The sequence below is a fragment of the Hemitrygon akajei genome, chromosome 28 (assembly GCF_048418815.1).
Source record: "Hemitrygon akajei chromosome 28, sHemAka1.3, whole genome shotgun sequence".
Lineage (NCBI taxonomy): Eukaryota > Metazoa > Chordata > Chondrichthyes > Myliobatiformes > Dasyatidae > Hemitrygon > Hemitrygon akajei.
In genome coordinates, this window is record NC_133151.1 from 15,707,808 (window position 1) to 15,766,933 (window position 59,126).

Consider the following 59,126-nt stretch of genomic DNA (forward strand, 5'->3'; position numbering starts at 1 on the left):
GTTAAGATGTTAGTGGGGAGTGATGCTTGTTTAAGCTTCCGCAGAAAGTGCAATCTCTGCTGGGCTCGTTTCACAGTCCCAGTGGTGTTCCTGGACCAGGTGAGATTGTCCGAGATCTGCACCCCGAGGAACTTGATGTTTTCCACTCTCTCCACTGTGGAGCCGCTGATGCTGAGGGGTGTGTGCTCAGGCTGAGACCGTCTGAAATCGACGATCACCTCCTTGGTTTTGGTGACATTAAGCATCAAGTTGTTGTCACTGCACCAGCTCTGTAGGTGTTTGACCTCCTCCCTGTACATTGTTTCATTTGGATTATTGGTTTATAGTTGTGTACCGAAGTGCCCAAATGGAGAGCGAATTCAAAAATCTGAGCTGCAAAGGGATTGGGAGTCCTCGTGCAGGATTCCCCAAAGGTTAACTTGCAGGTCAAATCAGTGGTGAGGAAGGCAAATGCGATGTTAGCATTCATTTCAAGAGGACTAAAATATAAAAGCAAGGATGTAATGTTGAGACTTTATAAAGCACTGGTGAGGCCTCACTTGGAGTATTGAGAGCAGTTTTGGGCCCCTTATCTTAGAAAGGATGTGCAGACACTGGAGAGGGTTCAAAGGAGGTTCACAGAAGTGATTCCAGGATTAAAAGGATTATCATATGAAGTGTGATTGTTCTGGGCCTCTGGAATTCAGGTGTATGAGGCGGGACATCATTGAAACCTATTGAACGTGGAAAGACCTTGATAGAGTGGATGTGGAGAGGATGTTTCCTGTAGTGGGGGAGTCTAGGACCAGAGGACACAGATAGAGTGGATGTGGAGAGGATGTTTCCTATAGTGGGGGAGTCTAGGACCAGAGGACACAGATAGAGTGGATGTGGAGAGGATGTTTCCTATAGTGGGGGAGTCTAGGACCAGAGGACACAGATAGAGTGGATGTGGAGAGGATGTTTCCTATAGTGGGGGAGTCTAGGACCAGAGGACACAGATAGAGTGGATGTGGAGAGGATGTTTCCTATTGTGGGGGAGTCTAGGACCAGAGGACACAGATAGAGTGGATGTGGAGAGGATGTTTCCTGTAGTGGGGGAGTCTAGGACCAGAGGACACAGACAGAGTGGATATGGGGAGGATGTTTGCTATAGTGGGGGAGTCTAGGACCAGAGGACACAGATAGAGTGGATGTGGAGAGGATGTTTCCTGTAGTGGGGGAGTCTAGGACCAGAGGACACAGACAGAGTGGATGTCGAGAGGATGTTTCCTATAGTGGGGGAGTCTAGGACCAGAGGACACAGATAGAGTGGATGTGGAGAGGATGTGTCCTATCGTGGGGGAGTCCGAGGCCTGAGGACACAGATAGAGTGGATGTGGAGAGGATGTTTCCTATAGTGGGGGAGTCTAGGACCAGAGGACACAGACAGAGTGGATGTGGAGAGGATGTTTCCTATAGTGGGGGAGTCTAGGACCAGAGGACACAGATAGAGTGGATGTGGAGAGGATGTGTCCTATCGTGGGGGAGTCCGAGGCCTGAGGACACAAATAGAGTGGATGTGGAGAGGATGTTTCCTATAGTGGGGGAGTCTAGGACCAGAGGACACAGATAGAGTGGATGTGCAGAGGATGTTTCCTATAGTGGGGGAGTCTAGGACCAGAGGACACAGATCGAGTGGATGTGCAGAGGATGTTTCCTATAGTGGGGGAGTCTAGGACCAGAGGACACAGACAGAGTGGATGTGGAGAGGATGTTTCCTATAGTGGGGGAGTCTAGGATCAGAGGACACAGATAGAGTGGATATGGGGAGGATGTTTCCTATAGGGGGGAGTCTAGGACCAGAGGACACAGATAGAGTGGATGTGGAGAGGATGTGTCCTATCGTGGGGGAGTCCGAGGCCTGAGGACACAGATAGAGTGGATGTGGAGAGGATGTTTCCTATAGTGGGGGAGTCTAGGACCAGAGGACACAGATAGAGTGGATGTGCAGAGGATGTTTCCTATAGTGGGGGAGTCTAGGACCAGAGGACACAGATCGAGTGGATGTGCAGAGGATGTTTCCTATAGTGGGGGAGTCTAGGACCAGAGGACACAGACAGAGTGGATGTGGAGAGGATGTTTCCTATAGTGGGGGAGTCTAGGATCAGAGGACACAGATAGAGTGGATATGGGGAGGATGTTTCCTATAGGGGGGAGTCTAGGACCAGAGGACACAGATAGAGTGGATGTGGAGAGGATGTGTCCTATAGTGGGGGAGTCTAGGACCAGAGGACACAGATAGAGTGGATGTGGAGAGGATGTTTCCTGTAGTGGGGGAGTCTAGGACCAGAGGACACAGATAGAGTGGATGTGGAGAGGATGTTTCCTATAGTGGGGGAGTCTCGGACCAGAGGACACAGATAGAGTGGATGTGGAGAGGATGTTTCCTGTACTGGGGGAGTCTAGGACCAGAGGACACAGATAGAGTGGATGTGGAGAGGATGTTTCCTGTGGTGGGGGAGTCTAGGACCAGAGGACACAGATAGAGTGGATGTGGAGAGGATGTTTCCTATAGTGGGGGAGTCTAGGACCAGAGGACACAGATAGAGTGGATATGGGGAGGATGTTTCCTATAGTGGGAGAGTCTAGGACCAGAGGACACAGATAGAGTGGATGTAGAGAGGATGTTTCCTATAGTGGGGGAGTCTAGGACCAGAGGACACAGACAGAGTGGATGTGGAGAGGATGTTTCCTATAGTGGGGGAGTCTAGGACCAGAGGACACAGACAGAGTGGATGTGGAGAGGATGTTTCCTATAGTGGGGGAGTCTAGGACCAGAGGACACAGACAGAGTGGATGTGGAGAGGATGTTTCCTATAGTGGGGGAGTCTAGGACCAGAGGACACAGACAGAGTGGATGTGGAGAGGATGTTTCCTATAGTGGGGGAGTCTAGGACCAGAGGACACAGACAGAGTGGATGTGGAGAGGATGTTTCCTATAGTGGGGGAGTCTAGGACCAGAGGACACAGATAGAGTGAATGTGGAGAGGGTGTTTCCTATAGTGGGGGAGTCTAGGACCAGAGGGCACAGCCTCAGAATAGAGGGATGGAGATGATGATGAATTTCTTTAGCTAGAGGGTGGTGAATGTGTGGAATTCTTTGCCACAGGCAGCTGTGGAGGCCAAGTCTTTATGTATAATTAAGGCAGAGGTTGATCGATTCTTGACTGGTCAGTGCATGAAGGGATACGGGGAGAAGGCAGGAGATTGGGGCTGAGAGGAAAATTGGGTCAGCCGTGATGAAATGGCAGAGCAGATTCAATGGGCCAAATGGCCTAATTCTGCTCCTATACAGTGAAAAGCTTGTCTCCAATGAAGGACCCTCAGCATCCAGATCATGCCCTGTCCTGCCGATCTCCTTCAGCGTTTTGTGTGTGTTGCATGCCTTGTCCTCATTGCTACTATCAGGCAGGAGGTACAGGAGCCTGAAGACACACACTCAGCGATTCAGGAACAGCTTCTTCCCCTCTGCCATCAGGGAGGAGGTACAGGAGCCTGAAGACACACACTCAGCGATTCAGGAACAGCTTCTTCCCCTCTGCCATCAGGGAGGAGGTACAGGAGCCTGGAGACACACACTCAACGATTCAGGAACAGCTTCTTCCCCTCTGCCATCAGGGAGGAGGTACAGGAGCCTGAAGACACACACTCAGCGATTCAGGAACAGCTTCTTCCCCTCTGCCATCAGGGAGGAGGTACAGGAGCCTGAAGACACACACTCAATGATTCAGGAACAGCTTCTTCCCCTCTGCCATCAGGGAGGAGGTACAGGAGCCTGAAGACACACACTCAGCGATTCAGGAACAGCTTCTTCCCCTCTGCCATCAGGGAGGAGGTACAGGAGCCTGAATACACACACTCAGCGATTCAGGAACAGCTTCTTCCCCTCTACCATCAGGGAGGAGGTACAGGAGCCTGAAGACACACACTCAGTGATTCAGGAACAGCTTCTTCCCCTCTGCCATCAGGGAGGAGGTACAGGAGCCTGAAGACACACACTCAACGATTCAGGAACAGCTTCTTCCCCTCTGCCATCAGGGAGGAGGTACAGGAGCCTGAAGACACACACTCAACGATTCAGGAACAGCTTCTTCCCCTCTGCCATCAGGGAGGAGGTACAGGAGCCTGAAGACACACACTCAACGATTCAGGAACAGCTTCTTCCCCTCTGCCATCAGGGAGGAGGTACAGGAGCCTGAAGACACACACTCAACGATTCAGAACAGCTTCTTCCCCTCTGCCATCAGGGAGGAGGTACAGGAGCCTGGAGACACACACTCAACGATTCAGGAACAGCTTCTTCCCCTCTGCCATCAGGGAGGAGGTACAGGAGCCTGAAGACACACACTCAGCGATTCAGGAACAGCTTCTTCCCCTCTGCCATCAGGGAGGAGGTACAGGAGCCTGAAGACACACACTCAGCGATTCAGGAACAGCTTCTTCCCCTCTGCCATCAGGGAGGAGGTACAGGAGCCTGAAGACACACACTCAACGATTCAGGAACAGCTTCCTCCCCTCTGCCATCCGATTTCTGAATGGACAATGAACCCATGAACTCTACCTCACTACTTTTTTTTATTTCTATTTCTGCACTACTTATTTGACTATATATATATATATATATTCTGCAGTTCACTTTTTTTCATTGTATTGGTGCTATAAAGACAAGAAATTTCACAACATGTACAGGTGATATTAAATCTGACTCTGATACTGTACCGTTCATACAGATCAAATCTTTGCACAGTGTGTTGATGGGGAACGGTAACAGAATGCAGAATAAAGTGGAACAACCACAGAGAAAGTGCAGTGCTGGCAGGCGATAAAGTGGAAGATCATAACGAGGGAGATTGTTCAATTTCAAGTTTATCTGACTGTACAACCAAACGAAACAGCATCCCTCCGGACCACGGTGCGCCCACAAGACATATCACATACAGAACACAAAATAGATTAATGTTTTAATAAAAGATCATTCAAAATGCATGTAGTGCACAGCTCGCTGTCCTAGTGACGGGACCTCGGTGGTAGGGTATTCATTAATCTCACCACCTGCTCCCTTTTAATCATTTAGTCACACACTGGCCACACTGATAAGTTGTTGATTAAGTAAATCACCTTTCACCCTTAACCCATGACTTCTGGTTGGAGTCCCACCCAACCTCGGTGGAACAAGCCTGCTTGCATTTACCCTCTCTATACCCCTCATAATTTTGCATACCTCTGTCAAATCTCCCACACGCTGGGCAATAATGTCCTAACCTATTCAGCCTTTCCCTGTGATTTACTGAGAACGTTTTTGAGCAAAACAGACATATTTAGAACTTTTTTTTACGTTTTGTTCTGTATCACTGCCTTAAAAGCAACAAAATTCATTACAATGATAATAAACCTTTTTTAAAAAAAACAACTAATGTTATTTACAGTGAAGCTACGGCACTATTTTCATATCGGGATGGGGGACGGGCTCAGCTCTGCAAAACCATCCAATAGCGAGGCCGGTTTGCCTGTGACCGGGAAATTGACAGGCTATCAATCCAATAGACGCCAAGGTAAAGGGATGGGTGGGACTATCCTCCACTCGGGAGTCGCCGTGGCTGAAGGGGTAACTGACGTGTACGTGGACCAATCGTAAATAGGAACGCTGACGGAAGAGCCCAATTACCGGAATATGTCTATTTGACAGAAGGATTGACCAATAGGAAGCGAAGGCGGGACGGCGAGCAGCCAGTCAGAAGCGGCGGCGGGCGATTTGAATGCCGTTTCCAGACACGAGCGCGGTATTCGCGGGTAAAGACGGGCCTGAAATGGCGGCGCTGGGCAAGAAGGGTCATGCCGGAGGTGAGTGAGGCCGCTCCCCTGGGCCAGGAGCAGGGGATGGGCCGGGTGGCGGGGCGAGGCGGACAAACACAAAGTGCCGGGGGGAGCTCGGCAGGCCAGGCGGTATCCATGGAGGGGATAAAGAGTGGACGTTTCAGGCCCAGACCCTTCATCAGGACCGGGTTTCACTGGACCATCGGGCTCCTGAATGGCTTCAGGTTTAATAATCACCAGCCCATGTCACCAGGAATTAGTTAACTTCGCAGCAGCAGTGCAAGGCCACATGTAAATCATAGAAAAAACGTGATATTTATTAAATAGTTAAACTAAACAAGTAGCGCAAAATAGAAATAAAAAAAGTAGTGGGGTAGTGTTCACGGGTTCAATGTCCGTTCAGAAACCGGATGATGGAGGGGAAGAAGCTGTTCCTGAATCGCTGAGTGTGTGTCTTCAGGCTCCTGTACCTCCTCCCTGATGGCAGAGGGGAAGAAGCTGTTCCTGAATCATTCAGTGTGTGTCTTCAGGCTCCTGTACCTCCTCCCTGATGGCAGAGGGGAAGAAGCTGTTCCTGAATCGTTGAGTGTGTGTCTTCAGGCTCCTGTACCTCCTCCCTGATGGCAGAGGGGAAGAAGCTGTTCCTGAATCGCTGAGTGTGTGTCTTCAGGCTCCTGTACCTCCTCCCTGATGGCAGAGGGGAAGAAGCTGTTCCTGAATCGTTGAGTGTGTGTCTTCAGGCTCCTGTACCTCCTCCCTGATGGCAGAGGGGAAGAAGCTGTTCCTGAATCATTCAGTGTGTGTCTTCAGGCTCCTGTACCTCCTCCCTGATGGCAGAGGGGAAGAAGCTGTTCCTGAATCGTTGAGTGTGTGTCTTCAGGCTCCTGTACCTCCTCCCTGATGGCAGAGGGGAAGAAGCTGTTCCTGAATCGTTGAGTGTGTGTCTTCAGGCTCCTGTACCTCCTCCCTGATGGCAGAGGGGAAGAAGCTGTTCCTGAATCATTGAGTGTGTGTCTTCAGGCTCCTGTACCTCCTCCCTGATGGCAGAGGGGAAGAAGCTGTTCCAGAATCGTTGAGTGTGTGTCTTCAGGCTCCTGTACCTCCTCACTGATGGCAGAGGGGAAGAAGCTGTTCCTGAATCGTTGAGTGTGTGTCTTCAGGCTCCTGTACCTCCTCCCTGATGGCAGAGGGGAAGAAGCTGTTCCTGAATCATTGAGTGTGTGTCTTCAGGCTCCTGTACCTCCTCCCTGATGGCAGAGGGGAAGAAGCTGTTCCTGAATCGCTGAGTGTGTGTCTTCAGGCTCCTGTACCTCCTCCCTGATGACAGAGGGGAAGAAGCTGTTCCTGAATCGTTGAGTGTGTGTCTACAGGCCCCTGTACCCCCTCCCTGATGGCAGAGGGGAAGAAGCTGTTCCTGAATCGTTGAGTGTGTGTCTACAGGCCCCTGTACCCCCTCCCTGATGGTAGCAATGAGAAGAGGGCATGTCCTGGGTGAGGGGAGTCCTTAATGATGGACGCTGCCTTTTTGAGGCATTGCTCCTTGAAGATGTCCTGGACACTACGGAGTCTGGTGCCCATGATGGAGCTGACTGAGTTTACAACTCTCTGCGGTTTATTTCAACCCTGTACAGTAGCTCTCAACCCCACGCCCCCCCCCCCCCCCAGCCTCAGGCCAGCCAGTGATGTAGTCAATGAAAATTTGCAAGTGTCTTTGGTGACATGTATATCCTCAATCTCCTAATGAAATATACTGCTGTCTTTGTAGCTGCTTTAAAATGTTGGGACCAGGTTAGTTCCTCAGAGATGTTGACACCCAGGAACTTGAAATTGCTCTCTCTCTCCACTTCTGAACCCTCTATGTGGATTGGTATGTGTTCCTTAGTCTTACCCGTCCTGAACCCCACAATCAGCTCTTTCGTCTTACTGATGTTGAGTGCCAGGTTGTTGCTGCGGCACCATTCCACCAGTTGGCATATCTCACTCCAGTACACCCTCTCGTCACCTCCTGAGATTCTACCAACAATGGTTGTATCATCAGCAAATTTATACATGGTATCTGAGCTATGCCTAGCCACATAGTCATGTGTATATAGAGAGTAGAACAGTGGACTAAGCACACACCCTTGAGGTGTGCCAGTGTTGATCATCAGCAAAGAGGATATGTCATCACCAATCTGCACAGACTGTGTCCTTCCAGGTAGGAAGTCAAGGATCCAATTTCAGAGGGAGGTGCAGAGGCCCAGGTTCTGCAATTTCTCAATCTGGATTGTGGGAATAATGGTATTAAATGCTGAGCTATAGTCGATGAACTGCATCCTGACATAGGTGTTTGTGTTGTCCAGGTGGTCTAAAGCCGTGTGAAGAGCCATTGAGATTGTGTCTGCCATTGACCTATTGTGGTGATAGGCAAATTGCAGTGGGTCCAGGTCCTTGCTGAGGCAGGAGTTCAGGCATGATTATTTTTATTTAATTATTTATGGGTTTATATTGCTATATTTCTACACTACTGTTGGCTGGCGCGGCTGTAACGAAACCCAATTTCCCTCGGGATCAATAAAGTCTGTTTGTCTGTCTAGTCAAGACCAAACTCTCAAAGCACTCCATCACTGTTGATGTGAGTGCTACTGGGCAATAGCCTCGGGGAGAGAAGCTGTAATTAGAAAATGGGTTGGGGGGGTGATGTTGAGGAGGAGGGTCAGTCATTATGAGGATGTGTGTATCCTGTGTCGCTATGGAAACGTTTGGCCGTGACAGAGCTCTGAGTAAGGTGTCTTTTCATGACTTTGGCATTGTACCTTTAAACTATGTGGCCTGCCCTCTGGAGCGGGGGTCCCCAACCTTTTTGTTTCCTCCCATGGACTCCCTACCAGTAACTGAGGGACCCCAGGGTGAAACCCCTGGTCTGATGAAATGTGCACGAGAGTCTGGTCATAACTGGGCATCCGTGGAACACTGAAAGATAATTTAAAAGCTGTGCAGGGGAGTTTGCATAAAGTCAGATTCTCATGAGTGAGGCCCCCAACTTGGCCAGCTCCACCACGGGCACCAGCCTTCCCAACATCTTCAAAAGCTGGCATCCCTCACTAAGGACCCCCACCACCCAGGTCATGCCCTCTTCTCTTTGCTGCCATCGGGGAGGAGGTACAGAAGCCTGAAGACACACACTCGCCATTTTCCCTTCCGCAATCGGATTTCCGAAGGGTCCGTGAACAAACGCTACCTCGCTCTCCTTTGCATTGTTTTTATGTTTCCTGTTATCATTTATAGTAAATTGTTTTTGGGTGTTGCACTGTGAAGCAATAAACTTCCCAATATGCGTCAGTGATGATAAACATTGTTCTGATTCAGAGTCGGGTTTACTATCACCGGCGTATGTCATGAAATCTTGGTCCTGAAGAAGGGTCTCGGCACAAAATGTCAGCTCCTTGCTCTTCTCCGTAGACGCTGCCTGCCTTGTTGGGAAAGTTTGTATTGGGAAAGCTGTTTACTCTGTGCCAGCAGTGTGTAATAGGAGGGAAAAACATGAATTATAGTCAGCATATTGTAATTCTTCGGGACGGGCCTCCATTTCTTGAGCATAGGCAGAGACTGAAGACTGCAGCACCAGCAGTGAGGACCAAGAAGGTTTGGACAAGGGAAGCACAGGAGCGCCTACAGGACTGTTTTGAATCGGTGGACTGGACTGTATTCAGGGATTCATCTTCGAACCTGGATGGGTGTGCTGCAGTTGTTACTGATTTCATTAAAACCTGTGTGGATGAGTGTGTGCCTACAAAGACTTACTGTACATTCCCAAACCAAAAGCTGTGGATGAACCAGGAGGTACGTCATCTGCTGAGGGCTGGATCTGTGGCATTTTCAGTCTGGTGACCCAGTTCGGTGTCGGGTATGACTGGCAGGGGCCATTTCAAGAGAGGAGACAATCCAATCGAGGTTGGAGGCGACATCAGATGCATGACAACCCAGGCCTGTACCAGAAAACCAGATATGATTTGCGCAGGTCTGTTTCAAGAGTGAAGAGACAATTTTGAATGAGGTTGGAGGCGACATCGGATGTATGACAACTCTGGCAGGGTTTGCAAGTCACCACTTCCTACAAAGTGAAACCCAATAGCGTGAATGGCAGAGATGTTTCACTACCAGATGAACTCAACGCCTTCTACGCACGCTTTGAAAGGGAGAACACAACTACAGCTGTGAAGACCCCTGCTGCACCTGATGATCCTGTGATCTGTTTTTCGGGGCTGATTTTAGGCTGTCTTTCTGGAGGGTGAACACTCACAAGGCAATAGGTCCTGATGAAGTACCTGGTAAGGCTCTGAAAACCTGTGCCAACCAACTAGCGGGAGTATTCAAGGACGTTTTCAACCTCTCACTGCTACGGGTGGAAGTTCCCACTTGCTTCAAAAAGGCAACAATTGTACCAGTGCCTAAGAAGAATAATGTGCGCTGCCTTAATGACTATCACCCGGTAGCACTCACACTGACAGTGATGAAATGCTTAGAGGGGTTGTTTATGACTAGACTGAACTCCTGCCTCAGCAAGGACCTGGACCCATTGCAATTTGCCTATTGCCACAATAGGTTACTGGCAGACGCAATCTCAATGCTTCTCCACGTGGTCTTGGATCACCTGGGCAACACAAACACCTACATCAGGATGCTGTTCATCGACCATGGCTTAGCATTTAACACCATCGTTCCCACAATCCTGATTGAGAAGTTACAGAACCTGGGCCTCTATTTCCCTCTGAAATTGGATCCTCACTGACGATTAACACTGGCACACCTCAGGGGTGTGTGCTTAGCACACTGCTCTTCTCTCTCTCTATACACATGACTGTGTGGCGAGGCTTAGCTCAAATACCATCTATAAATTTGCCAATGACACAACTATTGCTGGCAGAATTTCAGATGGTGACGAGAGGGCGTACAGGAGCGAGATATACCAGCTGGTTGAGTGGTGTTGCAGCATCTACCTCGCACTCAACGTCGGTAAGACCAAAGAGCTGATTGTGGAGTTCAGGATGGGCAAGACAAGGAAACATTGACCAATCCTCATAAAGGGATTAGAAGTGGAGAGAGTGAGCAGTTTCAAGTTCCTGGGTGTCAAGATCTCTGAGGATCTAACCTGGACCCAACGTATCGATGTAATTATAAAGAAGGCAAGACGGCGGCTATATTTCGTTAGGAGTTTGAGGTGATTTGGTTTGTCGACTAGAACACTGGGAAATTTTTACAGATGTAGCGCGGCCTGAAGATTGGCATGTTGACATGAAGTGTGAGGTGTGTGTTTATTTAGCGAGACAGTGTAGCCCAATGAGCCGCAACGCCAACAACTCCCGATTTAACCCTGGCCTAATCATGGGACATTTCACAATGACCAATTAACCTGCTAACCGGTACGTCTTTGGACTGTGGGAGGAGACCCGCGGGGTCACACAGTACAAGCTTCTGCATCGGATTTGATCTCCGAACTCCGATGCCCGGGCTGTAATAGTGTCACTTTAACCTGCTACACTACCAAGAAGCCCCTGTAAAATAAGACAGTATAAGGTTACTGGCAAGGTTATCATAAAATAAAATAATTAGTGAGGCAGGGCGGAGATGCGTCTCTACCAGAGGAGGTGTGAGGTGCTCCTTCCCTCCGCTAGCCTGCAGGTCACCCTTGGGCAAGGTGTGGCACCTACTTAGCCCCCGATCAGGGTCACGTGAAGCCCTGGGATCAGGTGGTGGGTGGTCATATAAAGCAGTCGGTGCAGGTCACAAGCCTGGGGTACGTGACCACTGACGCCAGGCAGACAGTCTCCGACATGTTGATAATGGCTGGGGTCATCCACCTCATAAAGGCACTGCCCCGAAGAAGGCAATGGCAGTGCACTTCTGTAGAAACATTTGCCCAGGATCATGGAAAGGCCACTATTGCCCACATCATGCGACAGGACACACAAAAGACGAAAAGTGGCCAGTGCAGGGTGAGAGAGTGGGGAGGGGTGACGGGATCGCATTTGCCCATGGGGATAAATTGGGATTGTTCTACGCGACGGCAGTGGCTGCACAGGCTCACGGTGATGGTTTAACCCTGCCTGTTTTTCAGGTGTGTCCTCACCAGCAAGGAGAAGATCAGCAACAGGGAGTGAAGAAGTATCGGTGAGTGTAATGCTTGGTATGTTGAGTGATCTCAAACGTAATCGGTCGCCTGATCCTAGTGTTCTCTTCTGCAGCCCGTCCACTTCAAGGGTCGACGTGTTGTGTATTCAGAGATGCTCTTCTGCACACCACTGTTGTAACAGTTGGTTATTCGAGTTACTGTCACCTTCCTGTCAGCTTGAACCAGTCTGGCCATTCTCCTCCGACCTCTCTCATTAACCAGGCGTTTTTGCTCACAGAACTGCCGCTCACTGGATGTTTTTTGTTTTTCACACCACTCTCTGTAATCTCGAGAGACGGTTGTGCGTGAAAATCCCAGGGGATCAGCAGTTTCTGAGATACTCAAACCACCCCATCTGGCACCAACAATCATTCCACAGTCAAAGTCACTTAGATCACGTTTCTTCCCCCATTCTAATTGGTCTGAACAACAACTGAACCTCTTGACCATGTCGGCATGCTTTTATGCATTGAGTTGCTGCCACGTGATTGGCTGGTCAGGTATTTGCAGTAAAAAGTGGGTGTACCTAATAAAGTGGCCACTGAGCATATGTCAGTGCCTGAATGTGTGACGGACCTTGTGGGCTGCCCCCAGTACATCCCGAGGTTGTGTTGGCTGTTAATGCAAGCGACACATTTCACTGTACGTTCCAATATACGTATGAAAAATAAATGAATCGGACCGTAAGTGATTCTATTTTTTGAGGAATTTAAATTGGTATCTGTCATTAGGGTAATTAAGAACATTGGGGTGGCCTGGTGGAGTAGTGGTCAGTGTAATGTTTTACAGCACCGTGTCCCGGGTTTGATTCCGTCGCCTGTCTGAAAGGAGTTTGTACGTTCTCCCCGTGACCGTGTGCGTTTCCTCCCACACGCCAAAGATGTGTGGGTTAGTAGGTTAAATGGACACGTATGTAATTGTACGGCTGGGCCGGGAGGACCTGTTAGTATTACATCTCTAAATATGCAGCTAGATAAATTAAAATGCATGCAGTCCTTTGCAAAAACTTCCCACCCTTCCACATGACACAAAGTGGCCATTCATCCCTTTGGTTCTATGCTAGTCTTTGTAATAATCCCACTGTTTTATTTTGAAAATGATCATTCAATTTAATCATTGCTTGTACTTTTCTCTTGCTCTGAAGAACTGGGGGAATGAAAAGACGATAACAGTTCTTGCCAGGAGGTGCGTGGTGTACAGTGGAGGGGGGAGGCAACTTGACCTGTGCTTGTGACTGACGCGACTTGCTGACCCTTACGTGGGCTCCCAGAGGAGGCTCTCGGCCGCACCCCCAGTTCAGCGCACAGCGGAGTAAACTTTGATAAGTTAATTGTCAGAATACATGTGTGCCGATCCAATAACGATAATTAAGTGATAAACATTGTCGTGGTTTCTCGTGCCCCACAAACGACCAGGAGACGCAGAAGATTCTTCAAGAAGTGTTAGACTTTAATTTGCAAATCAAAGCTGAGACAGTCAGTGAGCTAGTCGCTGATTGTCCACCGATCCTTGTACATAGCATTTTTTATAGCAATCTCCTGGTTTAGTTGCATTAGCATATCCAATCTGTCTACAGTTGCGTATCACCAGTACATCAGCTCCCGACTTCCCACTATTGTTTCTACCCATTAACTTAATCATGTTCTAATCTACTTTTTGGACCACATGTTACCTCATCCCTGGCCTCAGTTATCTCTTAGCTAGCCTCTCATTAACACACCATTATCTTCTTATTTGGCTACATTCTTAAGTTACTGATGTGTTCAATAGTACAGAGACAATACAGAGATTTCATTCTCCTACTAAATTGGATACATACATAGCAAATAGCAAACACCAAGCTGACTACATAGTTTTGGTTGCACAGCAAACAATGCAACTTTATACTCCAATAACATCAAGAACATAAGTGTGCAAGAGTGTTCACTTCTGCAGGGAAAACCGCTTCTCTTTTCATCTCGAGCTTGTGCGTTTTGTGTTGTCTTGAACTGGGGGAGATAGAATTTGTTGCAGGAAGGTGTGCGTTAGCCTGTGTTCAGCGGAGGGGGAGCTGGGAGGCAGCCTGACCTGTGCTGAAGCTTCTTGTGACTGAGCTGATTTTTACGCAGGTTCCGGCTGTCAAACACTCCATCGTTTTGAAGAAGATCAAGCCTCAGAAAAACGTAAGTGGAGAATGCTTATGTGCGTCTTTTTTGGGGTGGGTGGGGGGGAAACGAGCCAGCAGCTGTGCCTGGGGTAATTTTATTTTAAGTATGTCATAGACTGAATTATCATTTTGCTTGGGTGATGTCAGACTGACGTTTTGGACTGGCCGCCCGACATCGAGGTGAAGGAGGGGGTTGACGGTTGCTGCAGCTGGGGAGACGTGCACAGAGTTAGTCACACCAGACAGAAACAGGCCTTTGGTCTGTGCCGACCATAGTCTGACCTAGTCCCCGTAGCCGTGTTTGGATCCACATCTCTACTGTCTACTAAATGTTATCCTACCCGCCCTCTTCCACTTCCCCTGCCAGTTTGCCCCACGTACCAACGCGGGGAGGAATGTGTTGCCTGCTTTCAACCTTTCTACCCTCGCCTTTAACCCACGTGCTCTAGTTTTCGACTGAGTGGGGTAGCGGCAATTGGAGACCATTTGGCCCCCACACCGGCTCGCCCATCGGACGAGACCGGTGGCTGTCTCCTCAGGCAGGGAGATCCGTCTCCTCAGTCCCGTTCATCTCCTCTGCAGATGCTTTTCAACCCGTAGAGTTCCTCCAGCAGATCTTCTCCTTTCTTATTCGCTCGCAGTCCAGTAGCTGGTGTTTCTGAATTAAACTTCTTGATCCAGACAACTGTCCGATTTGCCAGACAGCGGAGGTACAGGCCCTTTGGTCCATCTAAGCTAGCCCCATTTGCCCTCAATTGTCCCATGTCTCTGGAAACCTTTCCTATCCACGTCTGGGATAGGAAGCTTAGAGCAGGCGTTCCAGACTTTTTCATGCTACGGGCCAACACCATTAAGCAGGGCGGCATGGACCCCAGGTTGGAACCCCTGGCTTGGAGGGACGTGAGCTGGGCGCCGGCTATAGGGAGTAGCTCAGATAGATGTGGATCAATACTTGCTGCCTGTTACACTGCTGGTGTTTAGGGCAGCAGTGAAGGCCCTCCATCTTTCCCTGTCCATACCTTCGCACTGGGGTATAGGTTCTTCTTTGCCGTTTCTGTAACAGTTTTGTTTGACCGGTCAGGGTTGTTAACCCTGAACACGGAGGACCACTCTTAGTCTGACCTCTACCCTTTGACCTGTCTGACATGGGTGACCCGACCCAGAGCCAAAGCGTAAAGCCCTGACTCCAGCCAACACGGCTCTCCAGGTCACTGAGGCACGCAAGCTCCCAACGTGGCTGTGGTCCTCTCGGATGGTCTAATAATCTCTCAAATCGGAGGACGTGCCTCTGTCCGATATGACTCTGTAACCCCGGGCACCTGTCTTCTCGGCTGCCTTCTTGTCTTCGACCTGTGCCCTCTGGTTATAGACTCCCCTACGCTGACGATGAAGATTGTGATCATTCACCTGACCAGCGCACTTTGATTTTTTTCATACATCTCTGCAAAGTTACCCCTCAGGCTCCGTCGCTCTTGGGGGAAGCTGTCCCAGTCCAGATTGTTTAATGTACACAAGTTTAAAGGTGAACAAAATAATTGTTACTCTGGATCTGATGCAGCACAAAGAAACACAATAAGACCATAAGAGATGGGAGCAGAAGTAGGCCATTTGGCCCATTGAATCTGCTCCACTATTTAATCATGGGCTGATCCAATTCTTCCAATCATCCCCACTCCCCTGCTTTCTGTCCATACTCTTTCATACCCTGGCTAATCATGAACCTATCTATCTCTGCCTTAAATACACCCAATGACTTGGCCTCCACAGCTGCTCGTGGCAACAAATTCCACAGATTTACCACCCTCTGACTAAAGTAATTTCTCAGCATCTCAGTTCTAAATGGACGTCCTTCGATCCTGAAATTGTGCCCTCTTGTCCTAGAATACCCTGCCATGGGAAATAACTTTGCCATATCTAATCTGTTCAGACCTTTTAACATTCAGAGTGTTTCTATGAGATCCCCCCAACATTCTCCTGAACTCCAGGGAATACAGCCCAAGGGCTGCCGGACTTTCCCCATACGGTAACCCTTTCATACCTGGAATCATTCTCGTGAATCTTCTCTGAACCCTCTCCAATGGTGCAAATAAGATAAAGAACACAATAATAACAAAAAAGCACAGTAAATCTAAATACATAAGGTAGCTTGTATACACAAATTGATCGTATGTCCATAAAGCGACACTAGTCTCAGGAGTGTCTGTACATAGGGTGACTCTGACAGAAAATGATAAAGTAGTGGTGGTTGGGGGTGCGGAGGGGTGGGTTAGTGGGTGGAGGTGTTGATTAGCCCTACTGCTTGTGGGGAAAGTAACTTTTTGAGTCTGGTGGTCCTGACGCGGATGTTACGTAGCCTCCTCCCTGATGGAGCACTCCAGTACCAGTAAAATCCTTGTGAATTTTTCCATGACAAACTTTGTCATTATATTTCTGTGACAGTATTTTAAAAAAGCCATAAATTGCAATTATTTATATATATATAGAGAGAGAGAGCAAAAGACGAGCAGAACAGCCAGGTGGTGTTCAGGGGTTCATTGTCCATTTCAAAATCTGGTGGTGGAGGAGAAGGGGCTGTTCCTGAAACATTGTGTGTCTTCAGGGGTCGTTGGGGCCCATAATGAAGGGTGCTGCCTTTTGAAGGTGTCCCTGATGCAGTACCCACGACGGTGCTGGCCGAGGTTACAACCCTCTGCAGCTTGTCCTGATCCGGCAGAGGGTGGTGCAGCCAGTCAGGATGCTCTCCACGGTTTCCATCTGCATCCTGCTGAGCTGTAGACTGGAACGGGGATTCTGCATTGTGCTCTCTCACCGTATCTCCTTACCTGCACTCTCTGCTGCTCCTCCTCCTGTCCTCTCCTACCAGATTCCCCCTTCCCCGGCTCTTTACCTCTTCCACCAATCAACTGCCAGCTTTTCACTTCCCCTGTCCGTCCCCCTCTCCTGGTTCCACCTATCACCTGCCACCTTGTACCACTTCCTCCCCTCTGAAACCCCCTCCCCCATCACTTCCTTCCCTCACTGCTGAAGGGTCTCAGGCTGAAATGTCGGCTGTTCACCCTTCTCCATAGATGCTACTTGACCTGCTCAGTTCCTCCAGCATCTGCAGAGTTTCTCGAATTTGCTTTTAGAAAAACCTACAGCACAGCTCAGGCCCTTCGGCCCGCAAAGTATTTTCTTAGCAGGAGTGGTCAGGGGCTGGGTAGCTTTGAGCTGAGAGATCTCTCCGCAAACCATAAAGCCTGGAGATGTTTAAGACAAATTTCCACTTCTGCTGTGACATGGCCAGTTAAGGTTTCTCACCATCTTAGGAAGTATCCACTGGCAAAATTCGCTGAGTTTGAGGAGGTGACGTGTCACCAAAATCACAGATGCAGCTGCAGGACTATTGCCCTGCCATTTTACTCGTGAACTGGTTATATAATGGATGAAAGTAACCAAACTCTTGTCTTGTCCAGCTCCCTCCAGGCACATCCACAGCCCCAAGGCGGAGCCCTCGGGTGAGTATACACCCCTCCCTTCCCTGACCCGGTCCACAGTTGGTCCCAGTGGCTGCAAAACACAGATCTGGGAATACATAAACCCTTGAAAGTGGCGTCACAGGTGGACAGGGTTGTCGAGAAAGCTTTTGGCGCGTTGGCCTCCGTGCATCAGCTCATCGACTACAGGAGTCGGGCTGATATGCTGAAGTAATGTAAGACATCGGTGAGGCTCAATTTGGAGCATTGTGCCAGCAGGCTTTTCCCTCTGAGGCTGGGTGGGGCTACAACTAGAGGTCATAGGTTAGGGTGAAAGGTGAAATGTTTAAGGGGAACACGATGGGACTTCACTCAGAGTGGTGGGAGTGTGGAATGAGCTGGATGCAGGTTTGAATACAACACTTAAGAGGAGTTTGGATGGGAGGGGTCCGGAGGGCTGTGATCCTGGTGTGGGTCAATGGCATTAGGCAGAACAATCGTTTTACATGGACTAGATGGGCTGAACGGCTTGTTTCTGTACTTATCTACGTTGAAGTGCAATATTTCCTCGAATCCAGTTCGATGAGACAGAAAGACACAAGCTCCAATCATCTGCTTTGCACAACAAAGCTGTGTTTATCAGGACAAGGCAAAGCGTTAAAATGCTCACCTGGGTGTGCACGGGGCCCCTCTTACTGCAGCACACCTCCCGTCCTGCCGATCCACGGCGTTGTTCACGACCAGCACGACAGTAAGACCCTGGAAAGCTGCCCAAAGCTCTCCTTTGCTGCAGCACACCTCCACTCAATCTGAGGTGCCGTTCGCGACCAGTTGGTTAGTGAGACCTCGCAAAATTACCCTAAGCGGATAAACTCCGTACATCGCATGACGACAAGCCCCCCCCGGTCAGAACCCATCGTCACTTGTCACCACTGTCCCCACCCCTCTTCACCATTCTCACAGTTGCAATCAACGTTCTGTTGTATTCAAGGCGAGCGTGAAGATTAACCCTTTGACTCAATGGTTAACAGGCAGGACATGTTGCCAGCTCTGGTTCCAGTCCACAACTTTCGTTATGCTTGGTGGGGTGGGGAGAGAAGTCTGAAAGGAAGTCGGGTATCCAAATGGTCCTGTTTGATGTCGGAGAATGTATACGGTATACAACCTGAGATTCTTAGTCTTCACCCCCAAAGAATGAATGATGGTCATAGCAGAACCTCAAACCCCCACCTCCTCCCCGCGCATCAGCAGCAGAATCATCGACCCTCCCCCCCCACTTATCCCACCCCACCCCTCCTTACCATGCAATCATGTGTAAACACTTCCCAAGAGACCTCGACCTAGAATCGATCAAGATCCACAGTCCATCCCAACACGCCGCTGCCCCCAGTGTTTCACGATGCTTCATTCAGCGAGGGAATCGGGTCGTCCCCGAAGGCGCACGTCTTCCAGGCTGCTCCTGGCAGCTATTGAAGCGCCCGGCTGTAGTTTGAGCTGGAACTGTAGATCAGGGATCCCGACAGAAGCCAGCCCCGTGGAAAAGCTTACACTGGGACCAGGCCATTTTGTCCCAGTTAGCTGAAGTTTCATAGAAATAGTTAAAATGGTGTTTTTTTTAAATACGCAAACTACTGTTTAAACTGAGTAACAAATAGTGTATTTAAAGGAAATACAGAACAATTTGGAACACTACCAGAAGTCTACAGTACTATAAGACTGTGTAAGTTCCCGATATTGATTGATTGGAAGAATTCAGCGTCCGCTGCTGTGTTCTTTCCAACTGTAAGTGAACAAATTCAATGCAGGCACCTAGTGCAGATAATGAGTTGCCTTTTTACAATGCTTTCCAAGTCTTTATTTTCATTGTAACATTTAGAGTGAGTGTTGATACCTTCAAATTCTTCACAGTATTTAACTTGTTGAGGAAGCAAAATCATTTCGTTTTCATTCCCAGCTGTTTCTGGCACCTCCAAGCCTGAATGCTGGACACCGCAGCGAGAAAAAAGAGCTCTGAGTTATCTTGCTGCTTGCTTCTTGCCAACCATCAGTGCCAAAAATCACTACTTTTTGGACACACATACATGTAACTGACGCTATTTAAAAGCCGTTTGCTCCTAAGCACGGCCCAGTGCCCAAGTGCACCTCCAGTGTGTGTTTCTGATGCTAGTTAGAAACTCTTCGGCAACAGCCTCCCGCCCCAATTAATCGGCACAGTGCCCCTGCTAAATGAAGGGAATCCCGCTGTCTTCCTGATTAACCGGATTCCTCTGGAGTTGTATAGCAACATGTTTCTGTGGCTTTGCGAGGGCATTTTGTCCCTCACGAGCCTGATAGAATTCTCTGAGGTGGGGAGAGGTAGATGAAGTTAGAGGGGTGGGTGTGGTGCATACGGATTTTAGAAAGTCATATCACAAGGTTCTCCCCGATAAGTTCATTCAGAAAGGCGGGAGGTGTGGGATCCAGGGAAGCTTAGCTGTGGTGTGCGGATTCAGAATTGGCTTGCCAAAAGAAGGCAGAGGCTGGTGGCATATTGAACGTGTTCTGGCTGGATGTTGGTGGCAACAAGCGTTCTGCGGCCTTAACCCTCACCCGGTGGCGACTTCCGCGTGTCTCTGGACGAGGAGGTGGTCAGCGGCCTCGAACGTCGTGAGCGCCCCCTCCCCCACTAACGCACTGTTCCGCAGCAGGGTTGACGGTCTGCTCCCTCCCGCAGGTCCATGCCGAGGCTGTGAAGGAGAACGTGTGCCAGGTCTCCCCCGGGTCGGGGGGTTGAGGCTGAGCCCGCTCCCTCGCTGCCCGTCGCCGCCACCCCCTCCGCCGAGGACCCCGAAATGCTGCCGTGCGGCCAGAGACCCGGTGATGTCCCAGAAGGTGCGGCGTTCCTACAGCCGGCTCAGCCCGTTCGGCACGCAGGCCGACAACGCGAGTGACGGCTCCGACACCTCCACCCCCAACCAGTGGCACCCGGCGCGCCGTTCCTTCTTCGGCTTCGAGAGGCTCTTGGCCGTCGAGGCCATGCCGGACTTCTCGCCGGTGAAGCCCGTCAACCTGAGGGAGAATCCGCCGGCCCCGCCCGTGTCGCCGGGCGCCATTCCTGGTGTGGCCGCCGCCAAGAAGAAGAAGAAGCCGAAACGGAAGGTGGCTGAGATTGAGGTGAGTCCGCCGCACGCTCCGTCGTCCAGCCTGTGACGGCAGGACTGCCTCCGTTCTTCAATGGTCCCTCCCCGGATTCAAATCCTGTTCCCATCTGCCATTTTAAAAACTAGCAAAACCACCTCCCCCTCGGTTTAAATCCGGCAAAATGCTCTGTTTCCGCCTTCAGGCAACACCAGTCGGCCCAGTGCCCGACCCAGCCGCTGTCATCCCTGGGGGTGTCCGTAAGGGTGACGTCCGCTTTGATTTGATGCCAACAACTCACTTCACTGTACAAGACAAGTGAAGCTGTCCTTTCTCTCGCCAGCCTCCCGGACTGGCGTGGGCAGATGCCGGGATTTTACCCGTCCTGAGTTTCTCGCCCAGTGGCGGGGGGAATTTTTCATTCGGGCTCAATACCAGACGTCAAGTGGTGAATCTTTTATTGTCACGTGATAGCACAGAGCGTCCACATATGTCGGACTCTGAGTAGCAGATCCTGCACCCCACCCCCCAAGGTGTCGAGGGCTGACAATCCAGAGACTCTCCTCGTGGTTTGGGGGGCACCTTTGTCTACACCTAACCTTGTTTATGCAGCTGTGTTTTTGCCTCAAGGAGGGGTATTGATGCCTCACACTATTATCTTAGTTATGTAGATTCACAACAGGATGCCCACAAGGTCGCAAAGCTTCTGCAGCATGCAGATCTCCTAACCCCTATGTTGGAAACTGTTGACCACACCCCAGACTTGTAAAGTATTTTGGGAATGCTCGCAGAGGTTGGGAGAGTCTCAGCAGTTCTCTACCCTGCCCCCTGCCCCCCCCCCCCCCGGGGGATGTTTGGGGGGTGGGGGGGGGGGGTGACCAGACCGTTGGAAGCAGAGGTAGATAACTTAAAAGATTAGCTTGATTTGTCACCCGTGCAGCCCTGTGCAAAAGTCTTGGGCACTCGTGTATAGTTCGGGAGCCTAACAGTTTGCACAGCACTGTACTTCGAAACATGCGATGATATTTGTCGTTTGCGTCAGTGATCAGCGCAGCCCGAAGATGTGAAGAGTGTTGTACTAACCACTACGCTCCCGTGCTGTCTCACCCCCTCCACCCCTCAATTCAGTGGGTTCAGAATTCACCATTCGGCAAATCCACCCTCGTTCCTTTAAACTCCAGTGAGTACAGGCCCACGGACTTCAAATGCTCCCTTTTCATTCCCTGAATCATTTGTGTGAACCCCCTCTAGGTTCCCTCAAATGCCAGCACATCCCTTCTCAGACAAGGGACCCCAAAACTGTTCTCAATACTCCCGACGGTGGTCTGACTGATGCCCTGGGTCTGGTGAAACGTTAAGTGTGTGCTTCCATTCCTGGTTTGTCCATGGGCCTCTCAGACGGCCTCTTAAACGCATCTATTGTGCAGTATCCGCCACTATCCCTGCCCTACCGCCTGTCCCGGCTCCTACCTCTCTCCTTACATAAACAGAAACTTTCCTGGCACATTTTCTTAAACTTTCACCATCTTACCTTTAATGTACGCCCTCTTGTGTTGGGGGGGAAAAGACTATCTACCCCTCTCATATGCAATATCTGTGGCATTAAATATTTTACCCTGGGGGGGAAAAGACACTACCTGTCTACTCTATCTATGCCTCTCATAATCTTAAATCTCATCAGGTTTCCCTCGGCTTCAGTCACTCCAGAAAAACAACTCAAGTTTGTCCAAGCTCTTGGTATAGCACGTGCTCTCTAAACCAGGCAGCATCTTGGTGAACCTCCAGCATTCAACCTTTTGGGAAAGGACCCTGAACTTTCTGCTCTATCTACGCCCCTCATAATCTCATAAACCCCTATCCGAAATCCCCTCATCCTCGGGTGAACCCTCTCTGCCTTCTCGAAGCCCCCCGCACCCTTCCTGTGTTAACGGCGCGTGCCCTGCTGTGCCACCATTTGTCGCTAATACGATTCCTTGCCCTGCCTTACAGAAGTCGGTGTTGGATGAGTGGGCCGCGCAGATGAATGCCACCTTCGAAGAGGCTGAACGCTTTGACCTAGTGGTGGAGTGAAGTGGATTCCAATGTCCTTTCCCAAACTGCGCGATGGTCGCTATGAGCCGAGCAGACACCTGGGTTTCGTAGTGAATCGCTCGTGAACCTGGCTCCAAGCTGCACAGAACCCTTTGCCCTGTAGAGTAGTAGTGTAGAGGACTGGGGAGATTCTTGTGGGGGCTTTTGCCAGGGATTTCTGTTCTGTGGGCCAACTGGCCATGTGATTGCAGCCAGTGTGACTGATTAAACACCTCTCTGTCTTCCAGGCTCCCAGTTCAGTTGTCCATGTGTTCTCCAATTCTGTTAGGGCCTTTCACCTCCTGAAACCCATCCTACTAGGCAGGCTGGTCAGGATCTGCAGCCAGATCTCTCTCTCCAGTTCCCGATCAGCTACTGCTTTTGCTGGCTTCCCACACTCCCTGAGCGATCACTGGCAGCATTCCCCCACTGACGATTTAATCACAGATGATCTTCCCTTCCTTGTTTCCTTCTTGCCTCTTTCTGATGCATTCTCAGAAGTTTTTTATTCCTTTTGCTCAATCATGGGGGCAAGAGAATTGATTGTAATTGTGACCTCAGTATATTAGAAAACATCAGTGTGCAGCGCCACATTTTTATATATATATATATTAAAAAAATCGAAGTGAGAGAACTCTGTGGTGAGATGAGTGGGTAATTGCTAAAGTAGGTCATTATTTTGCTGGTGTTATTCCAGACGGTGTTGCTCCCACTCTAGTTGTTGAGCTTGCTGAGGCTGTAATTGCGTTTTACAGTTGATCCAGAGCAGATTCACTCAGTCTGACTCGTACTCGCTGTCCAATGCAGTCGGCTCTGCCCCTGCCTGTCGACGGCAGCCCCCCCTACAGTATGGCCAGGTGGTGACGTTAACGCTCAGTTCAAGGTGGCTTTCAACTGCGGGACATAATATCAGTGTCACAAAACTCGCCTTGGGTGTCAGGTGTGTGTGTGTCTGTCTGAATCAGTGTCGGTGTGAGTCAGGTGTGTGTCTGCAAGTGTGTCAGTTTAAGTCGGGTCTGTGTGTCCTGGTGTGTGAGTCAGTGTCAGCTGTGTGTTTGTGTGAATTTGCATTTTACGAGAGTTTGCTGGCAAGTGAACAGTGAAAAACGCCTCTGGTGGTACCAATGGTCTTTTAGGGAAACAGCCGGGTTGTTGGCAGCTCTGTGTGTGTGTGTGTTCAATTCCTGGGTACTCTGGATGAGATGTGGGCTCTTCGTTCTCGTCACTGTCCGTAGCAGGGGCCACCGTGGCTGAGCGTTAAAAGTTCCTCACTTCCCGCTCAACAGTGTGAGGGGTGGGCCCGTTCCTCCAGTTATCAAGATGTCCTATAAAACAAATCCATCTATTGCCTGCTTTAATTGAACTGAAATCTCCCAGATGATTACTAACCTCGATTATTCAAAGACAGAGCTACAGGTTTAATTTGGAACAGACCAAGTGAACAATTTACACCCACCTGCCTGGTACTGAAGGGGTGGTGTGGTGTTATAAATAGATGCCACATTTTCTGAGACAACCCTACTGGTTTGGGGAAAGTCCTCTGCACTCAGTACGAATAGAAATAGCTTGTTGTCTGTCTGGCTCTCTGGTCTCGCGGGCACAGTACCATCTCCGAGCAATGCCACGCAAGGCCGTTTTTATGTTTGATAATGATTGTATTTGTATTTCTGATTTGTTTATTAAGTAACCAATAAATGGTTTAAAAATAACCTTGCAGACAGTGCTTTGCAAACCTGGGCCCAATAAATACTGTACCTCAACGCTCGCCCACTGTTTATTCCCCTCCATTGATGCTGTCTGACCTCCTGCACTTCGTGTGTGTGACACTTCACTCGTGTTGGGGTTACATAGAAAGCACAAACCAATACAGGCCCTCTGTTGTGCCAACCTTTTTAACTTGTCCTATAAATAATCTAACCCTTCCCTCCTACACAGCTCACAACCGTTCATTTTTCTTTCATCCATTTGCCTACAAGTCTCCTATTCATTTATTTAGAGATGCAGTGCAGTCCCCCAATTTCACCCTAGCCTATTCTTGGGGCAACTGACCTGACCGGTGTGGCCTGGACTGTGGGAGGAAACCCACCACGGTCACGGGGAGAACGTACAAACTCCTCACAGAACGTGGCAGGAATTGAACCTGGGTTGTTGGCACTGTAAAGTGTTGTGCTTACTGCTATGCTATAGAGCTGCCCCATTAAATGTCCCTAATGTATCTGCCTCCATGGGCACTCCAGACGCATAACGTGTGTGTACGTAAAATCCTCTTTTTCTCCAAAGAGAAAAACCCCAGCTCACTCAACCTACCCTCAGCCTCATAAGACCTGCTCTCTAACCCAGGCAGCATCCTGGTAAATTATGCACGGACTCTAAAGCTTCCACACCAGAGGTGACCAGAACTGAACACAATGCTCTCAAGTGTGGTCTGACCTGGTTTTTATATGGCTGTAACATTACCTCATGCCTCTTGAACTCAATCCCCCGACTGCTGAAGGCCCACACACCAAACACCACCTAACCACCCGATCAACTTTGAGGGCTCTGTGGACTTGGATGCTGAGGTATCGCTGTCCCTCCACACTGCTGAGAATCCTGTCATTAACCTTGTACTCTACCCTCTAGTTTGACCTTCCAAAGTCAATTACTTCTCACTTTTCCAGATTAAACTGCATCTGTCACCTCTCAGCCCAGGCTCTACATCCTGTGAATGTCCCGTTGTAACCCACGATAACCTTCTGCCCTGTCCACAACTCCACCAACCTTTGTGTCATCTGCAAACTTACTAAGCCTCCCCCCCCCCCCCCCCCCCCCCCCAACCTTCCTCATCCAAATCACTTGGAGAAATGGATGTTAGTGCCATTGAGAAGGGGACTTTCCAGGTGGAATATGAGTTTGTAGCTCCTGCATCCTGAAAGTGGCCTCCTTGTGGCAGTAGAGGAGCAGGCCGTTGACCAACGTGTCAGAATGGGAAATCAAACTGCAATGGGCAGTCACCGCAAAATAGAGGATCAAAGAAGCTTGACGAAGCAGTCCCCCCCAGTCTGCGTTGGCACTCACTGATACCCCCTGATCTGTGCCAAGCAGTAGCCTATCTGCCATCAGGGATATTTGTACAGAAAAGGGGCCAGTAACATCATGAAGGATCCTACTCGCTCTGCTCACTCCCAACAGGAGCATCCACACAGGACCACCAGACTTGAGAACAGTTCCTTTCCCCAAGCAGTGAGGCTGATCAACGCCTCCACCTACCAGCTCCACCACTGCTTTATCATTTCCTGTCAGAGTCCCCTTGTGTCACTGTATGGACATACAACCAATCTGCAATAGCATGCAAAGTCTTGGGCACATGCATGTAACTAGGGTGCCCAAGACCTTTGCACAATACTGGTTGTCAATGTGGATCGGAGAGCAGGTTTGTAATCTGGCGGGGGGGGGGGGGGGGGGGGAGCAAAAGGGTGTTGGAAACGGTGAGGGTGGAGCACCGTGGGAGGGGTGTGGGACAGGTGGCAGGGGATGGTGGCGTGAATGCAGACACACCCCGAGCCCCAAGACATCGGGCAAGGTCATTTGATTCAAAACAATTGGTTTATTGATCATTACAGGATGTCTCTGGTGCTTCTCGCTCCCTCCCCTCTCCCCAACCATGAATCCCCTCTCCCTGTCCACTTCCCACGGCCTCAAAATTGAGGGGGGCGACCCTTTAGAACAGAAGTAAGGATAATTTTCTTCTCTTGCCAGAGAGTGGTGAATCTGTGGAACGCAAACCACAGACTGTCATGGAGGCCAAGTCCGTGCGTATATTTAAAGCAGAAGTTGATAGTTTCCTGATGGGTCGGAGCATCGAGGGAGAAGGCAGGTATTATGGGATTGAATGGGGTCTAGGATCAGCCATGATGAAATGGTGGGGCACACTCGATGGGCTGAATGGCCTAATTCTGCTCCCATGTTTTCTGGTTTTCCCATCTCAGTCCACAATAGAGACACCGCGGTATCAAAATCCGGTTCATCGTCACTCACTTATGGCATGAAATTTGTTTTTTTTTTGCAATACATAAAATTACTACAGTGCTGTGTAAAAAGTCTTAGGCACCCTAGCGATATATGTTTGTATATGCGCCTAAGGCTTTTGCACAGCACTGTGTAAATAAGCTATCTTGTGTATTTTTACTATTTTTGTGCTGCTTCAGATCCAGAGTAACAATTAGAAAGAGAGTAATGCTCTCTTTTACACTTCTGTACTGGAAATGGCATCAAGCAATCTTGAATTCCGGGTATTTTCTGAGGTTTAGTTTTCCCTGCTGATTTTTTTAGAATATTGTTGCGTTTGGAGAGTTGACACGCAGCTGTGTCCCACCCGCACCATTTCACGCACCTCCCGTCCCGCAGCCACCGGCATCAGGGCTCCTAATGGCTCGAAGTCGCGTCTGGCTGCGCAGCGGACCCTGCCGGCTTTTGACTGAATGGGGCCACGGCGATCGATTGACCCTGGCCCCGAGCGTCCTTTCACGCTGGCTGCCCGATACAGGGCTAACAGGTCAGCAGAGAGCCTCCAGCAGTCAGCGGCTCCTCACGGGGTGGGGGATGATCATCTGCCACGCAGTCACATACAGTAGAATACTTCAGAATACATTCATTATCAGGTTATGTATAAATTACAAACACGAGAGAGTCTGCGGATGCTGGAAATCTGGAGCAACACACACACAAAACGCTGGAGGAACTGAGGCCAGGCAGCATCTGTGGAGGGGAATAAACTCGACGTTTCTTGTCAGGGCCGAATATAGGAGGCCGTGGACTGTCATGTGGCCTCTACTGCCACGATGAGGGGTGCACTCAGGTTGGTGGAGGTGGCCTTTTCCATAGATGCTACCTGCTGAGTTCCTCCACCACTTAGTGTCATAAATTATACAGGCTTGAGATTCATATCCTCTAGACATGAAACCTGCAAGAACCCACTTTTAGAAAAGACCAAAACCGCCCAATGTGTGCAGAGAGAGAAAAACACAAATGATCGAACAATAAAAGCAAGTGACAGCATTCAGAACGGGTGCGAGTCCGTAGACACGCAGCCCCGGGGGCAGGCCCACAGCCTCAGATAGTGGAGCAAAACATCGCGGAGCTCGCAGCTCAGAACAGGCCACAGCAGAGTAAACGTGGCAGAGAAGCGAGCAGAACTGGCCTGACCCCCTCCCCTCTGGACCCATCACCCGGCCTTTTCAGTCCATCTGGCCCGGCGTTTAAATCGTCCAAGCGTCAGGCGGTTCCTCGCTCTCAGGCCTGGGCCCTGCAGCCAAGTTCCGGCCGGCATCCAAACTTTCCAAATGGGCCTGGTGCTAACATCGATCCAGCCTCGCTCCTGATTTAGGTGGACGGGCTCCGGGGCTCCCCTGCTCCCGCTTTCGTCTGCCTCCCGCGGCCCAACTCCTCCTCGGCCTCGCGCACAGATGCGCGCCTGGATCCTCGAGTCGGCCTCATCCTCGCCCGCCTCTTCGTCGATGCTGATGATCGTTGACCGCAATTTTCCATGGGAAAGGTGTTACGAATGATGTGTTCAGTTGTACCTTGCTTTGTGAACCGACGGTCGTCTGTCACCTACCTTCAGCCACGCCATCTGAAACCAAAAGTTTAAATCTTCAAATCTCTAAGGCAGCGGTGGTCTGGAATATCTGCTGTGGAATGTTGGACATCGCCGTGCACCGTACAGCACACTGTGGGAGTGAGGGCTGGCAAGGACTCGATGGGCTGAATGGCTTTGTGGCTGCTCAGTGAACCTCACATTTTCCAATACAGACACACACACACAAACACACAGAAATACTGACAATACACACACACTCACACACAAATACTGAGACACACGCACACACATACACACTCACACACGCAAATACTGACACACACACACATGCTCTCACACACACACACACAAATACTGACACACACACGCTCTCACACACACACAAATACTGACACAATGACACACACAGACACGTATACACACAAATACTGACACACAGACACGTATACACACAAATACCTACACACACATACACGCTCTCACACACACACACAAATACTGACACACACAGACACACGTATACACACACATACATGCTCTCTCACACACATACACACAGTGACACATACAGACACAGAGAGAGACACACACACACAATATCAGAGTTTGGGACTCGGAGAGAGACCTTCCCCCCGGGAGCCATGGCCAGTTCACGCTTGGATTCCTTCATGCTGCACTGATGGGTATTGGCAGGACATTCCACGGCTCACTGCCCATGGAGTGTTGCCAGCTCTGGAGGCTGTGAGAGGGAGGGAGGACTGGGTATGTGGGGGGACGGTCCAGGCGAGGGCTTTATAAAGGGGCCGTGAGGAGGGTGAGGGGTCCAGCCAGCAGAAGCCAATGGAGAGGCGACCCAGGCAGGACTCGGAGGCCAAGAGGCTAGGCGGCCGGCCCCAGGGCAGGGGCGAGGAGTTCGGCTTCTCCTCCTCCTCCTCCTCCTCCTCGGACGGTGGCCGGGAAGCCCGGTGCCTGGGAGCCAGGGGCCGGCGGCAATCGCGATCCTGGGCCGACGTGCGGAGCCTGGGCGAGGCCGAGGCCGAGACCGGGTCCTCCGCTCTGGAGGAGGAGGAGGAGGAGGAGGGTATGCCAGCCGCCTGCCATGGGGCACGCCCTGGCTCCGAGCGGCTCAGGAAGGCAAAATCGATGGAGGTGATGTCGGTGAGGTGGGGCCCGGTCCCCCAGGCAGTGCCGGCAGAGCCGAGGGGAGGCTTCGGCCCTCAGGCGGCAGGGCTGACAGAGGCGAGGGAGCAGATGGTACGGCAGAGGGTGAAGTTTTCCCGCTTCCTGGACGAGATAACCACCCGGGTGTTGAGCCCGGCCACGCTCAGTGCCCTCTCCCAGCGGCCGGTGCCCACGGACAAGCCGGACGGACGGCAGCAGCAGGTGGACGAGGCCTACGCCGGGAGGCCAAGGACTGTGGCGCCAGAGCCCGGAACCGGGCCGAACAAGCCTGTGGAACAGCAGGGGGAGCAGCCGGAACCCCACCGGTGCCACCCACATCGCAACCCGAGAGGCCCCGACTCCAGGCTGCTCATTGACTCCGACTCCAGCCCCGAGGCCTCACTCATGCTGGAGGGAGAAGCAACTCCACGCTCTGACAGCCAGCACATGTCCCAGGTAAGGAAGGGAGGGCTGAGGATGCTGGCAACTTCTCTGCCCCCCCCCCAATGACTTGAAGTGTTTGTGGCCTTTGGTGACTGTTCAGCCCATCTAGCCTGAACTACCCCATTCGAGAGGGTGTTTCCTATAGTGGGGGAGTCTAGGACCAGAGGACACAGATAGAGTGGATGTGGAAAGGATGTTTCCTATAGTGGGGGAGTCTAAGACCAGAGGGCACAGATAGAGTGGATGTGGAGAGGATGTTTCCTATAGTGGGGGAGTCTAGGACCAGAGGACACAGATAGAGTGGATGTGGAGAGGATGTTTCCTATAGTGGGGGAGTCTAGGACCAGAGGGACACAGATAGAGTGGATGTGGAGAGGATGTTTCCTATAGTGGGGGAGTCTAAGACCAGAGGGCACAGATAGAGTGGATGTGGAGAGGATGTTTCCTATAGTGGGGGAGTCTAGGACCAGAGGACACAGATAGAGTGGATGTGGAGAGGATGTTTCCTATAGTGGGGAGTCTAGGACCAGAGGACACAGATAGAGTGGATGTGGAGAGGATGTTTCCTATAGTGGGGAGTCTAGGACCAGAGGACACAGATAGAGTGGATGTGGAGAGGATGTTTCCTATAGTGGGGGAGAGTCTAGGACCAGAGGACACAGATAGAGTGGATGTGGAGAGGATGTTTCCTATAGTGGGGGAGTCTAGGACCAGAGGACACAGATAGAGTGGATGTGGAGAGGATGTTTCCTATAGTGGGGGAGTCTAGGACCAGAGGACACAGATAGAGTGGATGTGGAGAGGATGTTTCCTATAGTGGGGGAGTCTAGGGCCAGGGGACACGGTCTCAGAATAAAGGGACAGCCATTTGGAAAAGAGTTTCTTTTAGAGGAATTTCTTCAGCCAGAAGGTAGTGAATCTGGAATTTATTACATGGGCATTGTGAAGGCCAAGCAGAGGTTGATATGTTCTTGATTAGTTATGGGGAGAAGGCAGGAGAATGCGGTTCAGAGGGATAATATATCAGCCATGATGGAATGGCAGAGCAGACTCGATGGGCTGAAAGGCCTAATTCTGCTCCAATGTCTTCTGGTCAATCCATAGCACAAAGATTCCTGTCTAATTTAGTCTCAGGAAAGGGTTACAGCTGGGTCAGTCTCCTGCACCCTATCTGTGTCCCTCATGGTTCTACACACCTCTGTAAGGTCACCCCTCAGCCTCCTACACCCTATCTGTGTCCCTCATGGTTCTACACACCTCTATAAGGTCACCCCTCAGCCTCCTACACCCTATCTGTGTCCCTCATGGTTCTACACACCTCTATAAGGTCACCCCTCAGCCTCCTACACCCTATCTGTGTCCCTCATGGTTCTACACACCTCTGTAAGATCACCCCTCAGCCTCCTACACCCTATCTGTGTCCCTCATGGTTCTACACACCTCTATAAGGTCACCCCTCAGTCTCCTACACCCAATCTGTGTCCCTCATGATTCTAAACACCTCTATAAGGTCACCCCTCAGCCTCCTACACCCTATCTGTGTCCCTCATGGATCTATAAACCTCCATACAGTCACTTCTCAGTCTCCTGTGGAATAAAGTCCTTCAAGTACTGGTAACATCCTTACAAATCTCCTCTGCGCTCGTTCTAGCTTCATAACATCTTTTCTATAACTGGGCAACCAAAACTCAATGCAGGAGACCCAAGTTTTGTACAACTGCAACATAACATCCTAGCTCCTGTGCTCAGTGCCCCGACCGATGAAGACTAAGGTGTTAAAGACCTTCATCACCGCCCTGTCTACCTGTGACGCCACTTTCAGGGAGCTTTCCCGCACTTGTGGGTTCCTCCGTTCTCCGACACTCCCCAGGGCCTTTTGTGTTTTTTGTGGTGTTGGTTTAACGATGTGACAACACTTTTAAAGTCACGTAACAAAATACCTGACTGTGATTTTCGTTTACAAAAATTGACTGGCTGTGTCACGGCTTTGAACGGGAAAGTCCATCGAATCAAAACGCTCCCCACCACTGTGCACATCTGTCCGGAGCGTAGTCACGGGAGGGGAGCCTCCAACATCAGGGACCCCCACCACCCAGGCCGTGCTCTCTTCCATTGCTGCCATCAGGAAGAAGGTACAGGAGCTTCAGGACCCACACCACCAGTTTCAGAAACAGTTACTACCTCTCTACCATCAGGTTCCTGAACCAGTGTGGATGACATCTCTCACCCCAACACTGAACTGTTCCCACAACCTGCGGACTCCCTTTCAAGGACTCTTCATCTCACATTCTCAATATTTATTGCTTATTTATTTAGTATTGTTATTTCTTTTCGCTTCTTTGTATTTATTGAGAATTATTGATTCATTATGTGCCGTGATATGACATAATCATTATGTGCCATGTCATATGATATCATCATTATGTGCCATGCTGTATGACCAGGGCGACCATGGTCTTCCCAGGACCATGATTGCTCTTGGCAAATATTTCTACCAAACTGGTTTACCATTGCCTCCTTCTGGGCAATGTCTTTACAAGACAGGTGACCCCAGCCATTATCAATACTCTTCAGAGATTCGTCCGCCTGGCGTCAGTGGTTGCATCACCTGAACTTGTGACATGGACCGGCTGCTTGTACGACCATCCACCACCTGCCCCCGTGGGTCCATGTGACCCTGATCAAGAGGCTAATCAGGGGCTACCCCTTGCCCAAGGGTGACCTGCAGGCCAGCGGAGGGAGGGAGCGCCTTACACCTCCTTTGGTAGAGACTTATCTCCATCCTGGCACCTGTCAATGGTGACATATATGTACTTGGATAATAAGTTTAATTTAAACTCTGCACTAACTAGCAGAAGGAGGTATGAAGGCTTAAACCACTGTCAAAGTGGAAGAGCTTAAGGAGCATTTTCAGGTTCAGGGAAGGACCTGCTGAAGTTTGAGGCAGGCTCAGCACCGGACGGCAGAGATTGGCCGGTCGGAGTGCAGACGGTAGTGAAAACACTCGGCAGGTCAGGCAGCATCTGTGGAGAGGACAGCAGGTCAGACACCCTCTGCCAGAAGTGGGAAAGGAATAAAGAGTTGGTCGGAAGTTATGGGGAACAGGTGGATAGGAGAAAGGGAATACCTGTGATACCAGGCCACCAGTGGGTTAATGGGGATGTTTCAAAGATGGTTCTGCACCTCTGGCTGTGTGGCGAGTTTACTGATGTCCCAGGATGTGCCCAGCAAGAGGAAAGGGGCCTGGAGAGGTGGGGGTGGGATCAGAGCACCCAGCAACAGAGGAGGAAGGATTGTAAAACCGGGGTAATGGGAAGAGTTTACTGGCGAGGTTACAGGGCTGATAACCAGTTTCTCTGTCTTTCTACAGGAGCTGTTGACAGACCCTCTGCAGCCAAAGTAAGGACCCTCCTCGTGTTGGTAGGCTTGTCAGGAGGTAGAACGATGATGTATCTAATGCCTGACTCAATCCAGTCCCTCCCCTTGAGAAATCAATCTGCCATTCGGCCCCTCGGCCCCAAACTGTCTTTTCTGGCTTCTCCCTGTATCTCTCGCTCCCCCTCCTGTGTGCACTTTCAGCCCCCCCAAACACAGACCAGTACAGCACAAGACCAGGCCCTTCGGCCCACAATGTTGTACTGAACCAATTAAATTAGTAATCAAATGATCACCTGAACGAGTCTCTTCGGTCAACAGGATGCCCATGTCCCTCCATTTCCCCCACATCCCTGTGCCTATACAAATGTCTCTTAAAAGCCCCGACTGTATCGGCCTCTACCCCCACCCCAGGCAGCGTTCTCCACACACCCAGTGCTCTTCATGTCTCTGTGTAATGTATCGGACTCCACTCCATCCCAGGCAGCCTACTCCACACATCCAGCACTCTCTTTCCGTTCCCTCATCCTGCCTGGATTTTCTCTGCTCTCTGGGAAAATTAGTTTCTGCAGAACCTCCAGCAGCACAAATGTGCAGGAGGAACCGTCAATGTCAGTGATGGAGGGGGAATGGACAGTCAACCTTTCAGTCCTGCTGGAGATTCTCAACCGGAAACATTGACTGTCCATCTTCCTCCCCCCCCCCCCCCCACCCTGCTGAGTCCCTCCAGCATTTTATGTGTGTGTTGCTTCGGATTTCCATCATCTGCAGACTCTCTTGTGTTTCCACTTTACTCCTGCCCTTTCCTCTCTGACTGCCTGCGCTGGAAGCCTGTTTTCTGTTCACACGTTTAAGCGTCTTTCAGACTGAATAACATATACACAAAGTATTTAACGCACAAACGATGCGGCTCAAAGTGCTTTACAATGCAAAAATACAGACATAATGTATAAAAGACATTAGTAAATGCAAATCATTACTATTTTAGTTGAATCTAAGGTTAAATAAATAGGCTTTGAGCTCAGTGTTGAGCACCTTCACTCCGTCCGCCACAGAAAGCAGGATTTCCCAGTGGACACCCATTTCAATTCCACCTCCCATTCCCATTCCAACATGTCAGTCCATGGCCTCCTCTACTGCCACGATGAGGCCACACTCAGGTTGGAGGAGCAACACCTCATATTCCGTCTGGATAGCCTCTAACCTGATGGTATGAACGTCGATGTCTTAAGTTCGGCTAATGGCCAACGCTCATTTCCTTCACCATTCCAATTTCCCCCTCTCAGCTTATCCCCTTACCTGTCCATCAGCTCCCTCTGGTATTCTTCCCCCCTTTCTTTCTTCCGCTGTCTTCTGCCCTCCCCCTTCTCCAGCCCTGTATCCCTTTCACTGATCGACTTCCCAGCTCTTAATGTCACCCTCTCCCCTTCCCCCGGTTTCACCTCGTACTCCTCCCTCCCCCACTCCACCTTTTTACTCTCACTCCTTTGCCCTTCTTTTCCGATCCTGGTCTCGGCCCGAAACATCGACCATTTATTCCTCTCCAGAGATGCTGCCTGACCCGCTGAGCCCCACCAGCATTCAGAGTGCGTTGCTCCAGGCTCTGAGCTGCCGTTTGAAGGTGTTAACCCAGTCTGCATCACTTATAGCTTTAGGTACTGAATTCCATGGGTTAAGGAACTCAAGAACTTGATCCTCCTTTACACTAATACAGGGACAATACAGGCCCCTCAGTCGACAATGCGGTGCTGAAATCGTAACCCTCTCCAAATCTTAACACTTCCCTCCCACATACCCCTCCATTTTTCCACCATTCATGTGTCTATCTAAGAGTCTCTTAAATGTCCCCAATGTATCTGCCTCTACCCCCACCCCCGGCAGGGTGTTCCACACACACCCACCACTCTCTGTGTAAAAAACTTACCTCCGACATCCCCTCCCCCCCATAATTTGTTTCAATTGCCTTAAAATTCCACCCCCTCGTATTAGCCATTTCCACCCAGGAAAAACTTTATGGTTGTCCACCCGATGTAGGCCTCTTCTCATCTTGTAGACCTCTATCAAGTCACCTCTCATCCTCCTTCACTCCAGAGAGAAAATCCCCAGCTTGCTCAGCCTCTCCTCACAAGACATGCTCTCTATTCCAGGCAGCGTCCTGGTGAATCTCCTCTGCACCCTCTCTAATCCAGGCAGCATCCTGGTGAATCTCCTCTGCACCCTCTCTAATCCAGGCTGAATCCCGGTGAATCTCCTCTCCACCCTCTCTAATCCAGGCTGAATCCTGGTGAACCTTCTCTGCACCCTCTCTAATCCAGGCTGAATCCTGGTCAATCTCCTCTGCACGCTCTAATCCAGGCAGCGTCCTGGTCAATCTCCTCTGCACCCTCTCTAATCCAGGCACCATCCTGGTCAATCTCCTCTGCACCCTCTCTAATCCAGGCAACATCCTGGTGAATCTCCTCTGCACCCTCTCTAATCCAGGCAGCATCCTGGTCAATCTCCTCTGCACCCTCTCTAATCCAGGCAGCATCCTGGTGAATCTCCTCTGCACCCTCTCTAATCCAGGCAGCATCCTAGTGAATCTCCTCTGCACCCTCTTCCACATCCTTCCTGTAATGAGCAAATGCGTACTTTGATTTTAAACAGGTCCAATCAAGTGTGACAATGGAAAAGTGTGTATGGAACCGGAGGAGATAGCAGAGGTACTCAATGAATACTTTGCTTCAGTATTCACTACGGAAAAGGATCTTGGCGATTGTAGGGATGACTTACAGCGGACTGAAAAGCTTGAGGATGTAGATATTAAGGAAGAGGATGTGATGGAGATTTTGGAAAGCATCAAGTTGAATAAGTCACCAGGGCTGGATGGGATGTACCCCAGGCTACTGTAGGGGGCGAAGGAGAAGATTGCTGAGCCTCTGGTGATGATCTTTGCATCATCAATGGGGACGGGAGAGGTTCCGGAGGATTGGAGGGTTACAGATGTTGTTCCATTATTCAAGAAAGGGAGTAGAGATAGTCCAGGAAACTATAGACCAGTGAGTCTTACCTCAGTGGTTGGTAAGTTGATGGAGAAGATCCTGAGAGGCAGGATTTATGAATATTTGGAGAGGTATAATATGATTAGGAGTAGTCAGCAAGGCTTTGTAAAGGGCAGGTCGTGCCTTACAAGCCTGATTGAATTTCTTGAGGATGTGACTAAACACATTGATGAAGGTAGAGCAGTAGATGTAGTGTATATGGATTTCAGCAAGGCATTTGATAAGGTACCTCATGCAAGGCTTATTGAGAAAGTAAGGAGACATGGGATCCAAGGGGACATTGCTTTGTGGATCCAGAACTGGCTTGCCCACTGAAGGCAAAGTGTGGTTGTAGACAGGTCATATTCTGCATGGAGGTCGGTGACCAGTGGTGTGCCTCAGGGATCTGTTCTCTGACCCCTTCTGTTTGTGATTTTTATAAATGACCCGGATGAGGAAGTGGAGGGATGGGTTACTAAGTTTGTTGATGACACAAAGGTTGGAGGTGTTGTGGATAGTGTGGAGGGCTGTCAGAGGTTACAGCGGGACATTGATAGGATACAAAACTGGGCTGAGAAGTGGCAGATGGAGTTCAACCCAGATAAGTGTGAAGCTGTTCATTTTGGTAGGGCAAATATGATGGCAGAATATAGCATTAATGGTAAGGCTCTAGGCAGTGTGGATGATCAGCCACTTGGAGTACTGTGCTCAGTTATGGTCACCTCACTGCAGGAAGGATGTGGAAACTATGAAAGGGTGCAGAGGAGATTTACAAGGATGTTGCCGGGTATGGGGAGCATGCATTATGAGAACAGGTTGAGTGAACTTGGCCTTTTCTCCTTGGAGCAACGGAGGATGAGAGGTGACCTGATAGAGGTGCATAAGATGATGAGAGGCATTGATCGTGTGGATAGTCAGAGGCTTTTTCCCAGGGCTGAAATGGTTGCCACAAGAGGACACAGGATTAAGGTGCTGGGGAGTAGGTACAGAGGAGATGTCAGGGGTAAGTTTTTCACGCAGAGAGTGGTGAGTGCGTGGAATGGGCTGCCGGCGATGGTGGTGGAGGTGTATACGATAGGGTCTTTTAAGAGGCTCCTGGATAGGCACATAGAGCTTAGAAAAATAGAGGGCTATGGGTAAAGTCTAGGTAATTTCTAAAGTACATGTTCGACACAGCATTGTGGGTCGAAGGGCCTGTATTGTGCTGTAGGGTTTCTATGTTTCTAAATTTTACACTGACCTTGGACCTGTGCCCACCCCAGGGTCCTACGAGAAGAGAACAAGGACAGACACCCCTGTCCGGCCTGCGCCTCGAGTCGGGTGGAAGAGAAGGACTGGGAATTCGGGTCTGGTGACGGATACCAGGACTCTGAGCTGTCTCGAGCCCAGGTGGAACATGACGACCTCGGGGAGATGTTCTGCAGGTAACCATACCGGGAAAGTCGGGAAGGCCCTGCTGAAGGGCCTCGGCCCGAAACATCGCCTGTCTGCTCTCTTCCATAGACTCTGCCCGAGTTCCTCAGCAGATTGTGTGTGTTGCTCGGATTTCCAGCATCTGCAGACTTTCTCTTTTTTGCACAAGTTGTTTGGGCGGTTGAGAAGGTGTTTGGTGTGTTGGCCTTCGTTAGTCGGGGGATTGAGTTCAAAAGCCGTGAGGTAACGTTGCAGATCCATAAAACCCTGGTTAGACCACAGTTGGGAGTATTGTGTTCAGTTCTGCTTGCTTCATTACAGGAAGGATGAGGAAGCTTTAGAGAGGGTGCCTGGGTTAGAGAGTGTGTCTTATGTAGATAGTTTGAGTGAGCTCGGCCTTTTCTCTCTGGAGTGAAGGAGGATGAGAGGTGACTTGATGGAGGTGTATGAGATGATAAGATGCATAGATCGAGTGGACAGCCAGGGACTTTCTCCCAGGGTGGAAATAGTTAATACCATGGGGCTAATTTTAAGGTGTTTGGAAGTAAGTATTGGGGGCGGGGGTGTCAGAGAGGGGTGGGGGTGTGGAACGTCCCACTGAGGGGCGTAGTAGGGGCAGATACATCAGGGACATTTCAGAGACTCTCAGATAGAAACGTGGATGATGGAAAAATGGAGGGCTAATTGGAAAGGAAGGGTTAGATTGATCTTGGAGTAGGTTAAAGGGTCAGAACGGCATTGTGGGCTGAAGGGCCTGTACTGTCCCAGTACTTAGTGCAAAGGAGGATCTCGTCTTTGGACGGCCAGACACTTTTACCAAGGGTGGAAAAGGGGGGGGGCATTAGTTTAAGATGATTGGAGGGAAGTCGAGGGGGGATGTCAGAGTTAGGTATTTACTCAGAGATGGTGGGTGCGAGGGTGTTCTTTGTTGCTTGTTGTATTCTGTGTCATTGTGGGTACGTTCTGTTGGCTCCAGATGGCGTGGCTGCCCCCAACACATCCTCTGATCGCGTTGATCATGGACAGAAACGGCACATCTCACTGTAACAAATAAACGACTTTTGTATCTTAAGCATCTGGTAACGGTGGTGGTGGGGAGCGTGCAAACTCCTTACAGACAGGAGTGGCATCGCACTGGGGTCGCTGCCGTGGCAATGCTGCCTCGCCCTGCAGAGGGACGGCTTAGGTCTGACCTGTACCTCGATCTCCATCCTGCAGGTTACAGCATCACCTGTCTCGTGCACAGCAGGGCAACCGGGCCATGGAGAAGCAACTCAAGCAGATGGTGAGTGTTAGAGGGGGCGGGGAGGGGGGGACTTCTTGCTCTCAGATACCAAAAGGTGGAGAAGCACCCAGCACCGTCCAAATGGACCTCGTGATCCCTGTCCTTTTCTCTTGGACCTCAGGTAAGGATTAGTTTTGCTTGGAGATTCCCTTCAAAAGGACATTAGAGCAGAATTTGGCCATTCAGCCATCGTGTCCATTATACGAACTTTATTCCTCAACCCCATCTTCTCTGTAACCCTTAACCCTCTTACTGATGAACCTCTCCCTCTCCCCCTCTCTGTCTCATACTCTTTCTCCCATTCTCTCTCTCTTTGTGTCTCATTCTCTCTCCCATACTCTCTCCCTCTTATACTCTTTCTTATTCTCTCTCATACTCTCTCCCATTCTCTCTCATACTCTTTCTCCCATTCTCTCTCTCATACTCTCTCCCTCTCATACTCTCTCCCATGCTCTCTTTCTCATACTCTCTCCTCTCTCTCATACTCTCCCTCTCATTCTCTCTCTCATACTCTCTCCCATTCTCTCTCTCATACTCTTTCTCCCATTCTCTCTCTCATACTCTCCCTCTCATACTCTCTCTTTCTTATTCTCTCTCTCATACTCTTTCTCCCATTCTCTCTTTCTCTCATTCTCTCTCCCATACTCTCTCCCTCTCATACTCTCTCTCTCTTACTCTCTCTCCTCTCTCATACTCTCCCTCTCATTCTCTCTCCCATTCTCTCTCTCATACTCTTTCTCCCATTCTCTTTCTCTCATTCTCTCTCCCATACTCTCTCCCTCTCATACTCTCTCTCTCTTACTCTCTCTCCTCTCTCTCATACTCTCCCTCTCATTCTCTCTCTCATACTCTCTCCCATTCTCTCTCTCATACTCTCTCCCATTCTCTCTCTCATACTCTTTCTCCCATTCTCTCTCTCTTTCTCTCATTCTCTCTCATACTCTCTCCCTCTCATACTCTCCCTCTCATTCTCTCTCTCTCTCTCTCTCATACTCTCTGTCTCTCGTTCCCTCCTGCGCACTCCCTCTCACTCTACCTTTCTCCTCGATGGGGTGGTGGTGGAGGCAGACACATCAGGGACATTTAAGAAACCCTTCGATAGGCACATGGATGATGGAAACATGGAGGGCCATGCGGAAGGGATGGGTTAGGCCGATCGTGAGTGAGTTAGGCCTGCACTGAGCTTTGTTCTGTAATAAAGCTGCGCTGGGCGGTTTTGACTGCCCACTGCAGAGGCAGTCCCTCTGCCTGGCGTCACTTTCATTGATTTACAATCAGATACACATCGCTGGCATTTGACATGAATTATTTTGTTCTGTTGCAGCAGTACCTTGCAATACATAATAACTTAACAAAACTATATATTACTATTAGAAATATACGTAACGTTAGTAAGTCGTGCAAAAAGAGAGAAAAAAATACTGAGGTAGTGTTCATGGGTTCATCATCCATTGCAAAATCTGAAGAGAGATGGGAAGAGTTTATGTATTTCAGTTATCTTATGTATTTATATTTATTGTGTGTGTTTTTAGTGCTGCGTCAGATCCGGAGTAACAATTGCTTGCTCTCGTTTATGCTCCTGTACTGGAAATGACATGAAACCATCTTGAATCTTCAACCTTCGGCCTGTTGTCGTTCTAGGTCTCAGACATGGAAGAGGAGAGGACGAGTTTCAATAAGAGGATCAGTGATCTCACTCACAGACTGTCCAGCACGGAGAAAACCATCTGTGGGCTGCAGAGAGTAACCGTGAGTCTCCTCAGTTAGCAGCTGGGGAGGCGGGGCAGACAATAGGATGGAAAGTGCTTTTAACCCGCTGAACTGTTCAAGAGCAGAGACCTTCCTAAATTAATCCCCCTGTCCCACTATCTCCCCACAGCCCAATGTCAGTTCCAGACAGACATACTTTATTGATCCCGAGGGAAATTGGGTTTCATTACAGCCGCACCAAGAATAGTGAAGAAATATAGCAATATAAAACCATAAATAATTCAATAATAATAAGTTAATCATGCCAAGTGGAAATAAGTCCAGAACCAGCCTATTAGCTCAGGGTGTCTGACACTCCGAGGGAGGAGTTGTAAAGTTTGATGGCCACAGGCAGGAATGACTTCCTATGACGCTCAGTGTTGCATCTCAGTGGAATGAGTCTCTGGCTGAATGTACTCCTGTGCCTAACCAGTACATTATGGAGTGGATGGGAGACATTGTCCAAGATGGCGTGCAACTTGGACAGCATCCCCTTTTCAGTTACCACCGTCAGAGAGTCCAGTTCCACCCCCACAACATCACTGGCCTTACGAATGAGTTTGTTGATTCTGTTGGTGTCTGCTACCCTCAGCCTGCTGCCCCAGCACACAACAGCAAACATGATAGCACTGGTCAACATCCTCATATCATCCTCATACATGATAGCCTCGTAGAACATCCTCAGCATCATCCGGCAGATGTTAAAGGACCTCAGTCCCCTCAGGAAATAGAGACAGCCCTGCCCCTTCTTGTAGACAGCCTCAGTGTTCTTTGACCAGTCCAGTTTATTGTCAATTCGTATCCCCAGGTATTTGTAATCCTCCACCATGTCCACACTGACCCCTTGAATGGAAACGGGGGTCACCGGTTCCCAAACTAATCCCACTGCCCCACTCTCTCTCCACAGTCCTGTGTCAGTCCCCAAACTAATGCCACTGTCCCACTCTCTCCCCACAGCCCTGTGTCAGTCCCCAAACTATTCCCACTGTCCCACTCTCTCCCCACAGTCCTGTCAGTCCCCAAACTAATCCCACTGCCCCACTCTCTCTCCACAGTCCTGTGTCAGTCCCCAAACTAATCCCACTGCCCCACTCTCTCTCCACAGTCCTGTGTCAGTCCCCAAACTAATCCCACTGTCCCACTCTCTCCCCACTGTCCTGTCAGTCCCCAAACTAATCCCACTGTCCCACTCTCTCCCCACAGCCCTGTGTCAGTCCCAAACTAATCCCACTGTCCCACTCTCTCCCCAAAGCCCCGCGTCAGTCCCTAAACTAATCCCACTGCCCCACTCTCTCTCCACAGTCCTGTGTCAGTCCCCAAACTAATCCCACTGTCCCACTCTCTCCCTACAGTCCTGTGTCAGTCCCTAAACTAATCCCACTGTCCCATTCTCTTCCCACAGTCCTGTGTCAGTCCCCAAACTAATCCCACTGCCCCACTCTCTCCCCACAGCCACCTGTCAGTCTCCAAACTAATCCCACTGTCCCATTCTCTCCCCACAGTCCTGTGTCAGTCCCCAAACTAATCCCACTGTCCCACTCTCTCTCCAATGCCAGTAAAATTTCACCATTCTTCTGAACTCCATTAAGTACAGGCCCAGAGGCGTCAAACATTCTTTGTACGTTGAGCTGTTCATTCCCATGATCTTGCGATCTTTGTCCGGACCATCTCCCCAGCTGTCATGTCCTTCTGTAGTCAAAGTGCCCAAAACCCCTCCAACATGCCCAGTGTGGCGGGACAGCTTGATGGGACATGGGTCAAAGTCAGGCAGATGGGACCAGCTGGGATGGGGGTCCATAGCCAGCAGGAGGTGATGGGCTGAGGGGCCATTTTCTGCACCGAACGGCTCCCTAACCTCCCGCCATTCTCTGTTGTAGGAGCGGGTGCTGAGGCCGAGGCTCTGCTGCGGTGAGGCTAGACCGCAGCCCACAGCCTTCCTGGACATCGATAACTCCAACCAGTCGGTGGCCGAGTGGGAGACTGTAGGCCCCGCGGAATTTGGCCCCACAGCCCCAGAAATCTGGGCCAATCGCCAACAACAGGAGGAGGAAGAGGAGGATGAGGGGCCATTGGTGTCTGAGGCCCCACGGCCTGACTGGGGCCTGTACACTGAGGCCCCCGACTGGCCTTCCACCACCCAGGAGCAGGGCCCGAGCGTGCCTGGCAGCCTGGAGCTGACTCCTGACGACCCGTTCGGGCCCCTGGTCCCCGAGGGAGAGCCGACGGTGGCGGGCGGTAAGGGCCGGTGGGAGGCCACCAGTGACGGGCGGCAGCGATGCCCCAGCCCGAGGCTGTGGGCTTCAGTACGCGATCCATGGGTGAGACCTGAGGCTGCTGTTGGCCGCTGGGCCCAAGGTGGGAGCAGAGCTGAGCCTGGCCTCCCCTCACTACCAGGGGACCGCGTCACAGCCTGGCAGAGCGGGAAGACGGGCCGGGCCATGCGCCGGGCCCAGCAGTGGGTGGGTGAACAACCAGCGGACGACGGAGACGGGGAGGCGGACGTGCAGGAGCCGCAGTGGCAGGGCCGTGGTTGGTCTGGAGTGGATGGGGTAGTGACGGCTGCCCCCACCCAGCGCCCCGGCCTGGCCTGGCTGCCCCCTCAGCCCCAGGACCGCGACCGGAGGGAGTCCAAGCCTCCCAAGGCCCAGTGCCGGGAAGGCTGGAGTAAGGGTGGCCCCTCTTAATCACCTTCACCCCGTAACAACCCCCTTACCTCCCGAACTTTCAAACCCTCCCTCCTCCTGTCTCCAGCCACACAGGGAGGAAAGTCAGCTGATTCCTCTTCAACTCTCAGAGGGATACGTCACGGAACGGGACACATCGTCCCACTGAGTCCGTGCTGACCCTCAGCCACACATTCAAACTGATCCCCACTACCCCTCACCCGCACACTGGGGGAAACAATTAACCCCATCGTTGTGGTGGGAGGGTACTGGAGCTCCTGGGGGGGGGGGGGAGTTGTCCCACACAGTCACGGGGGGAACGTGTAAACTTTACACAGACAGCGGCAGAGGTGGGAGTCGAACCCAGGGTTTGGGAGGCGCCACAGCACACAGAGTCTGTTGAAGGATGAGAATTAGGGTGGGTGGGGGTACAGAGATGTGATTTGTCGGCCAACGGCAGGTGGAAGGGACCTGAATGTGTGCAGACAGCGGGGCTGGGTGGGATCTGCTGGATTGCAGGGATGAATCAGGTCAGCACCGGGGCAGGAATCTTTTGTCAAACCCTGGGAAAATTAGGCAGGAAAAGAGGATGGATTAGATATGGCAAGATTATTTCCCATGGTAGGGGAGTCTGGGACAAGAGGGCACAACTTCAGGATCGAAGGACGTCCTTTTAGAACAGAGATGTGGAGAAATTACTTCAGTCAGAGGGTGGTGAATCTGTGGAATTTGTTGCCACGAGCAACTGTGGAGGCCAAGTCATTGGGTGCATTTAAGGCAGAGATAGATAGGTTCTTGATTAACCAGGGCATCAAAGGGTATGGAGGTGAAAGCAGGGGAGTGGGGATGAGTGGAAGAATTGGATTAGCCCGTGATTGAATGGTGGAGCAGACTCGATGGGCCAAATGGCCTACTTCTGCTCCTATATCTTATGGATTCACTGACTCTGCCTGGAGTGGGCAAAGTGACAATAAGCTGAATTGTGTTCCACTAACCCAGGATGTTCCCAAAGACCGGATGGCGCAGGGAGTCATCCACGAAGGATTCCCCTGGGAGAAAACACCGTGGGGCTGCAGGTATGCGATGAATCCTCTTGGGCAGATGTCCAGGTATGAGGGAGTGGTATCCCCACTACCGTCCAGGGGTTCGAAGCAGAACCTCAGTGAATCTCTCCTGTCACGTGCCTCTCCCCATTGTTACCGGTGTGTGTTGGGCTGTGTTTGTCCTTCCCTGTAAGTAGAACAGAGAAGGTAGAAAATTACAGCACAGACAGACATGCTTTATTGATCCCGAGGGAAATTGGGTTTTGTTACAGTTGCACCAACCAAGAATAGTGTAGAAATATAGCAATATAAAACCATAAATAATTAAATAATAATAGGTTAATCATGCCAAGTGGAAATAAGTCCAGGACCAGCCTATTGGCGCAGGGTGTCTGACACTCGGAGGGAGGAGTTGTAAAGTTTGATGGCCACAGGCAGGAATGACTTCCTATGACGCTCAGTGTTACATCTCGGTGGAATGAGTCTCTGGCTGAATGTACTCCTGTGCCTAACCAGTACGTTATGGAGTGGATGGGAGTCATTGTCCAAGATGGCATGCAACTTGGACAGCATCCTCTTCAGATACCACCATCAGAGAGTCCAGTTCCACCCCCACAACATCACTGGCCTTACGAATGAGTTTGTTGATTCTGTTGGTGTCTGCTACCCTCAGCCTGCTGCTCCGGCACACAACAGCAAACATGATAGCACTGGCCACCACAGACTCATAGAACATCCTCAGCATCGTTCGGCAGATGTTAAAGGACCTCAGTCTCCTCAGGAAATAGAGACGGCTCTGACCCTTCTTGTAGACAGCCTCAGTGTTCTTTGACCAGTCCAGGCCATTCAGCCCACAATGCTGTGCAAACCCTTTCACCTACTCCAATATCAATCTGACCCTTCCCTCCCTCATAGCCCTCCATTTTTCTATCATCCCTGTGCCTGTCTAAGAGTCTCTTAAGTGTCCCTGGTGTATCTGCCTCTATCCCCACCTCTGATAGGGTGTTCCACACACACATGCATATATGTCACCAGGAACAACCATGAGATTTGTTTTCTCGCAGGCATTCAGAGGAAAATAACCGGCGTACAAAAGGCACATGGTGCAAATTAAAAATTAAACAATAATATTGCGAACTCGAGTTGGAGAGTCTTTGGAAATGAGTCCAGAGATTGTGGAATCAGTTCAGAGCTGAGGTGACTGACGTTTTCCACGATGGTTCAGGAGCCTGATGGCTGTAAAGTTCCAAGTAAATTTATTATCAATATGGCAACATATACCACCCTGAGATTCATTTTCCTGTGGGCATTCACAGTAGAGCACAGAAATACAATGGGATTTATGTAAAGCAATACAATAACAAAGATTGCGAAACAACCAGTCTGCAGGTCAAAGATTCCCACAAGACATAGCAATATAATCCCATTCGGCCCATCGAGTCTCAATCACGTCTGATTCTTTTTTCCCCTCTTCAGTCCCACTCCCAGCCTTCTCCCCGTAACCTTTGAAGCCATGGCCAATCAAGAACCTATCAATCTCTGCCTTAAATACACCCAACAGCCTGGGCACTACAGCTGCCTGTGGTAATAAATTGCACAAATGCACCACACCACAGCTAAAGAAATTTCTCTGCATCTCCTTTTTAAATAGACACCCCTCTACCCTGAAGTTGTGCCTTCTTGTCCTAGACTCTCCCACCATGGGAAACATCCTTTCCACATCTACTCTGTGTGGGCCTTTCAACATTTGAAAGGTTTCAATGAGATCCCTCATCCTTCTGAATTCCAGCAAATGCAGGCTCGGAGCCATCAAATGTTCCTCGAATGATAGCCCTGTCACTCCCAGAATCATCCCTCTCAAATGTCCCTCAAATGATAGCCCTATCACTCCCAGAATCATCCCTCTCAAATGTTTCTTGAATGATAGCCCTATCACTCCCAGAATCATCCCTCTCAAATGTCCCTCGAATGATAGCCCTGTCACTCCCAGAATCATCCCTCTCAAATGCCAGCACATCTTTTCTTAAATGAGGAGCCCAAAACTGTTCACAATACTCAAGGTGAGGCCTCACCAGTGCCTTATAAACCCTCAGCATCACATCCCTACTTTTATATTTTTGAAATAAATGCTGCCTGGGCCAACTACCTGCCCTTTTTCCGAGGATACGCTTGTGCCTGGCTGTCCTTGGAGAGGGAGCACGCAGTCACATTGGGCACATTGAGGGACTTTCAGGAGCGGGGACCCCGGGTTATTGACTGTTTTATAGACAGTAGTAACCATATTTTAATTTGAGTATAGTTATTGTCTAAATATTGAATGCAATGGAATCAACTTTCAAACGGCAAGAGGCTCACTTGAGGCATTGAAGCGCATAAAACAGCCAGAGAAGCGGTTAGAGTAAGACCATAAGACATAGGATCAGAATTAGGCCATTCAGCCCATTGAGTCTTCTCTGCTATTCCATCATGGCTGATCCCGGATCCCACTCAACCCCATACACCTGCCTTCTCGCCACATCTTTTGATGCCCTGACCGAGCAGGAAAATTCGGCCTCACCAATGCCTTATACAACCTCACCATAACATTCCAACTCTTACACTCGGTGCAAGTTTTTGGATCTGAACAAGGGGAGGAAGGTGAATATGGAGATATCGATTGGCATGATTTAGCAGATGAAGCTTCTAGATACGGTTACGATCATTACGAAGCACCATTTCCCGAGGAATTCCCACCGACACCCTACCAGCAAGAGCAGGTTCTACCGTCTGCACAATTGGCACTCCTAGTTACTATCAGAGAGGCGGGAACAAATCAAAATCAGAATATAACATACACCACACTGTCCGGGGTACAGCAGTGCAGAGACCTTGCTAAGGATATTGGGACACGTGTGCTCGGAAACGATCCACGAAAGCTTTCCAAGCAACTAGTCATCAGAGTAACACGTGCCCTAGACGATTCTGAGGACAGGATTTTGATAATAATCTGTTTGCATCTAAATATACACTCAGCTTTGCCAGATATACAACGACGTGGCGGGGGAACAAGTGAGGATCTGAAAAAAGCAATAATGGTTGTTAATAGAGGGGACCCAGTAGATGCTCTAGCCAAATGTTACCAAAGGAGAGGTGAATTTGTATTCTGTTTATGGACTGTGTTCCGGGGGTTTAAGGACCAGCATTACAGCGGGACTATTTAGAACCAGGGGCCTCAAATGAACAGTTGTGGACCCTGGTGTCTCATTGTACTGCAGAGTCTAAAAAGGCATTGGAAATGTTTGCTCTTTTTGAACCCACTGGCATGAATAATGTACACCACGTACAGGTCCTAGCAGGAGAGCATGGGTGAAATGTGGATAGAACCGGGGGAAATGAGCAACGATCACATGGTGCAGCAAATCATCTCACTGAACTCTGGGACATTTGCGAGCATGACTGCCACGGTGTGCATGCAGGGTCCAGACCCCAAATTACAGAAGCTACGTAAGACCATAAGATATAGGAGCAAAAGTAGGCCATTCGTCCCATCAAGTCTGCTCTGCCATTCAATCACTGGTTCATCCAATTCTCCCAGTCATCCCCACTGCCCTTGCCTTCTCCCCATATCTGTTTCCCAAAAGAGCAAAATGTAGGTAAGGTAATAGAGAGTTCGGTACAACAACGTGTTCTGAGGCAGGCAGCCTCCACTAATAACCCACCCATATGGCCAATGAGGAAACCAGATGGTAGTTGGAGGTTGACAACAGACAATGGAGAGAGCTGAATAACTCCATTAACAGGCCCGACTGTAGCAACTAACCCAGAGACGGTCGTCAACCAGAATGACAGAGTTCAGTGGTTCACAGTTGTCGACATAAGTAACGGATTTTGGTCTGTTGCACCGGAAAGAGAGTGTCAATACAAGTTTGCATTTACCTTTCAGAGACAGCAGTATACATGGGACTGCCCCACCACATAATTCCCCATCTCTATTTCACCAGAGCTTAGGGGAAGAGTTAAACCCCTTTTCAAAGCCCGAGTGCTTGGTCCAATATGTTGATGATCTACTCCCGCAGGCTGAAACCAAGCAGGAACAGTATCAGCTGTGGACAGAACTGCTGCAATTATTACGTGCGTTGGGACTAAAAGTACTGTATATTATTTCTGTTTCTGCACGATTTTTAATCTATTCAATATACGTATTTATTATTATTATTTTCTTATTCTATATGATGTATTGCATTGAACTACTGCTGCTAAATTAACTAATTTCATGACCCATGCGGCTGACAAATAAACCTGATTCTGAGCGACGTCGCCACGGCAGAGGTCGCGCATGCGTATTGTTGTTCGGAGAGGCCGGTCGTGAAGGATGAATGCCGGCACCATGCCGTCTCTACGCATGTGTATCCGCCCACTCTCGCTAATTGCGCACGCGCGGACTATCAGTCGCCGGCAGAAGATGGCGACGGTCGCTTTGAACCGTCTGTTGCGGGCTGCACGCCTCGCTGTCCCTCGGCCTCAGGTAGCGGGCAGGGCGGCGATCCGACCGGGAGCGGAACTCACCGGGAAGGCTGGGGCAGTAACTTGGGGGCGGGGTTGAATGTGGTCCCGGCGGCGGGGAGAGGTACTAGTCCGGAGTCATTGGGCAGGCTGCTGAGAGTCGGCTGCCTGGACACCGTTGGGGGGCGTGGCCAGAACGGATGGGCGGAGCCACAACGAGGCGGGGCCTGAACGGGCGGGCGGAGTCTGGGAGGGGCGGGGCCAGATTGTGTGGGCGGGGCCAGCTCACCTCGCGCTCCCGGGTCGTAAAGTTGAAAGTTTGCAGTTTCATGTCGGGTCTTGGGCTTAGATCATGGGGCTCAACTCTGCTTCTACATTGAACAGTACAGGCCCTTCGGTCCACGCTGTTGTGCCGACCTCTTCAGTTCAATACTCCAAGTGTGGTCTAATCAAGGGAAGTTTCATTATCATTCAGACCATACAGTGGAATGAGACAGCGTTCCTCCGGGGCCCAGGTGCAGATCATACATTCAAAATAGTGAGAGACAAAACACACACACTTCGTTATGCAAGAAAACACACATATAGTCCGAATCTCTGAGCGACATGCAAATCGATGGGACAGCTCCTGTCAATCCTGCCTGTCCTCCGCTGGTCAGACACTGGAGGACAGCACTGATGGGAGAGACCAACCCCCAAATGAGCACAGACGCCAGGTTACACCGCCTCTGGCATCTTCTCACCTGGGCTGCAGCAGCAGGCAAGTCCGCGGCTCGAGTCCTTGTTGTCCCTACAGCCAAGGCCACGCTGCTGCCTCATCACTTGTCTCCCCACCAAACGAGGGAAACAGACCGGCGGAATCTCACGTTATCAATGTCCAACTGGGACTTGTGATCGCAAGAGAATGTCCAAGACAGTCGCTCATGGTTACACTGCACGCTGCTTTCGCGCCCCAACTGCTGTGACTTCGAGTCGCAGGCAGCTGCAAGGTCTGTACCCAGGTCAGCCCCTCCAAACCCTCTCCTGGCCTGAACGCTGGCTACTGCTTCTCCCAGCCCGAGTGCCGAGTTTCTCCTTCTCCCAGCCTGAGCACTGGCCCCTTCAAAACTCCAGCCAGCTGTTCCAAACAACGAACAGGTCACCGATCACTGATGCGGTAAACTCTAAACAGCATTTTATAGAACTGTAACAGGTCACTGATCACTGATGCGGTAAACTCTAACCAGAGTTTTATAGAGCTATAACATTACCTCATGTTTCTTGAACTCAATCCCCCGACTAATGAAGGCCAACGCACTGAACTTCTTCTTAACAGCCAATTCAACTTGTGCAGCAACTTTGATGAATCGATGGACGTGGACCCCAAAATCCCTCTGTTCCTCCTCGCCGCTAGGAATCCTGTCATTAACCCTGTGTCCTGCCTTCAAGCTTGATTCTTCTGGCTTGAATTCCATCGGGCAATTCTCAGTGTATTTCTGCATCCTGTCGATGACCCGATTCAGATTTAAATGTATTTGTCACGTGTACATCAAGACACACAGTGAAATGTGTTTTTGCACCAACAGCCAATGTACCCAAGGGTGTGCTGGGGGTAGGCTGAAGGTGTCACCACACACTGTGGCGCCCATTGCCCATTGTAACCTCTGGCAGTCTCTGTTTCCATTTCGAGGGGTTTAGCGTGGTGCCTGTGATCTGGTCTTGGTTTGTGCACCAATAGGTTAGATAGGCAGATAGTTATAGAGTCTTTTACCCCTGGTGGAAATGTCCCACTACAGGGCATAGGTTGAAGGTGAGGAGGAGGGAAGTTTGACGATGTGTTGGTCAAGTTTTTTTAAACACAAAGAGTGGGGGTGCCAGGAACGTTCTGCCAGAGGAGGTTACAGACACAATAACAGTGAACGATAGTGTCATGGCTAACGTAATGCTTTACAGCACCAGTGATCTGTGTTCAGCTCCCGCTACTGTCAGTAAGGGGTTTGTACGTGCTCCCCGTAACCGCCTGGGTCTCCTCCGGGTGCTCCAGTTTCATTCCAAAAGACGTACGGGTTAGGGTTAGAGAGTCGTGGACAGTAAGGGTGGGGAGAGGCAGCCTTGGATAACTAAGGAAATAAAGGAAGGCATCAAACTAAAAGCTCGTGTGTACAAAGTCACCACGAGTAGTGGGAAACTGGAAGATTGGTGGAGCCTTGAAAAACAACAAAGAACCACTGAGCAAGCAATAAAGAAAGGGAAGGGAAGGAACCAGCTGTCAGGCAGCTTTGGGTGGTTTGATCACACAGTTGCGAAGGTTTGCAATGATGTTTCTGTTTGTCCTAGAGTTACTGCACTGCTCCAGGTTCTGGTTCCACATATCCGGGGATTGTTGAGTCGACGGAGGAATTCCATTTTGTGGAGAGATTGATTCCACCCAGCACTGTGCCAGTTCCTCTGAAACACGACCGTTACCCCACCCCGTCGGGATGGTGTCCACCTCGAGGTCTGTGTCGTCTGATGCAATGCACGGTCCGCTGGAGGATCGAGCAGCACGTGGGACGGGGAATTGTCGATGTTTCGGGTCGATACCCTGCATGAGGGCTTCAATCTCCCCCTTACCTTTCAGCCCAGTGTCACTCTGCCAAACACCCCTGGCTCCTGCCTCACCAAATCAAAATCCACCTGCCCCTCTCTCCAAACTGCACCCACACACCCCTCCCCTGCCTGGCACAGCCTCCTCATTCTCCTTCACCCTGACTCAGTCCACAATCAACATAAGACAAAAATAGGCCATCAGCCCATGGAGTCTACTGCACCATTCCATTTATTATCCCTCTCAACCCCAATCTCCTGCCTTCTCCCTGTAACCTTTGATGCCCTGACTGATCAAGAACCTATCAACCTCCGCTCTAAATGTATCCAATGACTTGGTCTCCACGGCCATCTTTGGTGTTGAGTCCTACAGAATCATCACCTTCTGGCTGAAGAAATTCCTCACCATCACTGTTCTAAATTGATGTCCCTGTGTTCTGAGGCTGTGCCCTCTGGTCATGGACTCCCCCACTATAGGAAACATCCTCTCCACATCCACTCTGTCTGTGTCCTCTGGTCCTAGACTCCCCCACTATAGGAAACATCCTCTCCACATCCACTCTATCTGTGTCCTCTGGCCCTAGACTCCCCCACTATAGGAAACATCCTCTCCACATCCTCTCTATCTGTGTCCTCTGGTCCTAGACTCCCCCACTATAGGAAACATCCTCTCCACATCCACTCTATCTGTGTCCTCTGGTCCTAGACTCCCCCACTATAGGAAACATCCTCTCCACATCCACTCTATCTGTGTCCTCTGGTCCTAGACTCCCCCACTATAGGAAACATCCTCCCCACATCCACTCTGTCTGTGTCCTCTGGTCCTAGACTCCCCCACTATAGGAAACATCCTCTCCACATCCACTCTATCTGTGTCCTCTGGTCCTAGACTCCCCCACTATAGGAAACATCCTCTCCACATCCACTCTATCTGTGTCCTCTGGTCCTAGACTCCCCCACTATAGGAAACATCCTCTCCACATCCACTCTATCTGTGTCCTCTGGTCCTAGACTCCCCCACTATAGGAAACATCCTCTCCACATCCACTCTATCTGTGTCCTCTGGTCCTAGACTCCCCCACTATAGGAAACATCCTCTCCACATCCACTCTATCTGTGTCCTCTGGTCCTAGTCTCCCCCACTATAGGAAACATCCTCTCCACATCCACTCTATCTGTGTCCTCTGGTCCTAGACTCCCCCACTATAGGAAACATCCTCTCCACATCCACTCTATCTGTGTCCTCTGGTCCTAGACTCCCCCACTATAGGAAACATCCTCTCCACATCCACTCTATCTGTGTCCTCTGGTCCTAGACTCCCCCACTATAGGAAACATCCTCTCCACATCCACTCTATTGAGGCCTTTCAGCATTTGATAGGTTTAAATGAGGTCACCCCTCAATGAGGTTGAACTACCTGACTCAGACATCTCCTCGGGCAGCTCATTCCATGCACCCACCACCCTGTGTGTGACAAAGCTGCCCTCAGTCCCTCTCAGATCCAATTAGCCCAGCTCAGGTTAACTTCAGCCCAGACGAGTGACCAGTGAGCTCATTAAGTCAGTAAGGAGCTGGTGTTTGCCGGCTCTACGGTGTGTAATCAGTGTTTAATCTTCTCCAGATCCGCCCCCTGACCTGCCGTATGTGATCCGGCGCTCCCGCATGCACAACCTCCCAGTTTATACCGACATCACCCACGGCAACAGAAAGATGACGGTCATCCGGAAGATAGAGGGTGACATTTGGGTACGTTATTGTTTCCTTGCGTTGTCTTAAAACTGTTTAAACGAAACGTTCTCTCCATTTCTACACCCAATGTTATAGACTCACTTCAAGTTCTCTGCAACTCATGTTGTTAGTATTGTAATTTTAAAAAATTATTTTATTTCCATGAATTGTCTTCTTTTGCACATTGGTTGTGTGTCAGAAACACGAGATTCTGCAGGTACTCAAAATCCAGAGCAACACACCGAGAAAGCTGGAGGTACTCAGCAGGTCAGGCAGAATCCATAGAGAGGAATAAACAGTCACGTCCTGATGAAAGGTCTCAGCCCGAAACATTGACTGTTTATTCCCCTCCATAGATGCTGCCTGTCCTGCTGAGTTCCTCTGGCATTTTGTGGTGATTTGTCAGTCTTTGTTGTTTTATATTTTTTCATAAATTCGATTATATTTCTTTATTTTCCTGTAAATGCCATCAAGAAAATGAATCAGAAGATGACATAGATATATGTACTTAATCATAGAAACAGGCTTTTGGCTCACCTAGTCTATTATTCTGCCTAGTCCCATCGCCCTGCAGCTTTCATCTGTAAGAGAAGTTTGGATAGGTACATGGATGGGGTGTGTATGAAGGGTTCCCATGGACTATGACCCTCCTTACCCCTCACATCCAGGTACCTATGCAACGTTCTCTTAAACTCGCGTCCACCGCTCCCACTGGCAGCTCGTTCCACACTCTCACCACCTTCTGAGCGAAGAATTTCCTCTTCATGTTCCCCCTTAAACTTTTCACCTTTCACCCTTAGCCCATGACCTCTGGTTCTAGTCCCACCCAACCTTCGTGGAAAAAGCCTGCTTACATTTATCCCGTCTTTTCCCCCTCATACTTTTGTGATCAAATCTCCTCTCAATCTTCTACACTCCAGGGAATAAAGTCCTAATCTATTCACCCTTTCCCTATAACTCAGGTCCTCACGTCCCGGCAAATCTCTGCACTCTTTCAGATTTATTGATATCTCTCCTGTAGGTAGGTGACCAGAACTGCAGACAGTAATAACTGAACATGGTGGTGTGGGACCTCAGGCTTCTGTACCTCCTTCCTGATGGTGGTAGAGAGAAGAGAGCATGGCCTGGACACTGGGGATCTTTGATGATGGACATTACTTTCGTGTGATAGTGTTCCATGCAAATATACTCAAAGTTAGCCCGCAAGCTTTGATAAAATCCTTTTCTCTCACCTTAAACCGATGCCTGTCTGTGCCCCTCATGACTCTAAAATCACCCCTCAGTCTCCAGGGAATAAAGTCTCTGCCAGTTCAATCTCTCCATAATTCAGTCCCTCGAGTCATGACAACATCTTCCTAAAATTAGGAGAGGTTTAGGTGGGGTAAATGCAAGCAAGCTTTTTCCACTGAGGTTGGGTGGGACTACAACTAGAGGTCATAGAAACATAGAAAACCTGCAGCACAATACAGGCCCTTTGGCCCACAAAACTGTGCCAAACATGTCCTTACCATAGAAATTACCTAAGGTTACCCATAGCCCTCTATCTTTCTAAGCTTCATGTACCTGTCCAGGAGTCTCATAAGAGACCCTAACGTATCTGCCTCCACCATCGTCGCCGGCAGCCCATTCCACGCACTCACCACTCACATCTCTTCTGTACCACCTCCCCAGCACCTTAAAACTGTGTCCTCTTGTGGCAACCATTTCAGCCCTGGGAAAAAGCCTCTGACTATCCATACGATCAATGCCTGTCATTATTTTGTACACCTCTATCAGGTCACCTCTCATCCACCTTCACTCCAAGGAGAAAAGACCGAGTTTACTCAACCTGTTCTCATAAGGCATGCTCCCCAATCCAGGCAACATCCTTGTAAATCTCTTCTGCATCATTTCTATAGTTTCCACGTCCTTCCTGTAGTGAGGTGACTGGAACTGAGCACAGTACTCCAAGTGGTGTCTGACCAGGGTCCTATATAGGTATATAGTCATGGGTTAAGGGTGAAAGGGGAAAAGTTTAAGGAGAACATGACGGCAAACTATTCCATTCAGAGGGTGGTGAGAGTGTGGAACAAACTACCAGCGCAAGCGGTGCATGCAAACTCGATTTCAATGCTTAAGAGAAGTTTGGATAGGTACACGGATGGGAGGGGTATGGAGGGCTATGGTCTCAGTACAGGTTGATGGGAGTAGACACTTTAAATGGTACGTCACCATTTAGATGGGCCAAAGGGCCTGTTTCTATACTGTATCTTTCTATGACTGCAATTTTTTTCTGCAGTGCTCTGTGGAGAGAGACGGTCTTGGTATTCAGTGAGACTGTCAGGAAGGACAGGCAGATGACCGGGCAAAATTGCAGTCAGCAGGATGAGTTTCAGTGTAATATGGGGACAAAATCAAAAAGGGTGGTGAGTACAGGACTGAAGGTGTTATATTTGAATACCCAATATACAAAACAAGGTAGATGATCATGTAGTGTAGTTAGCAATCGGTAGGTATGACATTGTGGGCATCACTAAGTCGTGGCTGAAAGATCATAGTTGGGAGCTTAACATGCAAGGGTACACAATTTATCAAAAGGACAGGCAGGTAGGCAGAGGGGGTGGTGTGGCTCTGTTGGTAAACAAGTGAAATCAAATCCTTAGAAAGAGGTGACATAAGGAAGATGTAGAATCATTGTGAGTTGACTTAAGAAACTGCGAGGCTAAAAAGACCCTGATGGGGGTCATATACAGGCCTCTGAACGGTATCCAGGACGTGGGCTACAAATTGCAATGGGAGATAGAAAATGCATGTCAAGAGAGCAAGGTTACAATAGTCATGGGGGATTTCAATATGCTCGTAGATTTTGAAAATCCGGTTGATCCTGGATCCCAAGAGGGGGAATTTGTAGAATGCCTACAAGATGGCTTTTTAGAGCAGCTGATGGTTGAGCCCACTAGGGGAAAGTCTATTCTGGATAGGGTGTTGTTTAATGAAATGGATTTCTTTAGGGAACTTAAGGTAAACGAACCCTTAGGAGGCAGTGATCATAATATGATAGAATTTGAGGAAGAGAAGCTAAATTCAGATGTAACAGTATTATGTGTTTTTTTGATGAGGAGGTCGTGGATCCAGTTGCAGAGGGAGGTACAGAGGCCCAGGTTTTAATACTTACCGATTAACACTGAGGGATGATGGTGATTACCGCTGAGCTGTAATCAATAAACAGAAGCCTGACGTATGTGGGCTGGTTGTCTAGGTGCTCCAGAATGAAGAGTAGAATTGTACAAACCATGCAGCATACAACGTAAAACAGTACTGCGTAAGAACAGGCCCTTTTCCCCACGTAAGGCCTAACTGCACAATCTGGAGCTGAAGTTCCTGAGGCAGTCCTGTGCTGAGTTTGATGTCAACTGGTAACTCCTGCAATGATCCTGGTACCTACTGTATCAGCCTCTGCCTTTGGATTCATCAGATGTGTGGAGAGGGGCAGCCTGCTACAAGGGCAAGAGCCTGCTCTCCATATCGTACTGCCCTGGCTCGCTGAGACCTAATATTCATGGTCAACTGCGACCAACGGAGGGTCTGAACTGAACTAATCCCTTCTGCGTACACACCAGAATTAGAATCAGGTTTATTATCACCAGCATGTGATGTGAAAATTGTTAACTTAGCAGCAGAAGTTCAATGCAAAACATAATATAAAAGAGGAAAAAATTAATAAATAAGTAAATCAGTTACTGTATACCTATATTGAATAGATTAAAATAACAGAAATGCTGTATATTAAGAAAAGTGAGGTAGTGTCTAAGGGTTCAATGTCCATTTAGGAATCGGATGGCAGTAAGAAGCTGTTCCTGAATTGCTGAGTCTGTGCCTTCAGTCTTCAGTACCTTCTACCTGATGGTAACAGTGAGAAAAGGGCATGCCCTAGGTGCTGGGGGTCCTTAATAATGGACGCTGTCTTTCTGAGACACTGCTCCCTGAAGGTGTCCTGGGTTCTTTGTAGGCTCATACCCAAGATGAAGCTGACTAGATTTATAACCCTCTGCAGCTTCTTTCAGTCCTGTGCAGTAGCCCCCCCCCACCCCCCATACCAGACAGTGATGCAGCCTGTCAGAATGCCCTCCACGGTACATCTATAGAAGTTTTTGAGTGTATTTGTTGACATGCCAAATCTCTTCAAGCTCCTAATGAAGTATAGCCGCTGTCTTGCCTTCTTTATAACTGCATCAATATGTTGGGACCAGGTTAAATCCTCAGAGATCTTTACACCCAGAAACTTGAAGCTGCTCACTCTCTCTACTTCTGATCCCTCTATGAGAATTGGTATGTGTTCCATCATCTTACCCTTCCTGAAGTCCACAATCAGCTCTTTTGTCTTACTGCCATTGAATGCCAGATTGTTGCTGTGACACCACTCCACTAGTTGGCATATCTCACTCCTGTACGCCCTCTTGTCACCATCTGAGATTCTACCAACAATGGTTCTATCGTCAGCAAATTTATATGGTATTTGAGCTCCCTGTTGCTCTGTCCTGTGCACGAGTGTTGTCGTTCTGCATGTTTTAACCCCTCTGGTGCCCTCTTGCCTTCCTCAGACACTTGACAAGGACGTGAAGGAATACCTCGCGCAGCTGACGGGCAAGACGCCGCTCACGCAGGTCAATGAGGTGACAATGAGTCTGCGGGTGAAAGGTTACTTCGACAAAGAGCTGAAATCATGGCTGTTGGAGAAGGGGTTCTGAGTTTTGTGAATGGATGTTAAACGGCGTGCTGAGATTGTTTGATTAAAACACAAATCTATGGTAGAAAATCTCCAGTTTTCACGTTATAAGAAACATATCTCTTGTGAAACTTCCCAAAATACACACCAGCCCAGTAAAGTAAGAGGTCAGTGTAAACAGCGGAGCAACTCATCAGCTTGGACAGTATCTTGATCTGCTCTTGTCTCTCTTAGATCATCCATCATGATTTTTCTTCTGATTCCAACATCTTTTGGGCCTCCATTAAACCGACAACTTGCTCTGGTTTCCTGTCCAGCATGTCATTTTTATTTTTGTTATTTTGTAATTGTGGTCACCATGTTACAGAAGAGATGTCGTTAAGCTGGAAGGAGTTCGAAGGAGCAAACGCACACAATGCCGGAGGAACTCAGCAGGTCAGGCAGCGTCTATGGAGGGGAATAAACAGTCAACGTTTCAGGCTGAGACCCTTCATCAGAACTGGAAAAGGAGGGGAAGGAGTTCTGTCTCTACTGTTTGTTTCGCAGCTTCCGTTTAGGGCAGCAATGAAGGTCCTCCATCTCTGGTGGTGCTCAGGGCTTCCTCCATCGTGTCAATAGCTCGATTTTCACCACTGTCAGCCATGCAAGTCCCGGGTGGAGACTCAGGAATACCATAGGATTCAGATGTAGAAGGATTCTTCATTGCTGTTTCCGTAACAATTTTGTTCTCCCAGTCAGGGTTGTTAGCCCCGAGCTGAGCCCCTGAACCTGGAGGACCGGTGGACCACTCTTACTCTGTCCTCTACCCTTTGACCTGTCTGGTGTGGGTGACCCTACCAAGAGCCAAAGCATAAAGTCCTGACTCCAGCCATTATAGCTCTCCGGGTCATTGAGGCACGCAAGCTTCCAACGCCCCTGACACGGTTGTGGCCCTCCTGGAGGGAATGGGGGAGGGTTTAGTGTGACAATATTACATCTCAAAATGCCAATTGTCACAGTTGGAGTGAGGGAGAGACTGTACGATCTATTCCCCTTCCCCCACCCCTGCCTCACAGTACCATTATAGTATGGTGACCATCGTTTAACCTACTCCATCTTTTAACCTAGACCATGCCATCTTCATCACCAACTGTTTGTTCA

General features: G+C 49.8%; 3 protein-coding genes across 3 annotated transcripts; all 3 read left to right on the top strand.

Moving 5' to 3' along the window:
- The first annotated feature begins 5,767 nt into the window (after nucleotides 1-5,767).
- Nucleotides 5,768-24,479, top strand: cdca5 (cell division cycle associated 5). Its single transcript, XM_073031376.1, is given in 7 exon segments — nucleotides 5,768-5,862; nucleotides 11,933-11,985; nucleotides 14,095-14,148; nucleotides 17,588-17,629; nucleotides 20,301-20,350; nucleotides 20,353-20,740; nucleotides 22,694-24,479. Coding segments are annotated over 7 exon segments (702 nt in total). The 5' UTR covers nucleotides 5,768-5,828; the 3' UTR covers nucleotides 22,775-24,479.
- A 4,713-nt stretch (nucleotides 24,480-29,192) lies between these two features.
- Nucleotides 29,193-43,690, top strand: LOC140717610 (uncharacterized). The gene is made up of 6 exons (XM_073031181.1): nucleotides 29,193-29,969; nucleotides 33,328-33,356; nucleotides 37,615-37,776; nucleotides 38,984-39,050; nucleotides 40,692-40,799; nucleotides 42,677-43,690. The coding sequence occupies exons 1-6, from the start codon at nucleotides 29,193-29,195 to the stop codon at nucleotides 43,481-43,483; spliced, it is 1,950 nt and encodes a 649-aa protein (XP_072887282.1). The 3' UTR covers nucleotides 43,484-43,690.
- Nucleotides 43,691-48,926: 5,236 nt separating this feature from the next.
- On the top strand, nucleotides 48,927-58,291 carry LOC140717707 (large ribosomal subunit protein mL49-like). The gene is made up of 4 exons (XM_073031380.1): nucleotides 48,927-49,009; nucleotides 51,304-51,463; nucleotides 53,175-53,299; nucleotides 57,862-58,291. Exons 1-4 carry the CDS (start codon nucleotides 48,947-48,949, stop codon nucleotides 58,006-58,008), a joined length of 495 nt encoding a protein of 164 aa, XP_072887481.1. The 5' UTR covers nucleotides 48,927-48,946; the 3' UTR covers nucleotides 58,009-58,291.
- The last annotated feature ends 835 nt before the right edge of the window (nucleotides 58,292-59,126 follow it).

Bases quoted from the DNA above. Each gene is read 5' to 3' on its own strand.
- LOC140717610 (XM_073031181.1), top strand. From the start codon at position 29,193: ATGGAGAGGCGACCCAGGCAGGACTCGGAGGCCAAGAGGCTAGGCGGC. The intron at 33,357-37,614 runs GTAAGGACCCTC...TGCCCACCCCAG, and splicing joins ACAGACCCTCTGCAGCCAAA to GGTCCTACGAGAAGAGAACA. The intron at 37,777-38,983 runs GTAACCATACCG...TCCATCCTGCAG, and splicing joins CTCGGGGAGATGTTCTGCAG to GTTACAGCATCACCTGTCTC.
- LOC140717707 (XM_073031380.1), top strand. From the start codon at position 48,947: ATGGCGACGGTCGCTTTGAACCGTCTGTTGCGGGCTGCACGCCTCGCT. The intron at 49,010-51,303 runs GTAGCGGGCAGG...TGTTTGTCCTAG, and splicing joins TCGCTGTCCCTCGGCCTCAG to AGTTACTGCACTGCTCCAGG. The intron at 53,300-57,861 runs GTACGTTATTGT...TGCCTTCCTCAG, and splicing joins AGATAGAGGGTGACATTTGG to ACACTTGACAAGGACGTGAA.